The sequence below is a fragment of the Exophiala bonariae genome, assembly GCF_035927105.1.
Source record: "Exophiala bonariae strain CCFEE 5792 chromosome Unknown scaffold_27, whole genome shotgun sequence".
Lineage (NCBI taxonomy): Eukaryota > Fungi > Ascomycota > Eurotiomycetes > Chaetothyriales > Herpotrichiellaceae > Exophiala > Exophiala bonariae.
In genome coordinates, this window is record NW_027042502.1 from 1 (window position 1) to 66,868 (window position 66,868).

At 49.8% G+C, this 66,868-nt stretch overlaps 23 protein-coding genes across 23 annotated transcripts in view; 13 read left to right on the plus strand and 10 right to left on the minus strand.

Moving 5' to 3' along the window:
• Window positions 1–2,043: 2,043 nt before the first annotated feature.
• LTR84_006914 (uncharacterized protein) lies at window positions 2,044–2,814 on the plus strand (the record flags this gene model as incomplete). Its single annotated transcript, XM_064850470.1, has 1 exon — window positions 2,044–2,814. One exon carries the CDS (start codon window positions 2,044–2,046, stop codon window positions 2,812–2,814), a length of 771 nt encoding a protein of 256 aa, XP_064702539.1.
• A 689-nt stretch (window positions 2,815–3,503) lies between these two features.
• LTR84_006915 (uncharacterized protein) lies at window positions 3,504–5,883 on the plus strand (the record flags this gene model as incomplete). Its single annotated transcript, XM_064850471.1, has 3 exons — window positions 3,504–3,601; window positions 3,658–3,779; window positions 3,836–5,883. 3 exons carry the CDS (start codon window positions 3,504–3,506, stop codon window positions 5,881–5,883), a joined length of 2,268 nt encoding a protein of 755 aa, XP_064702540.1.
• A 682-nt stretch (window positions 5,884–6,565) lies between these two features.
• LTR84_006916 (uncharacterized protein) lies at window positions 6,566–8,827 on the minus strand (the record flags this gene model as incomplete). The annotated part of the gene is made up of 1 exon (XM_064850472.1): window positions 6,566–8,827. One exon carries the CDS (start codon window positions 8,825–8,827, stop codon window positions 6,566–6,568), a length of 2,262 nt encoding a protein of 753 aa, XP_064702541.1.
• A 797-nt stretch (window positions 8,828–9,624) lies between these two features.
• On the plus strand, window positions 9,625–10,797 carry LTR84_006917 (uncharacterized protein; the record flags this gene model as incomplete). Its single annotated transcript, XM_064850473.1, has 2 exons — window positions 9,625–9,653; window positions 9,705–10,797. 2 exons carry the CDS (start codon window positions 9,625–9,627, stop codon window positions 10,795–10,797), a joined length of 1,122 nt encoding a protein of 373 aa, XP_064702542.1.
• A 487-nt stretch (window positions 10,798–11,284) lies between these two features.
• Window positions 11,285–12,811, minus strand: LTR84_006918 (uncharacterized protein; the record flags this gene model as incomplete). Its single annotated transcript, XM_064850474.1, has 1 exon — window positions 11,285–12,811. One exon carries the CDS (start codon window positions 12,809–12,811, stop codon window positions 11,285–11,287), a length of 1,527 nt encoding a protein of 508 aa, XP_064702543.1.
• A 596-nt stretch (window positions 12,812–13,407) lies between these two features.
• LTR84_006919 (uncharacterized protein) lies at window positions 13,408–17,979 on the plus strand (the record flags this gene model as incomplete). Its single annotated transcript, XM_064850475.1, has 1 exon — window positions 13,408–17,979. The coding sequence occupies one exon, from the start codon at window positions 13,408–13,410 to the stop codon at window positions 17,977–17,979; it is 4,572 nt and encodes a 1,523-aa protein (XP_064702544.1).
• Window positions 17,980–19,165: 1,186 nt separating this feature from the next.
• LTR84_006920 (uncharacterized protein) lies at window positions 19,166–23,707 on the plus strand (the record flags this gene model as incomplete). The annotated part of the gene is made up of 1 exon (XM_064850476.1): window positions 19,166–23,707. One exon carries the CDS (start codon window positions 19,166–19,168, stop codon window positions 23,705–23,707), a length of 4,542 nt encoding a protein of 1,513 aa, XP_064702545.1.
• A 1,771-nt stretch (window positions 23,708–25,478) lies between these two features.
• On the plus strand, window positions 25,479–27,413 carry LTR84_006921 (uncharacterized protein; the record flags this gene model as incomplete). The annotated part of the gene is made up of 3 exons (XM_064850477.1): window positions 25,479–25,942; window positions 25,991–26,452; window positions 26,507–27,413. The coding sequence occupies 3 exons, from the start codon at window positions 25,479–25,481 to the stop codon at window positions 27,411–27,413; spliced, it is 1,833 nt and encodes a 610-aa protein (XP_064702546.1).
• A 3,208-nt stretch (window positions 27,414–30,621) lies between these two features.
• On the plus strand, window positions 30,622–31,662 carry LTR84_006922 (uncharacterized protein; the record flags this gene model as incomplete). Its single annotated transcript, XM_064850478.1, has 1 exon — window positions 30,622–31,662. The coding sequence occupies one exon, from the start codon at window positions 30,622–30,624 to the stop codon at window positions 31,660–31,662; it is 1,041 nt and encodes a 346-aa protein (XP_064702547.1).
• A 3,440-nt stretch (window positions 31,663–35,102) lies between these two features.
• On the minus strand, window positions 35,103–36,054 carry ALTA7 (Minor allergen Alt a 7; the record flags this gene model as incomplete). Its single annotated transcript, XM_064850479.1, has 4 exons — window positions 35,103–35,204; window positions 35,279–35,675; window positions 35,727–35,812; window positions 35,926–36,054. The coding sequence occupies 4 exons, from the start codon at window positions 36,052–36,054 to the stop codon at window positions 35,103–35,105; spliced, it is 714 nt and encodes a 237-aa protein (XP_064702548.1).
• A 287-nt stretch (window positions 36,055–36,341) lies between these two features.
• On the plus strand, window positions 36,342–36,775 carry LTR84_006924 (uncharacterized protein; the record flags this gene model as incomplete). The annotated part of the gene is made up of 3 exons (XM_064850480.1): window positions 36,342–36,350; window positions 36,432–36,562; window positions 36,625–36,775. 3 exons carry the CDS (start codon window positions 36,342–36,344, stop codon window positions 36,773–36,775), a joined length of 291 nt encoding a protein of 96 aa, XP_064702549.1.
• A 1,875-nt stretch (window positions 36,776–38,650) lies between these two features.
• Window positions 38,651–40,351, minus strand: LTR84_006925 (uncharacterized protein; the record flags this gene model as incomplete). Its single annotated transcript, XM_064850481.1, has 2 exons — window positions 38,651–40,080; window positions 40,165–40,351. The coding sequence occupies 2 exons, from the start codon at window positions 40,349–40,351 to the stop codon at window positions 38,651–38,653; spliced, it is 1,617 nt and encodes a 538-aa protein (XP_064702550.1).
• Window positions 40,352–42,494: 2,143 nt separating this feature from the next.
• Window positions 42,495–43,824, minus strand: LTR84_006926 (uncharacterized protein; the record flags this gene model as incomplete). Its single annotated transcript, XM_064850482.1, has 4 exons — window positions 42,495–42,542; window positions 42,777–42,923; window positions 42,976–43,076; window positions 43,134–43,824. The coding sequence occupies 4 exons, from the start codon at window positions 43,822–43,824 to the stop codon at window positions 42,495–42,497; spliced, it is 987 nt and encodes a 328-aa protein (XP_064702551.1).
• Window positions 43,825–44,864: 1,040 nt separating this feature from the next.
• Window positions 44,865–46,185, plus strand: LTR84_006927 (uncharacterized protein; the record flags this gene model as incomplete). The annotated part of the gene is made up of 2 exons (XM_064850483.1): window positions 44,865–45,492; window positions 45,542–46,185. 2 exons carry the CDS (start codon window positions 44,865–44,867, stop codon window positions 46,183–46,185), a joined length of 1,272 nt encoding a protein of 423 aa, XP_064702552.1.
• Window positions 46,186–46,773: 588 nt separating this feature from the next.
• On the plus strand, window positions 46,774–47,478 carry LTR84_006928 (uncharacterized protein; the record flags this gene model as incomplete). The annotated part of the gene is made up of 2 exons (XM_064850484.1): window positions 46,774–47,149; window positions 47,207–47,478. The coding sequence occupies 2 exons, from the start codon at window positions 46,774–46,776 to the stop codon at window positions 47,476–47,478; spliced, it is 648 nt and encodes a 215-aa protein (XP_064702553.1).
• A 90-nt stretch (window positions 47,479–47,568) lies between these two features.
• Window positions 47,569–49,189, minus strand: LTR84_006929 (uncharacterized protein; the record flags this gene model as incomplete). Its single annotated transcript, XM_064850485.1, has 6 exons — window positions 47,569–47,917; window positions 47,986–48,101; window positions 48,151–48,324; window positions 48,375–48,576; window positions 48,630–48,756; window positions 48,814–49,189. The coding sequence occupies 6 exons, from the start codon at window positions 49,187–49,189 to the stop codon at window positions 47,569–47,571; spliced, it is 1,344 nt and encodes a 447-aa protein (XP_064702554.1).
• Window positions 49,190–49,727: 538 nt separating this feature from the next.
• On the plus strand, window positions 49,728–50,852 carry LTR84_006930 (uncharacterized protein; the record flags this gene model as incomplete). The annotated part of the gene is made up of 1 exon (XM_064850486.1): window positions 49,728–50,852. The coding sequence occupies one exon, from the start codon at window positions 49,728–49,730 to the stop codon at window positions 50,850–50,852; it is 1,125 nt and encodes a 374-aa protein (XP_064702555.1).
• Window positions 50,853–51,096: 244 nt separating this feature from the next.
• On the minus strand, window positions 51,097–52,668 carry LTR84_006931 (uncharacterized protein; the record flags this gene model as incomplete). Its single annotated transcript, XM_064850487.1, has 2 exons — window positions 51,097–51,179; window positions 51,258–52,668. 2 exons carry the CDS (start codon window positions 52,666–52,668, stop codon window positions 51,097–51,099), a joined length of 1,494 nt encoding a protein of 497 aa, XP_064702556.1.
• A 2,384-nt stretch (window positions 52,669–55,052) lies between these two features.
• LTR84_006932 (uncharacterized protein) lies at window positions 55,053–56,702 on the plus strand (the record flags this gene model as incomplete). The annotated part of the gene is made up of 1 exon (XM_064850488.1): window positions 55,053–56,702. The coding sequence occupies one exon, from the start codon at window positions 55,053–55,055 to the stop codon at window positions 56,700–56,702; it is 1,650 nt and encodes a 549-aa protein (XP_064702557.1).
• A 718-nt stretch (window positions 56,703–57,420) lies between these two features.
• On the minus strand, window positions 57,421–58,223 carry LTR84_006933 (uncharacterized protein; the record flags this gene model as incomplete). The annotated part of the gene is made up of 2 exons (XM_064850489.1): window positions 57,421–57,760; window positions 57,847–58,223. The coding sequence occupies 2 exons, from the start codon at window positions 58,221–58,223 to the stop codon at window positions 57,421–57,423; spliced, it is 717 nt and encodes a 238-aa protein (XP_064702558.1).
• Window positions 58,224–60,322: 2,099 nt separating this feature from the next.
• Window positions 60,323–62,143, plus strand: LTR84_006934 (uncharacterized protein; the record flags this gene model as incomplete). Its single annotated transcript, XM_064850490.1, has 1 exon — window positions 60,323–62,143. The coding sequence occupies one exon, from the start codon at window positions 60,323–60,325 to the stop codon at window positions 62,141–62,143; it is 1,821 nt and encodes a 606-aa protein (XP_064702559.1).
• Window positions 62,144–62,327: 184 nt separating this feature from the next.
• On the minus strand, window positions 62,328–63,453 carry LTR84_006935 (uncharacterized protein; the record flags this gene model as incomplete). The annotated part of the gene is made up of 5 exons (XM_064850491.1): window positions 62,328–62,518; window positions 62,606–62,922; window positions 63,012–63,118; window positions 63,198–63,356; window positions 63,412–63,453. 5 exons carry the CDS (start codon window positions 63,451–63,453, stop codon window positions 62,328–62,330), a joined length of 816 nt encoding a protein of 271 aa, XP_064702560.1.
• Window positions 63,454–66,026: 2,573 nt separating this feature from the next.
• Window positions 66,027–66,868, minus strand: part of LTR84_006936 (uncharacterized protein) — a gene marked incomplete at both ends in the record, with an annotated part of 1,191 nt that continues 349 nt past the window's right edge. The window contains one exon of the mRNA XM_064850492.1: window positions 66,027–66,868. This exon is cut by the window's right edge and continues 349 nt beyond it. Within this exon, the coding sequence (XP_064702561.1) occupies window positions 66,027–66,868 (842 nt within the window).

Below are 66,868 nucleotides of genomic sequence, written 5' to 3' on the forward strand. Positions count from 1 at the left end.
GACCACAACCTCAACGACCACAACCTCAACGACCACAACCTCAACGACCACAACCTCAACGACCACAACCTCAACGACCACATCACTATTAACAACTACAGTATCACCCGCCACCACTACCACCACCACAGAATCGACATCGACGCTGCCAAGCACCACCAGCAAGGGCCCACTCTGCAGTCAACCAACAGACCAAACCGAACTGGTAATAGACGGGACCTTCGAATGTCCGAGCCACTCGTGGCGGTCCGATCTCTCGCTAGCTTATCAAAGCGTGGACTGTCTACAAGGGACATGCGCGCGACTCAATACGCGTAACACGCGTCAAGGGAACCTCTACGAAACTGTGATATACCAAAACATCAACTACGGCTTCACACTGTCCTATAATCTGGTCGATCCCAATGGGGAGAACCCTAACTGCGACATGATCATCGAGACTTCCGGGGTGCGCTACACCATCAATACCCTCCTGTCTGGCGGATGGCAAACTGTCAGCAGTACTTTCACCGGGAATGACCAATCTAATGCGCAGTTCGCTCTCCTGTATACGTGCAATATTGTGTTTCATGGATATGTGCTAATCGATAATATATCGGTTTTCGCAGTTTGAGTAGAATCCTTGATCGGCTTACTGCGTATATAGCGATAGGGGCCTGGCATTAACCCTTGACGTCTTAACGGAAATATGGGTTACTTTACTATGGTAAACCATGACTTCTGCAAACAACAGCTTGTTGAAAATCCCTGTTCTCGGGGTTGTGATTTTGAGTAGAATTCGCTGCTAAAGTGAACTCTACGTCGCCAATGTCAAACTCCAACATTGCCAGAGAAGGCGAAGCCAGACAGACTCATTCTGTTACTCCACACTCGAGTCAGGAGCAGAGCAATCGAAGAGACATGAAAGATTTCAGCCCCCAATTTTGTCTTTGGCTGACGTGTCAAGCAAGAATCATCCCAGCCAACGTGGAAGATGGACTTGGAGATATGGTTTTCCATGAGACAGGTGTTCAAAATATTGGTAGCTCGCCACCTCCAGTGGACAATTCGTTGCTGAGGCAGGCGCTACGTAATGGCCGATGACTCTACTAGAATAGGACAGCTCATTGAATCTAAGACTTCATGGTTGGTGACACAGCCACGTCCCCACATATTAATCCACCGCCCAAGTTCATAGCATGTCATGAGACTGTTCCCATAGCTGTTGATTAAATGCCGTCGAGGTAAATCAATGTCTTAAATCTCACTTTTTTCCCAATACGCTAGAGAGCCGGCTACCGAATTCTCAACTCACAGCATATAAGCTCTAGTCTAAACGACGCGAGCGACATGAGCGGGCAATAACACTACACGCGAGGTGACATCTCCCCATCCTATATGTCAGTGCAGTTCGGGCATTGATACCCCGGAGGTAGGGGACCGCACAGGGCCTCGAAACCGATGACCCGTAGTGACTTGATTTCGTACTAGATGCTTCAAACTAATTGATTGTACCTCAATTCTTTATCGATCTCACTGCTCCCGCGCCCGCGCCAGTATGATCAAGGCTTCAGCTGGACTGTAATTACCTCATCAGGAGGTAGTCGGCGACAGTGGTGAATATATCGTGCTCGCCTCCTCGAGTCTCACCCGGTCTTCGGATCCCTCCCTCATCTAGCTCCGCATCATCGTGTTGAGTCACGAGCAGATTTACTAGACCTTGGCATGATTGTCCGTTGGAAAAGTCTTTCATCTCCCTTCGTGGGCTGGGAAAGGGTTCTGTCTCGGTTGTGGTCAGTGGCATAAATTTCGAAAGTCAAGTTGTAGTTAGAGCCTGTCCGCGCACATTTATGGTTGGGTTTGTCGGAGATGTCCATCTCGTCACCAGTTTAAATATTAATTCAAGAACGAAGAGAACGCTATCCACTTTCTCATCAACCAGGAAAATATTAAACATCAACCAGGTAGAGTGTAGCCCCCTGGCATGCCACTCATTGTGCAGAAGAAGAGTCATATATCTCTGAGGAGTATTAGTATACTTCTCATCCCCACCGCCAGCTCAACATGCCACTTCGAGTACACGTCTTGTCGCCTCAAGACCCTTCACATGTCGCCTTAATTCCCAAAATAGCGGAAATTCACCTTGCCGCCTGGTTGTCCAATACTCTCTATACTAAAATTTACTACGGCCCGCCAACCAGTCACCGGGCCGTTGGCGAAGCGATGGGACAACGGCATCTGGACGCCTTTACATCTAATCCTAGTTCAAATTTTGCTGTGGTGGTCGACGACGATATTGAGACTACTTCTACAAACATTGAAAATGGGGATGACTTGATCCTACCAGCCCGGGTGATAGCATTCCTGAAGTACGATGTCTTTGCGACCGTGGAGGCTCTGAACGGGCGAAAAGATGCTGGCAAACGTACTTGGCCGCCCTATACCAACATTGCCCTCGTTTCGAGCTTCTGGGGCGACATCGTGAAGACCAGAGAACGTTTCTCGAAACAACTTGGACCGCATGTTAATGTCGACTTACTTGCAACCTTACCAAGTCATCATCGTCGTGGAGCGGGAAAATTACTGATGGACCATGCCATGGGAAAGATCGATGAATTGCATCTTCCCGGTACGCTTGAAGGGAGTCCACAGGGGTTGAAGCTGTACAGTAGTGTTGGCTTTGAACCTGTGGGTGATATTTGGGTGGATTTGTTGAGGTTCGAAGATGGAGGTGATAAAGGGGATGAATGGGCCAAGGCCGAAGGGAGAGTTCCGGGTCAGGGTGAAGGGTGGTACAAACATGTTGCTATGATCAGGCAGCCTAGGCCACAGTGATGATGCCTGCTCTTCAAGGACATAGACATTAGAGATAGAGATGCCTAGCAGGCAGAGCATGCCATTGTCGTCTAGAAAGAGTTACTCGTACGGATGTCTCAATAGATTTTCCTGGTAAACCTGCCACTAGTCTCTCACTAAAGACAAGAAATCATGGACTAGTGTCACACTAAGAGTTGAACAACTCTAAGCGGCAAGGAATTCCCTCCCCAAACAGGTCTGCATGTTGGAGATGCGAAACTTGAGCCTGAGGTCGCAGGTCACAGACACCAATTCACACTGCCGCTCAGAGTGCAAACCACCACCACCACCAGCGTTCGACGTCACTTGAGTCTTCTCGATACACAACCGTGACCTTCACAGCTATTCACCTGTAACCCACCCTTCCAATTTCTATTCCAAACTGCCTTTGATCCAACCTGCTACCACCATTGTTCAGATTCGAGCGCTCCTCGGTTCTTGTCACCGTCCCCTCCTCCATTCACCACAGCAATTTTGCCTCCACACACCCATTCTGCCTCTACACTCGACACTTCAACCTGCTCTTGTACAACCTAAATTGCGTTGAATCCATCTTTCAGATCTCCTTCAATGTCCTGATAGGTCCAGCTCTACCACCAGTACCACAAACACCCTGAGCGATTGTATACCAATGCGAGAACAACTTGAACACCATCACCACTTTGAAAATGTCCGGGATATATTCTGTTGAAGACCTGTTGAAATTAAGAGCTTCTCCTCTAATATGCAGACCACCCAATCTCCCTCCCATGGAGGAATGGATGGGGTACGATTTAATCACACTCTCTATTCAGGTCGGTCAGGCGGCTAACTGCTAAACAGAGCGCAAGAGCCAACAGCGAGAAGACCTGCAACTCGACCCAAACCAGACGACCAAGGGTTGTCGAGTGAGACATTTCAGAAAAGACCTACTCTTCTTGAAGGGCAACGACGAACAACCACTGGTACACTTGACCAGCTCATAAACATTCCACCATTGTTTGCTAACATTTGTACACAGACCCTGATCGGATAGTGCTCGGTCCTCCGCGTAGGTCCTTCGCTTCCTCAACTGCACGTGCTACAGATAAGAAATCGGATGCGCCAGAAGAAAAGTCAAAATCAGGTGACCCGGCCGACTCTCAAACCCGTGAACGAAGAAGTACACAGACAAATGGGCGGCATAATCGCCATGAGAGTGATGATCAAAGTTTAGACACTCGTCGAGACTACGACCGTAAATTGAGATGGGGTAGAGACAAAAATGAGCAACAAGAACTGGAAGACGATCAATCTTTGGAAGAATCTCGTCCAGGATTCAGACGTGATACAGTTTCCAGAGCAAAAATGTCACAATCTTGGTTCAGAAAGGATGGCGGGGAGCCATTGGAAGAGAGCAGACGTGACACGGACAAGGCACCTGATTGGCGAACACGAGCAAGAGAACGTGATTGGGACCGTTCCCTCAAACCTGAGGCAGATCCTGAATGGATGGACTCAACAGAGCCCGAAGAGCCATTCCAAGCTCATACTCAAGAAGATTTCCAACGTTGGAAGGAAAGAATGAAAGCTGGTGGAGCTCCACAAGAACAGCCAGAACCGGTTTTCAGTGATTCACCTGTGGGCATTACCGAGGAGAAGACTGCACAAAAGATGGCATCTCCCGAACCCGATGATTCGATGGACAAATTCTTTGCTAGGTATGAGCAAAAAACCGTTACTCAGAAACCTGCGTCTGGCAAATCAGGAGGAACCAAAACTCGATTTGCGTCTTTATTCAGCCCATCAACTGAGCAGTCTAAGCCATTCGAAAACATGGCCCCTGCTGCAACTGAGAGACCTACTTCTGCTCAAATGCCAAGTAGTAGTCCAATGGATGCTGATCAAGCCGGATTTGCACGAATCCTCGAAATGTTACAAACACGAAGTAACAACCCTACTCCTCAAACTCAAGAACAAGTCAAACCTAGGACTCCATTATATGCGAGGGATGTACAGCCAAAAGTGGAAGGTGAACCTAGACCTTCATCATCTTCCAATCCCAACCTATTGTCATTCTTAGGCAATCAAAATGTTGGCTATCCCCAAGAGCCACCGCCATCTCACGAGCGATACACCGACTCCAAATCTCCGGCCGATCAACATTCTCATACTCGACAACAATCCAGTATCAACAAGGATGAAGTATTGTTAAATCTTCTCCGACAAGCTAATCTCGCTCCTAAGCCACAACCACCTCCACCCCATCAACATTCGGACATGAGATCTGCTGGGATGATGTATGGTGGACCAGATCCAAATACAAGACAAGAATCGTCACGAAGGCAGATTCCTTCTCAAGCACAAGACCAAGCGATGAATCAAAGACGAGAGACAGGACGATCAATGTTTGATGAGCCTCCTGTACCTATGTACCACAACGACCCGGGATCACGCGAACATCTCTCAAGACGACTTACCAATGGTCCACAGCCCTCCTATAACGAGGACCCATTGATGGCTCTGTTACGTAGTCAAAACCAAGGTCAACAACGAATGATGCAGCAAAGTCAAGCCCAGGGTGTACCGCCTGGTCTTCAAAGACCTCCGGGGCTTGACCAGATGCCCCGTCAAAATCCCAGTTGGCCACCACAACAACCTCAAGCACCACCTCAATCTCAACAACAACCTCCACGTCAGCCACCACTACCTCCTGGTCTGGCCAATATGCCTCGAGGTATCCCAGGAGCACCCTACGGCCAACCACAACAAATTACCAGCCCACCGAACATCCCACCACCGCAGGCACAGCGACCACCCCCGCAGCGCAAATATACAGGCGAGTCCCCATCCGCTGCAGGATTGCCGAACTTCCCACCAGGCATGGTTCCACCACCTGGGTTCATCAATGCAGGCCCACCACCGGGATTTCCTGGAGCACCGGGCGGAGTCTATTCCGGGAGATTCCAAGGTGAACCACCTCAGGCCGGCAGAGGGGCATTCATGGAGATGTATGGTGACATGGGTGGACGTGGAGTAGGGTTGAGAGGCGGAGGAGGAAATGGAGGAATGCCTCAACAATACAGATGATTCGATAAAGTGAATATGGATCAAGGAGAAACATCTGCTGAAGAACGAATCTCAACACCATTATTCGGATGGCACGGGGGTGGAATGTATGGATATGATGGGATATGTATGATGTGCAGTGTTTTCACCAGTCCTCTACGCCAATCAATTTCTTGCAGAGCAGATATCGAAATTGAACCGACCAGACAGAACAAGTGACCATCAAACACAACATTTAGCTGGGGAAGTGAGCGGGTCAAGAACTACCGGATGTGTTTGAACATTCTAGACCACTTTGCGATGGGGGAGGGCGATTTTATAATTTGCCGACTCATCGAACGGTGTCAAGTTCTATCGCACGCGGCGGTGTGTATGGCATGTCAGGGCACCGAGTTTTCAGAAAATGGTTCCAGCCCATTCATTGCAGGCAGAGAGCCGGACAGGCAAGCAGGCAAGGGAAGCGAGCGAAGCAATCAATCAATCAATTACCTCTCAACTTGAACCCGCAACCAAAGCAAGCAAGCAAGCAATTGAAAGAAAAAATCCAAGAGGGTTCTCATGCACATTGAGAATGCTTTCAGAAAACTTTAGTCGGCTCTGTGTGTGACTGCACATGAATCATCCTCGCCCCCCACAAGATTTTAATTGACATTCAAGAAAGGTCTTCTGTGCTTACTTCACTTCACGTTTTGATCTACTTGATTTACCGCGCGCGCATCTTGATCTTCTTGACCAGACTGCTGACCTCGACATCGCCGTCGCCCTCGGCATTTCCATTGTCATTCTTCTTCGTCCCCTTCTTCTCCCTAGTTTTCTCTTTCTTCCCCTCCACCTCACCGCCCCTATCCTTCCTTTCTCTCCTCCTCCGCCCTTCCTCCAACACATCGCGCATGCCCTTGGTGCCCTTGAAGCGCGGATTCGTCGGGTCGATTGCGTATTCGTGACTGTCGAAGAGCCGCGAGAAGCGCGGGTCGCTCGTGTCGAGTTTGAATCGATCGTCGTCGCCATTTGCGTCTGCATCAGCGTCGGCATCCGTGGACACTTTCGCCTTGTCCTTCTTGCCCTTCTTGCCTTTCCCTTTCTTGCGCGCAAGTTTGTCCGCGCGTTCGATCTCCTTCATGTCGAAGTGGCGGATCTTGCGAGTGGCGCCGTCGTCTCCGGCGTCTAGATCGGCGTGGTCGTCGACCATTAGGAGTTCGAGCTCGGCGCGTTGTTTGCGTTCCAGAGCTTCTTCGGCTTCGCGCTCTTGTCTTTTCTTCAGCCGCGCTTCCTTGCGTAGTCGGTTGCTGGCGGTTTTCTCTTCCGCGGCAGAGGGGGCGCTTCCAGATGCGGCGGCTGTGAAGAAGGGGTCGTCGAAGCCTAGATCGTCGGCATCGGCGTCGTCATCACCTGATTTATTGGGGTTCTCGTCTCCGCTGCCATTTCCGGCTTCCTTTTTATTTTTTCGACGTTGTTTTCTTTCGCGCTCTTTCCGGATGTATTTCTCCATGGTTGTTTCGTCTGGTTCGGGAGAGTTTTCGAACACGCCGCGGTTCTTCTTCTTGTTCTTCTTGTTGGACTGGTCGTCTTCGCCTTCTTCGGCGGGCGCGGAGAAGCCGGATGTGAATGTGATTTGCATGTCTCCGACAGGTGCTTTCTCCTTCTTCTCGCCTTTGGAAGACGCCTTTTTGACCGGTTCTGGTGCAAGGCCGAGTGCAGCTCGCATTTTCTGCCGTTCCATTTCTTTCTTGGACAGTGTTGCCTCATTGGCCTCCTCTTCCGCCTCATCGCTGGAACTGTCAGAGGCAAGATATGCTTTGAGATCATTCTCATCAATTTCCTTTCTACCTCCTTTGAATGCTCTTGCGATGGTTTCCTTTCGACTTCCATCTTCAGCATCCCATGTCAACCGTACTTTACTATGTTGTAACGCATCGGTGACAAATTCATTCGGGCGATAATCGTCTGGTATAGTTGTACATTCTTCTTTTGGGATATCTGTGGAGAAGTCTGTTTCATCGGGGACAAAACGGAGATCAAAGAAGTTCGCTGTGGTCAGGTATTCGGTTCCATCAACAGCAGAGTAGACATGCTCGGCAACGGAAGGGGAAGAAAAGGTCAACACGCAGTAGTAGTACCGCAGTCGATCTAGTTGGTATCTGCGCAGAGCGGCCGAGTCAAACTCTGCGCCTGTGTCTGGGGCGAGAAGGGAATCTTTTATTTCAGCTTCTGCATCGGAATCTTCGTCCTCGTCACTATTATCCGTCCCCTCTTCTTTGGTTGCAAAGATTTCTTTGGGTGGACCTTCCATCTCTTCACGTTCTAATCGCTCTTTGCCAAATTCGCTGGGGTATATGGAGACTTGTAGGAGAGAGCCTGAGGCAGGTAGAAAGCTGTTGATGACAGCCATGATATCTGCGGCGCGGATGTTGTCCCAATCGAGATTGACAATAGCTATACGAGAGGTGACTTCACCCGTGGGGATTTCGCCTTGACTGGTCGGACCAATTGTCGGTTCATCTTCAGCAGCGTCGTCCAAATCATCATCGTCTTCATCGCTGGAGGAAGTCTCGTCTGATGTCACGGAAGAGGAATCGGAATCTCTACCTTGTCGCAGCAGGTCACGAGAAGTATCGAGTCTCTTCAGCTCCCTTTGGACTTCGTCATCGTCATCGGGCTGGTCATCGTCGCTGTCCTCGACAATTTCCTGCTCTTCGTCTTCGTTAAAGTCGTACTTCCTCTTCAAACGAGTTCTCTCCGCATCGTTCTTGAGCGGACGACCATATCGATCAACTTTGGCTCGCTTTGTGAAATCTTCATCGTCAAGTACTCGAGTGAATCTTTTGTCTAGTTTGACCTTGTTTTTCCTCCCTGGTAGTCGAAATCTAGGATCGGATTGGATGTTTGCGAATCTGGGATCTGTAATTCGAGGCTCATCTCGGGAGAAATTTACGGTCTTTTGTTTTTTGGCTGGTGATTTGGACATGATTGACGTAGGAGACCTGTATGTGTCACGCCATTAAGGGGGCAATTCTGGAAGATTATCAGACTTGGTAGTACTGATGAATTGCAGGAGTGGGTGGTATTCCGCAAGATTTCGGATATCGGAGTAATGAGATACCAGCGATTGAAAAAAAAAAAGTTGTGGTATGATGATGGTTGTTTGGTGGGGAAAAAGTCAGAGGAGCGGAATTCAATGGTTGGTGCAGATGGAGAATCGAGATGCAGGGACGGGAAAGCAGGGGTGATTGGGGGGCATCATGGAGGCCGAGGGGGCTAATTGGGGCCTATCTAGAGACTAACGGCTAATGCTCACAGCCTAAAGAGCCTATAGGGCAACCCCAAAGCCACCCGGGGGTCCATGCTTCATTCTCCGCCGCTAAGCTTCGAGTCGAGTAACCATCTTAAAGGCCAAAGCGGTAGCAATATGGCGATGATAGGAAAATATCTCATGGCTGAATATTGATTGATTGTTGGATAGAGACTCCCAATAGAACTCGGGCATATATTATATCCCTTCCCTTAGGTATAGACCATATCTACAAATCTAGCAGCCCAGCAGCCCAGCAGCCCAGCAGCCCAGTAGGCTCACCTATCCTTAACCGCACCTCTAGTTACTACCCCGCCAAGCTCCCCTCCAAACCAACCCAACCGCCACCGCCCACACTGCAGCCTCCCCTCCATCCAAACAATAAATCGCAGATCTCAGTCGCAGTCTCGGATTGCTACAGCTATAGCACAGGAGAAACACAGCCAGAGCCACTGATCACTCCTCTGGCAATCATGTCGGCCGGCTCCTGTCTCATCACTGGGTACTACCACTCCTCCATTTCTCCATCCCCTTCCTGACCCAAGCTCTACAGAGGCACAGGCTACATCGGCTCATTCACCACTCTCGCCCTCCTCGAAGCTAACTACAACGTTGTCATAGTAGACAACCTCTACAACTCCTCTCCTGAAGTCCTCAACCGCATCGAACTCATCTGCGGCCGAAAACCCGAATACTACAACCTAGACATCACCGACGAAAAAGCCCTCGACGATGTCTTCCAAAAACACCCGGAAATCGACAGCGTCATTCACTTTGCCGCCCTCAAGGCGGTGGGAGAATCCGGTGAAATACCACTAGACTACTACCACGTCAATGTGACAGGAACCCTATCCCTCCTCCGCTCCGCCGCTCGCCACAACGTCACCAACATCGTCTACTCCTCCTCCGCCACCGTCTACGGCGATGCGACCCGCGTCCCAGGCATGATCCCAATCCCTGAAGAATGCCCACTGGGTCCGACCAACCCCTACGGCAACACAAAATTCACCTCGGAGCTGATGATCACAGACCACATCAACGCCGAGCGCGCCAAAGCCGAGAAAAAGGGCGACAGCGCCGCTGCCGCGAAATGGAACGCCGGCCTGCTACGCTACTTCAACCCAGCAGGCTCGCACCCGAGCGGAATCATGGGCGAAGACCCATCAGGAGTGCCCTACAACCTCCTCCCGCTCCTCGCGCAAGTCGCAACCGGCAAGCGCGAGACCCTCCTCGTCTTCGGTGACGACTACGCCTCTCATGACGGCACCGCCATCCGCGACTACATCCACATCCTGGACCTAGCCCAGGGCCACCTGAAGACCCTCGACTACCTGCGCACGCACAACCCCGGCGTTCGCGCCTGGAATCTCGGGACAGGGCGTGGCTCAACGGTGTTTGAAATGGTAAAAGCCTTCAGCAAAGCCGTCGGCCGCGATCTGCCCTACAAAGTCGTCGGGCGCAGAGCAGGCGATGTGTTGGATCTGACGAGTAACCCGTCGCGTGCGAAGCGCGAGTTTGGCTGGGAGACGAAATTGACGCTCGAGGATGCGTGCAAGGATCTGTGGCGCTGGACCGAGAACAACCCCGAGGGCTATCGCCAGCAGCCGCCGCAGAAGTTTTTGGATGCGTTGAAGAAGAATAATTGAGGGGGAATGCTCCATTCCATTTCCCGGTCACCGGGTAGATGAATCAATATCAGAGGGCGGAGTCGAAGTCATGCGTTGATGTGTAGACCGCTGCGATGGATTTGCCATTGGACTTTGCGGTGGCATTATTTCGGGTTGCATATTTTGGACATGGTGAGTGATGATCGCCCTAAAACTGCATACATGCAGTCGGGCAGAGAAAGCGGGTGGACATCCGAGTAGAACGTAGATATAAGAGAAAAAGACAGAAAAGCATGGCAGGGCAACTTGTGATTAGGTCACTTGAGCCTGACCAAAAATGGAAATGATATGATATGTTCGAAATCATTTGGATCAGTTAGATACTGATACAGAGCCGCCAACGCCGTCGCTAACACAGAGCCATATCTTTCCCATCTCGAGCCTCCCTCGTCCTGTTTGTTCCAGCGCTATGCATTAGTTTGAGGGAGATTAATACGAAAACAGAGACCAACTGTCAAATCCGTCCTCAAGTCGAGTAAGCAATACTTACCCCGACCGTCCCGCTCCATCTTTTGATGGGCCCGGCATCTAAGTCACTCGCCCCGTTTCCACTGGCGAGCACGACACCCAGCCCGTTCTTGACGACAGGCGAAACACTCACGCCTGCCGAGACGAGTAGACTCTTGACCCGGCTGGTCCATAAGGCCCTGACCACCCCGGAATCATCCACGCGGAACTTCAACACATTCTCCTCTTCGCGCTGTAGTCGCTGTTCTTTCAATGCGCGCTCGGCGGGTGTGAAGAAGTCTGCGGTCTTGAGGCGTGCCCATGCTATTGGGTCTTCGGGGTCGGTGGTGGTTTTACGGCGGGGTCGCCATAGCTCGCCGCCCACCACGTATCGTGATTCCCAGCTGTAGAAGTTGAAGTCGAAGCGGGACGAGAGTGCGAGGTTGGGCGTCGGGCGTACCGAGTAGGATGAGGAGATGGAGCCCGTCAGTGGTGTCAGGGTCAAGGTCATGGTATAGGGAAAGGAGGAGTGCGGGATGTTCGAGGGTGTGAGGAGGCTGTGGCTGGCGGTGGAGAGGAGGGCGGATGAGGTTCCGGCGAGGGGTTTGTTCGTGGCGGGGTTGGGTGTTGGCTGAGAGCTGGTTTGGGGTGGCATGGGCGAGGCAGTGATGTTCGGTGCCAGGGTGGTGAAGCGCAGGCCCGTGGAGAGGCCAATTACGTGGGAGAATGGACTATAGTAGAACTCTGCTCCGGCGGAGACGAGTGAGGGCTTGGATGCCAGTCGGTTCTGATATGCGGATTGACTATCGATATTGGAAGGAAGTGGAAGGCCAGATGGGAATTCAATGAAGCCATCACGCGGCTCGATCCTTGGACTGGAGGATGAAGGTGAATGCGAATCTTCAGGCGGCGAGATCCCAAAGTTCCACAACCCTCGGACGCCCAGCAGAGCACTATCAGTGGACGCCAAACCCTCGATTGAGTACTGGCCAGTGTCATGCTGAATGTGTGCTAGACATGACGCCGGGGGCGTTCTCGAATTGAGGGAAGGCCCTGTCACGGATTTGCTGTAGAGGGATAGCGATAGGAGCGTCTCGGGATTTATGCGGCGTGCATATAACGCGGTCAAGACGGAGGGTGGTGGAAGAGCTAATGTGGCATGCAGTAAGGTTGGCTTCCTTGACTTTTCACCAGTGCCTGTAGAAGCCTTGCTCTTGCCCTTGGAATATGTCGGCAGTCTTATATCTCGATACCCTCTAACCAGATGTCTCAAAGGGATGCTCGGTGTTTGGGAGGGAATGTGCCCCAGTGGAACGGTGGTGTAAAGATAGGAGAGAGAGCCATCGATTTGGCCGAGAGTGGACAGGGTATATGAGGAGGCGAAGTTGCGTGAGGACAGGGAGGAGACATGGAGTGCGAGAGTGGAAGGAGTATTGAATGAGAGGAGAGCATCGGAGGTTGCGGTCAAGGATGAATAGCTATTGTCGGGATTCCAATCTGTTGATGCTCCGAAGGCGTGCACGATGTAGTCCATGAATTCAATCATACTGACTCACTCTGGCAGCTCATATACTGGGATCCCGTCAAGAGGCAGGGCCCGATATTTGGCCTGAGCATGAGGCTGAGGTACTGGTCGTGGATGCATGTCCGAGTTGATGTGTCAAATTCATTATTGCCCGGAACAAGTTCGAAGCTAGAGTGCAAAGTGGAGCTCTGCCAGACACTAAGGAGCCTTTAAGCGCAGTTGCGCGGGTTTCTTTGAACGACGTTGGAGGATATTATCTGCACCCTCCACGACCCGCCCCCTGTTTAATAGCTCAAAGAAATAGGTGATGCCTCTCTGTGCAGTGGCTGCTTCGTAAGAGGACAGGGATCTGACATCCAGTCGTCTCTGCCCCAGTTCCCAGCTCAGCCTTTGCGGGCAGACTCACAATTGAAGATCCTGGACCACAACCTGTCAGCCTTACCACTGCTTGAGTTCTTAAATACGAGAACTCTCTACCTCCGCCATGGCTTTGCTCAGTTTCTGTTGCCTGCAAGGTTCTCAACCTGATCATTACTCTCTTTCGAAATCATCTTCGAGCGTCTTGCAGTACCCGACTTTGGCTGCCATAGACCTGCCTGCTGTTGTTCTCATGCAAAATGGCAGAGCTTGGCCTCGCAATTGCGGGTCTCGCATCAATCGCTGAGGTTGTCGGCACTAGATTATACAATTATATCCACATTGCCAGGAATGCAGAAGCCGAAGTTCTCACGCTTACTGAGCAGATCGACTCCCTCAGAGGAACGCTGTGGCGTATCAAGAACTTGGTAGGCAATTCAAGTTTCCCATCGGACTTCGCTGCACCTTACCTTTCACCAGTGCATGCATGCGTCTCTGCCCTGGATAAAGTCCGGGACAAATTATCGAACTTCTCAGACAGGGAAGGCAAGGACCCCTTGGTGGGCAAACGGAAATGGAAATGGCCTTTCTCCCGCTCAGAGACTCTCGACTTGAAGAACAAGATTCAAACATATGAGACCAGCCTCGGATTGATGCTTACAGCGGATAACCTTTCCACAACCTTGCACGCACTGCATGAGTCAAAATCATCCCACCAAATTCTTAAAGACGTCCAACAATATTTTCAGGCCGCGAGTCAGATCAGACTCGACGAAGAGAAACAAAAGCTTTTGGCACTCGTTAGTCCCACGAATCCTCTTGCCACTCTCAAGACCAACGTGAAACTGTGGAAGTCGGGCACTTGTACCTGGTTCACCGAAGGACCCGAATTCAAAAGTTGGCTGACTACGGAAAATTCAAGCCTGTGGATTTACGGAATTCCTGGGGCTGGCAAATCGATACTCTGTGCTCAGGCAATCCAAAAGGCACTGTCTCTGAGTGATGAGGAAAACGCCGTCACCTATTTCTTCTGCGATTACAAAAACCACGGAACTCAAAAGCCTCGCAATATCCTTGGCTCTCTAGTGGAGCAGCTTGCGCGCCAGAGCAAGCGGTCTTACCAGCAGCTGAAAACCTTTGCCGACGATTACAGCCAAGCTACCAATATGCAGAAGTGGGAACCTGATTGCGATGACCTATTCCAGCTTGTCGTCCAGATGAGCGAAAATTTCACAAGTGTTAGTCTTCTTATTGATGGTCTGGATGAATGTGACGAGCACATTGTGGAGGTTACCAGCTATCTTTCTCGCCTTGATGAGGCCTCTAGCCGCTTCAGGATACTTCTCTCAAGTCGCCAGCTTGTGGAGATTCAACACATCGTGCAAAGGTTTCAGTCCCTTTCCATCGCAGCCCGAAGCACAGACATACGACTGTACATTGCTCATGAACTCGAGCAGCGGACAAACCCGTCCAGCCATAGGCCACTGATTATTGGCGACGAAAATCTCAAAGGGGAGATAATGGATGCGCTGGTCTCTCAAGCTCATGGCATGTTCAGGTGGGTTGCAGTGCAGCTCGACTATTTCTCAGAGCTACCATCGGACCAGGCAATCCGGGAAGCATTGACATCTTTACCGCCCGACCTTGCCCAGTCCTATGAAAGACTTTTGCATATGATAAGTCGAAAGCCGGCCGCAACACAGCAGCTTGTTCAGCATACGCTGATGTGGCTTGCTAGTTCCATGCAAGATTACTCCGATAATCCTAAGGAGGCGCTCCTCGAAGCACTTTCCATTACTAATGGGTCATCTCGCTTCAATCCATCGAACATGCCAAGTCCTGAGAAAATTCTTCGTGCTTGTGGCAGCTTGATCCGATTTAATATTGAAAAAGACACGATCGAGCTAGCTCATTTCACCGTGGTGGAGTTCCTAGATGCGATTGATGTCGATATACAGCCCGTATTGTCCAGGTACAAGACTGGCGGCCACACTCAGTGGAATTACTTGACATTGACATCACTGACGTACCTTTGCTACGACGATTCATGGCCTCTTCCACAATCTCAAGAGGAACAAAATAATCTCAAAATAGATCACCCCTTTCTGTACACAGCCCATGAAATGCTGCCTGCCTGCCTTGCCAAATGCGATATTCAACACGAAGAAGTCTTGAGAGTGGTGATGGAATTCTTCAACCAACGGCGTGCTGACCCTCTACTTCTTTGGCTTTATCATGAAGCCTACAAGTGGAAAAACTTCAGGAATTTTGATTTGTCTGGACTGAGGGATGCTCTTCTGTTAATGCCGCTCATGCCAATCTGTTATGCAGCGATGTTCAACCTGCCAGAGGTTTGTAAACGTTTGATTGACGCCGGTCAATCTTGCAACGCTCTCAGTCCATTAGGAACTCCTCTACAGCTTGCAATCATGGGACGACACGCATTAATTGCCGGCAGTCTTACGTTCCGCAGGTCAATCGAAGAGTCGGCCATCGATCGGCTCTTGCTGACGCTCAAGGTGCTTCTGAGTTATGGAGCTGATGTGCAGATAAGCCAGAGGTTATTCGGAGGGCAGAAGAATCCTGAATCGGTTCTAGCTCTTGCAGCAGGATTGATCCGTTCAACTGATGCGCCTTTTCGAGAGCTTGCTGCGGCGGGTGCCTCATGTAAGGCAGACTGTATCTCGGTTATGCAGGAGATATGGGAAGATGGGGAAAGCATAGACCGACTCGTCCATAATCTCCAATATGTCCAAGAAGGGCAAGTTGAGCCATCCAGCATGGCTAAGTTCAGATCATTGAGAGATCGTGCATTGCTACAGCGGACAGGTTCAATCCTAGGCACCCAGACAATGCAACTGGTGCAACTAGATGATTCGCCCGCACGAAAGGTCGAACTGTTCTTCAGCGCAGCGAAATTCGATCAAGCGCGTGCACTAGCCTCCTTAGGACACCAGCCATGTTTTGATGTCAACGTGAAAAATGATGAAGATGAGACTGTTTTACATGTGGCAGCAAGACATGGTTCGTCATCTGCTATGAAAACGCTGCTGGAATTACCTGGCATCGACACCACGATTAGAGACAAAAACGGCAACACTGCTTTGCATATAGCACTAGCCATGAGAGTGAATATGTCAATCATCAAAATGTTGCGTGATGTGCAGTATAGATCCAAGACCATCATAGGAACCTCCAACCACGAACACGGCGCGCGGGTGGGTGGTCCGCAAACAATCGAAGATCTCGAAATTCGAGAGAGAAGAAAGAACGTTCGAATGATATATGATGCCATCGAGATTGGTGACCAGAATGTAATTGATCTGATCTATTCAGAAGACAGCCCAGTGTTTTCGCCATGTCAGATATGTGGCGAATGCGACCTCTTCATACATGCCCTAACACACGACGAACACATTGCCTTCCGTCTTCTGAAGCGCGGCTACAAGGTTATTGGAGTCCAGGATCCGCGACACCATGGGTACGCCCGCACAGCGCTCCATATCTGTGCAGAAAAGGGCCATCTTCGGCTGCTGGAAGCAATACTCGACAGAGCGCCGTTTCTTCTATTTCTCGACACAGAAGTACATCCAATTCACCTTGCAATTCTCCACAATCAGAATGAGTGCCTGAGGGTAATTTTAGACAGGAGGCATGCATGCTGGAACTCAGTCCATGCTGGCCAGGGGACTTTAGGGTCGGGTCCACAAACGCTTGTAGATAAGCCATTTATGCCTACCCTGCAGACAGACCGCAAGTTCCGATTTCTAGAGTCATCAGATCTCAGTATCATAGCCTTGCGACCAAGAGACTTCCCTTTTGGAGAGGCATTCGCAGAAAACCTTAACAAATTTGAGATTTGGACCTATGGCGTTCTGCTACCGCTTCATTGCGCGGCGCTAGTGGGGAATGAGGCAGCGGCTCAACAACTTCTTGAGGCTGGGTCTAAAAAGGACTGTATCCCACCTGGTGGTGTCGGTACTGCTTTGTCCATTGCGATCAGTCAAGGGGCGCTTGAGATCGCAGAGATCTTGCTTGAGCATGGTGCATCCCTGTACCATTATAGTGCATTGGGAGAGAGTGGAGTTAGTCTTCTTGGAAAGAAGAGCCCGGAAATGTTCCTCCGACACTGTGGATCCTTTGATCTTGATGTTCATCCTGATTTGGATGGTGAAGGACTAATTGCACAATTAGTGAGAAGTGTTGGTCAGAGATTTCTGCCATCCTATCTCGAACTCATGGGCCATGCACGTGAGCTACATGGTCATTCTCGTGAGCTGCATGATAGCACAGCTCAAGGATACTCAGTCATCCGTGATGTCTTGGCAACAAGAAGTCCTGCAGTCATTGATTATGCGCTGAATTCCGGATTTGACCTCGGAGCTTGGAATGAGCATTCGGGCGGAGCCCTGAATGGTAACTGGGTGAATGAAGATATCCAAACACTGAAACGACTCACCAGACGGATCGGTTATCAGAGGAGCACAAAGCTATTGAACAAAAAGCCCGCTCAAACTTCCACTCCGCTTTATAAAGCTGCATTGATGGGTCAGCAAGAAGTTGCCCGATTCTTCATGAAGCACGGCGCCGGCATCAATGTCATTGGTGGGCTTTTGGGCACACCACTGATGGCCGCTGCTGGCTATGGACGGCTGTGCATTGTCAAAGACTTTGTGAATGCTGGTGCTGAACTGTCGTGCTTCTCAATCGACGAGAATCGTGTACGGAGCGCCGTCGATCTGGCGAAGTATTTTCCTGATATCCAGCGGTGGCTCTTGGTCGAACGATGGACGGAACGGAAGAGGATTACTTGGGAGGAGGCTTCAGAATGAATTTATCTGCTTACCACCGGGTTAATCAAAAGTATTTTTGATGAGCAATATTGGTGGTGATTAAGATGTCCGTAGGACAATATTTTCTCTTCTTCGTAGCCCATCAACTCTCGAGCCTCATGTGAAACAATCAGTGAAGTAGCAGGTTGTCAACAATGCTCATTTTCTCGACTGTAACCAAAGTCGGAGCTTTGAGGTCTTGTTAGCGTGTAATATTGAAAAGGTCAAATGTTTGGATCCCCAGGATCGCCAGAAGTCAGCCATTGTTTACGTCAATCATCTCGCGCCTTTAATCATTTAAGCGTCGGTTCAACGACATCATTCGAGACCCCGCTGATCCTCCAAATCTGTTATCATTCGACATGATTAATATGCGATCAGCCATCAAGGCACTTTATTGGTTTCACAGCGTCCACGTGAGCGTCTTCAGCCCCTGAGCGTTAAACGACACGCAACGTTATGTTCCACGCTACAGGAAGCGAGGCTTGGAAGGGTTACATAACCAACCAGTACTCGTACCTCCTCGTACTTCCGTATCTCATACGGAATATCCTGGCCCCCAACTCCACAGCGGCTCGTGTTGAATCAACGGCTTTTGCCTCTGGCCTGAATCTGAACTTCTAGGCATTGTTGCCGGCACGCCTGAGAATCTTAGGGTTTTAGGACCCAGACCAACTCATACGGATCAAGACGGCCAGGGATATCTTGCCCCTCGCGGTCTCTCGACCTGGAGCTTGCATGTCTAAAATAACTTAAGGTCGTTTGACGACGGACGAGTCACGGTCGACTCGTACCATCTAAGTAGTATGGATAAACTTTATGCGAGGCACTTTGGTAGCCACCATTGAGCTTTTAATGGGCCCTGAGGTTGGGTTTCACGACAATTGAAACTGCAAGTTCGCAGGGTTGTTTCTTGCCTAGATCTCCAAGAAATCCAGACGATCGTGCAGGATTCAACCTACTTCACCAGGATCATGGACCACAAAGATCTGAAAACGTGAATTTGTGGCAGACACTGATCCTTCACTATTTCTTCCAGCCCAGCGCTGTAGGGACCTTGATCTCATAGGATTTTTGTCGTTGGACAATGTCGCTAAGACGGCGGCCCGTGCCAGACGGAAGCACCACGCAAGCCACAAACACGAATGCGCCGAATGATAATCATGGACAATACGAGCCGCTACCAATGCGCACAACCGATGAGTATCGTTCAAATTCTGACGGTGTGAGCTCTAACTCTCAGAGAACTGACGGGTCACGAAACAACATCGAATCCCGGTCTTCGAGGCCCTTACAGGCGACAACAAGGCAGGAGGAACATTTACAACATCAAGCGCTGCCGTTGATCGAGCAGGATTCATCGCCTTTGCCGAATGCCACCACCGTGTTGCCCATATTGAGGCCATCTTCAACGAGAAGATCGCAACACCGATCAGAATATGAAGCGATACCATTGTCTGAGAATGAAGAACCATTAACTGGCAATGTGAGCCACTCGACTTTGACCGTGCAGAACACGCCGGCTCCACAACATGCAACGCAATCACAATATGCAGCATTGTCGATGGTGGATACAGACGATGAACCAAGTACCACGTCTGATGTCGCACCGGCAGTCGAGCCATCATCACCTCCGAAAGATCCAAGACCCCCAACTTGGAAGCCATTCGCACTCAAGCGGCCAACATTGCTCGCAAGCCTCATCTTTTCGCTTGTCCTAGGCGGCGTGGTGATCTTTCTCCTAGTATATTCAACGCTACACAGCGGTCTAGGCACAGATGGCGGATCCTCTGCGGTTTTCTTCGGCTGGCGATTCACACCCACGCTCGTCGCCGTCCTGTACACGCTCTTGCCTGCGATGATATTCACCGATGCGCGGAGAACTGAGCCGTTTGCACAGATGGCCCATCCGAGTGGTGCGCCTGCCGCAACGAGCATACTGAAGAGACCATCACAGTGGTGGACGGTACTTACCGACAGCTTCAGAAGGCGTCAGAATCATGGGACGGTCAATTGGTTCCTTCTGGCGACTGTGCTGGTCAATATGATCAGTTCCCTGCTCATAAGCCCTTTGTCATCGGCGCTTCTACAAAGCGAGCCTGTTGATCTGGTGTCGCAAGTGCCAATCTCCCAATATGTGGTGTCGGAGAGCCAGCCGATATCGATGGCGGCAACCGACCTGACCTATTTTCGAACCATCAGCAATATCCTCCAGAATCTCGATACTTCTGCTTGGCTGACGGACAAATATTTCATCGTCCCGTGGTGGCCGTCCGACATCCAGTCAAATTTGGGAACCACGTTGATGGGCATCACCCAACAATGGAAAGCCGATGCCCAAGTCTTGTCCATGGACCTCAAGTGCGAAGCCATGGAAGTTCACGCAGCATACTGGGAAAAGGACTTCTACGATCCCAACTATGAAGAGGTGCTCTCGAAATCATTTCATTCCTTGCTGCTCACGGACAGCAAAGGGTGCGAGGCTGGAATTAATGGCTACGACCAAAGAATCGTTTCTCGTGGTGGTGGTTCTTGGTTCTTGCCGCCCGACTTTGTCATTCCAATGTGGGAGATTGGTGATGAAGACGCTGAGTATTATCATTATTACAACAGTACACCGCAGTGCGATGGACGACAGGTCATACTGGCAACTTCGGGCAGTTGGGTCGGTGACACGGACAATACTACTAATTCAGACTTGAAAGTGGGCGCTTGGTCCTGCGAATCCGAGTTCTATGCCGCAAACATGGCAGTGAATGCTTCGACGACCACGACTGGTACGACGATATCAGTGGATGAAGCCATCTTTGACGCCAATCGAAAAATCGTTCCAGCTACCGTTATTGATAGAAAGCGATTTGAATCCGCCTTTCTTCATAAGAACTGGACCAGCATGCTCTATACAGCGGATCCCAACGGCCGAGCACCATATGGGGGCCCGTCGGCACTGCTCGCAGCCCTATATGACTTCGACTCGAGCAGTCTCATCGCTTCGAATGATTCGGTGAAAGATTTCCAAAGAATTAAACAACGCTTCTTTGGGGAAATGGCATTGGCCACCATAGCCGGGAACGCGGTCGACGATTCGCAAACCATCCAACTCACCGACACCCAAAACAGGGTCGTAGTGAATCTTCCCGTGGCGATTACTTTGGCAGTATTGTTCATCATCACGTCTGCCATGATAGGCGTACTGCTTCTGCTCTCAAACCGCAGACCTCTGAATTTGCATGACGATCCTAATGCGGTAGCCGCTGTTGTCAAGCTGATCGACGGGAACCAAGTCATCAATGGCCGCTTTCATGACTGGGATGAGAATAAGCGGAAGGGACGTGATTTGGCCGACTCTCTTCTGGACACGACGCATTTTCTCCAAGATGGAAAACTTGAGTCGGTCAAAAGCATTGCTCCTATCGCAGATTATACTCTTCCGCAGAAGAAACCTCGTGAAGACTGGAGGCCTTTCACAGTGGGACGACTGGGAGGATTTCTGTTGCTCTTACTGTTTTCCTCGATCTTCACCACGATCTTGGTTCTTTTTGTCCTCTCGCATACGACTGGCCTCTACCAGTCTGCTTTCACCTATGAGAAGGAATATAAGTCCTCCCAGTTCCTCACATTTGCTCCCTATTCGATCGTTCCCACTTTACTCGCCGTAATCGTGGTCTTGTGGTGGGACAATATCGATGAAACGTTCCGCAGATTGCAGCCGTATGTCACCATGGCCAAAGAAGCAGTCCCCATCACGTCGGTCATTGGTTTGACGTATCTGTCCACGTTGTCGATCAATTCCATGTTCCAGGCATTGGGCAACAAGCATTGGCTTGTGGCATTGGTTTCCTTCGGTGCAGTTCTCGGTCAAGTTCTGACGGTCTCGATGTCTGCTCTGTGGCAGAGAGCCGAGGGCTCTCGCCTTGGAGACATGGTACTAACGCGCACCCTGGAGCCTAGAACACTGCCATTTGTACAAACATATGCCGTGGGCGGAGGAATGGGAGGAGGCTCGGGAGTAGGTCAGCTCGTGCTTTCGGACTTCTATGCCCATCTCTCCACGAACTGGCTGTACTCCGCTACGTTGCAGCTTGCTTACAACGGGTCTGAAGCCCCATGGAGTAAGGACGGGTGGAGTTTTGCCCCTATCGATCTTTCTTCGATTCCAGAATCGGCAATGTACAAAAGCACACCTTCGACCAAGAATTCCACATCAGGGGTAGCCGCCGATGGACCGGGTGTTAATGTCACTCTAACAACACCGGCCATTCGTGGCACACTCGACTGTACTGTCGCGGAAGCAGCCACCAACTTATCGGCATGGTTGACCGAGTGGGATATGACCGATAGAGATCGGTGGAACGTGTCCACTAACCCCACTGGGCTCGAAAGAGGTTTCGAGGTCAATTCGGAAATTGAGTTGGGACCGCAGGCGGGATTTTCAACTACTCCCATTCTTGCCGTGAAGCACACGATCGTTTGCTGCGCCAATAGATCCGGCGACGTTGAGCGGGATGAGTCTGCCATCGGCTATTGGTCGGCCAACTATGGTGAATATCGGAGCTATGATTTTGAAGACGACTCTGGGCCTTATCCACGAAATCTGACCATCAAATGGATACGCGGAAATGCTGCTCGTGAGCTGTACAACGGGAACGAGACGTACGAAAGTGATTATAATAGCGAAAGTGGGGATTTGCGACATTTGATCTGGTCCAAGGCTCCGACAATGTCGGCAATGAACTGCCGGCCACGTATCGAACAGGTCAATGCGACTGTTACAGTTGATATGAAAACGAAACAAATCTGGACATACCAAACACTGGGCACGCCGGAAGTGGTGGACTGGCCATGGTCAGATGTGTATCTTCCACACAATTATTCGGAACCAGGAGATGGCTATGATGCCGGTGGTTTCCATGAGCAGATAACGATCAGTTTCGGAGTCTTGTTCCAAGATGCGATGATGTTCGCGTCCGACCTCGGGCAAATATGGCCTAGTCCAAACTATGACACCAAGGTCGAGCGGCTTATTGACAAAACCTTTAACCTCCGTCGACCAGACCTGGGACTCAACGCAGACCTCATGTCATACTCGATGTATCAGCTCGCTGGTGGTGACCTGGACAAACTGACGAACTCGACGCAGATGATGGAACTTGGTCAAAAAGTCTTCAGCACGTTTTTCCAGCACTTCGCTTCTATGAACAACTCTGCCAGCGGCGGGTGGGCATTTCAGAAGATCGGCACAACTCTTCCTCCTAATCTTGGCCCAGTACTGAACGCCAGCACCTCCTCAGGGTTGGCGGAATATCAAACTCAAAACACGTCCTTGACATCGGAGACAACAGCGACAGTGCATGTGGACATTTCTGTTGAGATTCTCCAAATGGCGCCTGTGGCAGTATACCTTACTTTGTCCATCTTATTAATCCTGGCAATAATCACGGTGGTGATTACTTTGATGGCTTACCCGCATTTCAAGTTATTGAATCACAACTTCGATGATCTCTGCAGCGTAATCGCTGTGGTTTATGCAAGTGAGAAATTGCAACGATGGGTCCGAGCAAACCCGGAGCCTGGCCAGTGGAGCGAGAAGCAAGTCCATGGCCAAACTCCGTATGTACGACTTGGTCGTTATGTTGGAAGTGGAGGAGTCGAAACCTGGGGCATTGATTTGGTCGAGGATGACCTCGGCCCTCCCACCAGTGTTTCTGTCACTCACAAGATGAAATAGAAATCCAGATCAGTTCCATCGTGAAGCTCGAACAACATATGGTTCAATAATACACGTTGGAGCTTCTTTCTAGTGCCATGATAGACAACGCGACTTGATATGACCTTGTCAGCTGGTTACTGATGACCTCCTGAGATGCCGTAGGGTGAAGAACGACATGCCTCGACTTGGGCTGGCCCGAGATAAAATGAGGCATAGCTTCGGCAAACTTACCCCTTCTGACTCCGTATGCCACCCCCTTCAGGAATCCTGTGCCGCGCAACCCGTACCTAGGTACTTGGTACAGCAGGGGAAATTCGGCAGGTGGTTAGGCGGTTAAAAACACACCCCAGGGATTCCACCTCCAGCCATAACGAAAGCCAGTGGGGCAACGTGGTCTGTCTGCTACTGCTACCTTCCTAATCTGATGTGTCTGATACATTTATTGCTCTCCTAGTCTGGCCGTTCTTCAGGAGACTTGCAGGTGCGTTGAATAGCCTTTAGGGTTTCTTCGACATGCCGGATCTGCAGAAGAAGCACACTGATTTTAGTAACGGTGCCGTTCACTCAAGCTGACGCGTCCACACCATTCATCGAAGTCGAGCATAGGTAGCCGTTGATAACCACAAGATAGCGGATCGACAGATGCATTCCTCGCTTCCCAGAAAGTCAGAAGGATGGGTCTTACAGGTTTGGCTCATTTGCAAGTGTTACATTGACTACTGAGTACCGAGCACAAACCAGCATTGATGTTCAACTATGAGAGACCATTGCAAAATTATCACAAACACTCAATCAAGGATCGACTACCATATCAGCAGTTGAATGGGTGTACACAATTACATCACGAGCATCCTCGGACAAGCAGAGATTTGTTTGTCATGGATTTGAAGCGTCGCCAATCAAATTACCCTCGAAGCTGAACCAATGCGTGCTGCGATGCCCATGCGGTTCGGACAAGCTTTCGAACAAAGCTTAGCATGTCTTCGCACAATCTTAACCCTCCCCGCTGGTGCTCGCTTGTCCAGGTCCGAACGCCACAAGGTCACACTGCTCCGTTGTACCCTCATACCGCGGCATTTTGTTCAGGCTCATGAGCATGGACGATAGCAAGTCCAGGGCAACACGTCATCCACTAATACCCGCCCACTTCGAATGCTATTTTGTCGTCCGGATCATGAGGTCGAACGAGGGCGGGTAGCGGGAGGAGCAGCCCAAGATCAAGTGGTCATTCGCCACCCCGAATCAACAAGTGGGGTATCCCCAGTTACTCACCTGCCTTATTACGTTACTGGATTCTTTCCTCCTGGCATGTCGCAACTATCAGGACTTCCAGGAGTTGATGGCCCCTTCTCGCTTCCACTGTCTGTGGTCTCCTACTGGATGGGGTTCAAGATTGTTATCATTCTCTGTGGAATGATCTATCAGGGATCTCCTCAAATGCATTGATAGCTGCAATCGTCTTGTGAGGTTACAATCTCAGCTCTTTCATGGCCCCGGCTCTCGCACTGGAAGCCGATTCGATCATGATTGACACGAAGACCAACTGCTCGCGTTGGGCAAATTTTGATGCACTTAAGCTTTTGGCACCTCCGCCATCGTGTGGATCATTCATGATAGCGCTAGTCGATCTGCGGTGCCATCAACCGCTGTGAACATTCCATGCCCTGTTCCAAAGTTCTCTCTCGCCAGTACTTTATAAGAAGTCTCCGCCCTGACCCTGGAGCAATGGAGGGTCAACCTTTTTTAAACCTAGGACTCACATATTCATTCCTGCCTCGGGCTTTTCAGTATGTCTGGACTTCCAATGGCTGCCATTGGTGCTGCAGGAGACCCTCGGGTCACGCCCGAAGGTCTTGACCAGGGTAGCTACCCAACCCGTATCTTCGACAAGCTCCATGATCCCAGTATTAGCATTGAGGAGTACATCTATCACGCAAAACTCTCAAGAGCGGAGGAAGACAGGCTGTATGGCCCAGGGAGTGACTTCGTTGCCACTTCTGGCCCGGTCACTTCCTTCATCAAGAAGAACATCCTGCGCAAGCGCGTGGAGGGCCGCGTTGTTGAACAACCTAGGCTCTCAATCAGTGCTCAGGGCGAGGCGCAAATGACCAGCGCCTCTTCTGACCATTCGGGCGAGAAAAACGCAGAGAAGAATGGCCTGGATGCAGGCGACGGCAAGAACAAGTTTCAGCCCATTCCTATCTCTGACGAGGAATGGATACAAGCCTCCAGAGCTGCCCGAACGGCGACATGGTGAGTTTTGTTCTGCGATAGTCATGACATTAACTAACATAATGATAGGGGAGCTGTTTTCTATCTGATCACCACCGATATTCTTGGGCCATTTAACACTGGTTATGCCTTCTCTCAGATGGGTCTTGGACCTGGTGTTGCGCTATTCACCGTTTTTGGCGCGCTTGCTGGATACACTGGCTACGAGCTTTGGCGCTTGTTCCTCCAGCTTGACAGCGACAGATTCCCCTTGAAAGGTTACGGCGATATTGCATTCCGTGTTTACGGGACATGGTTTCGACACACCGTCAACGGACTACAGTCTTTCCAATTCTTTCTCAACGTGGCGCTCATTGTATTGACCAGTGGTCAATCAATCAGTCAGCTGTCCAAGGGAAATCTGTGCTTCATTGTATGCGTGGTTGTATGCGCCATCGCTGGATGTGTTATTGGTCAGATCCGAACTCTGCAGAGACTAGGCTGGCTGGCTTCTTGCGCTGTGTTCCTCAACTTGTTTGTCATTTTTGCGACGTACGTATCTTGAAACCCTTTGCCCGTGCTCTACGTTATGCTAACAATCGACAGTATGGGTGTCATGGCACATAGCCCTCCCAACTACAAAATTGCTCAAGCCCAGGATCCCAACTTCGATATCAACAACCCAGCACCGATTGTTGTTTCTGCTGGTGCCCCACCAGGCCTGAGTCTTGCCGACAATGTCAACGGTCTGATGAATGCAGTCTTCAGTTTCGGTGGTGCCACCTTGTTCGTGGAACTCATGGCAGAAATGCGTCGGCCAATGGATTTCTGGAAGGGTCTCCTTGCTGCTGATCTGTTGATCTACATCGCCTACATGGTCTACGGTGTTTACTGTTACGCCATGCAAGGACAATACGTCTACAACTCATCGTACCAAGGTGTTTCGCCTTACTCATGGCAAACCGTCGGAAACATTCTCGAGCTGATTACCGGTATTATTGCTGCAGTGCTTTACGGAAACATCGGTATCAAGGTCTTGTACAACAATATTGGCCGAGACTTGTTCGGCGCACCTGTCCTTGAAAGCAAGAAAGGAAAATGGCTCTGGGTGTGCATCGTTCCTGTGTACTGGCTATTGGCTTGGGTCGTTACCTCGTCAGTACCTCAAATCACCACATGGATTGTTCTCGTCGGCGCGGGTTGCATTTTGCAGTTCACATACACGTTCCCACCATTCTTGATGATGGGCTTCAAGGCACAGCGTGATGCTATACTACCAGAAGAGACGTTCAACCCAGCGACTGGTGAAGTTCGTCGTCTGGACTCTGGTGCCAAGCGCTGGATTCGTGGGTTCAAGAAGGAGCTCTGGTGGAATTTGTTCGATCTGATCTTCTACCTCGGTTCTTGCGTCACCTGCGTGCTCGGATTGTATGCTGCCTTCAAGACAATGGTCAAGTCGTATGAGACTTCGGACAACCTCTCGGCTTGGAGATGCGCTTCTCCTGTCGGATAATTGCACCAACTCAGCTTGGTGCTCCCATGTCTGTCCTTCTTGATGACAGAATCATTCATGCAGAAGGACCTTTTCATATAGACACAGGAGATCAAGTCAGTGGTGCTACATGAGAGATATATGGGCAGTATATCATCAATTGAAAATATTACGACCCCTAGTTCCTAGGCCATCCCCAGAAATATACTCATCCTTCCACGATAATTACTTTGCTTGCATCTTCAGTTTACTGACCTTCCTAGTCATGCGTAGAATCAATGTGCTGACAATGAGGAGCTGTTCTGATTATTGGTTTTCTTGCAAATATTTACAGCCCACATCGCCTCATATGGCTTTCCATAGGTACTCCGTACTTACCATCGATGATCCCCCTTCCACGAAAACTCTGCCAAGTCCGGGGTAAACGCCACCTGCGCAATGAGGACAATTGGCCTGTGTTTCAGTGAGCGTGACCAAGTTTCCGCCACTTCTCATTTGCTTCGGGTGGTTCCTCGGGCTCCCTCGAGCCCACAACAGGATTCCTGCTTACCTGTAAACCATTGTTTGGCTGCACCTAAACACCACCCGTAGCCTACAAATTTCGCAGTTCCTAACTACTTGTTCATCTGGCCTGCTTATGAACTGAAGTCCTAGCCCATAACACCAGCCCAGGCCTCTTCATCGTCATCATCATTGTTGATTCTTGAGAAGAAATTTCACGTTTGCATTCCGTGTTCTTGACATCCCTCTCCACGGGCGCCGAGTTTTGGCATGGCCAGCATTGAGTAAAATTCAGTCGAAGAAAAGACAAACTCCAGTGTTGGTGGGGTTCCCCGAGCGTTTCCAGCGTTCTGACACGACTTTGCTGGTTATCTTTTGACTGCTATGTAAGGGTTGAGTGCTTACAGTACTCGTGTTCATCACGCAGGAGGAGTCGACGCCGGTAGTAGCGCCCAGAACTCACAGCACTTAGGCCATGCAGCGTCGAGCGGGGAGGATGCAGGTACGGCTCTGGCGTTGCACTATCACTATCAACAAGATTGATAAACCCCCGTCACACATTTATCGACAGGAGTGAAAATCACCTATCTTACCTTACTTATCTCTTTTTCTGCCTAGCCTACTGTCACAAATCGGAACTGTATGATAATAGTTCCCTGGGTGATATAGGAGCCCGACTTATGCTGTGCGCACGCCAAAGGATGACACTCATTGGCCAATCAGGAATCCAGATTTAATAACAAGACTTGTAAGTCGGTGCTTGTCACCTGCGAAGGATTTCAACCTTTCGAATCCTACGATACAAATGGTTTCTTAAGTGCTCCCACTTGCCTTTGAGCCTTTCCCACTGAGATCAGCCAAGCCGCTCGGATGGCTCAAACAGCATGTTCGCCTAATGGCTGATTGTCTTCCCCGTCAGGCTCATGTATTTTATCGCTTGATCAAGGATACTCTTTTGTTAGAGGGTGATCAGGAGTATTGATGGTCGTACTCTTACGAGCTCTCGTACCATTGGTGTATCTGTCCGACGATGCAAGACTTAAACGGTATATCATCTATGTCACAAGTTGGGCCATTGACCGCCAACATGCAGACATCTGGCTTGGACGAAAAGACCGGCTATTACGCCGGTGTTTCTGGGACAGGTACCGTTCAATTCTGGGATTCATGCAGTTGGTAGGAGCGGGGCCTGAACTAAGAGAAGAAAAGATCCTCCCAGCGATGCATTGATCTGTGCATATCATGCATGAAATGCTCTCTATCGACAACCAAGGTTATGTGTGGAGGCCCAGAGATGGTCTCATGGTGCACTTCTCTATGCACTACCCATTGCGGGAGAATATTCACATACGAGGCCCCGTAGATACCCCGGAGACCGAGGCACCAGAAGAAGCAAGAGGCCGGGAAATCCTTCCTCAAACACCGTGGAAGCTGGCGATTGATACACATCTAGACCTTGACCTTCTTCGAGTACCCGAATCGAGAAGACAAGTATCTGTCCAATCCGATTGGGAATGGGGATGTCACCCAAGTCAGCATTTCAACACTGGCTTGCGCAATCGATTGGAAATTGACGGGTAGATATGCGCCCAATCCGACGTTGTTGGGATATCGAAGCTGAACAGGAAGAGCATTCCCGGAAAATAGGACCATATGTGAGGGCGAAACTTCGTAAGACGGAATTGCATACGGTGGATTTGAGGCCTGGTAGCCCGGATCTTCGGCATCTGAGAAAGAATCACACGTGTGATTCTGCATCTGGACATGAACTGGAATTATAGGGTAAATATATAAGGACCTGGTGAAAGACTGCCTTTTCAACCTAGTCGAAGACTACGACATGGGCTGTCAGTAAGGCCATCTCTATTCGAGCATCGTACTCGAAGAAATCATGTAGACTGCGTGAGAGGCAACATGTGTCTCAGTGAACCATTACTGAATGCTTCCTTGCACTCTACCGTGCTACAATATTCACTAGGAAATGTCAATCCAAGGCATCACAATTGAAACATCGTAATGATGGAAGATGTTTGGATGGCTCCTTGCCACTTATGCAGGTGACAGTGCCGAGCACTTCAAGTCACGGGGACAGCACCTCCCGCTTTCCATACAATCCTTTACCACCTGCAGCTTCTTAACCGCAGGCGCCCATCCATCCAAAACCTTGACGCCCACTTCACTTTGGATTCAAACTCACGCGTCGGCGCTTCCACACGTCCTCTGGCTGGCTTCTGCAATAACCGCAGGCCTCACCATGTCGCTTGTTTCAAATCATGCTGGCGAGTTGACGCGTATTGCACTCTGGCTTGGTTGCTCTCCGAGCCAACCTCAGGTGTCCTATTCTTGTGTCTTCCCTCTAAGCGCCCTGTTTCCGCCGAGTCTCAAGCTCGATTCTCAACAGGCCAATAGTCGGCCGTGATGGCTCCAAGCACCAGTGATGAGCACTGGATCCTTCCTCAATTCCAGTTAGGTCGACTGCTCACCGCGTCGTCGAACGAGGCGATGCTCAAGCAGTATGGTTACCCGTTTCCTTCTCGTCACTTGCTCGCTTTTTGTTGCTACCCGTCATTATTCTCTTGTGGTCTATTTCCAAATATCTTCGCCTCAGGATATAGGTTGATCAGGGCTCCGGCTGCTTTGTGACTTGTCAGAGCGAAAGTGCCCTCAAAACCCATCCTCACTCGCACGTTAAGGGCCAGCTGGCTGCCCGTGACAATACATTGCAGACATGAAGGGCTACGAATATCCTCGAGTGCGGCCTCCTACCGCTCTCCTACCACCTCAAAGACCATCGGAGCCACGTTTCTCATGGATGGAAACACCTGCGGATGAGGAGCATCGGTTGATGACCAAGAACGCGAGGAGACCGAGACATCCATCAATCGCAACACAATCACAACACCCAGTCCAGCAGGCTGAACAGGAGATCAGCCTTCGGGAATTGACGAGGATGGAGACTCAACGTCATCATGAGGAGGTACATACATACCGGGCACAGGAAAGCGTTGTTGCACAACAACAGCATTTTGTCCCAGATCCGCCGCACAATGGCGCTTATCATGCTCAACCACAGTTCACGCAAGCCCAAGTACCACAGAACCAGTTCCTGCCTGAACAGAATATTCCACTTCAACCTCAAACTCCGGAGCCCGTGAAGCAAGGTCCTGCACCAAGCTACGAACCACCAAGTTCTGTTGGGCCTGATGAGAACCCTTTATCACCCACCTCCACAAAATTCACACGAACAAACACAAATATGGCCATTGTACCTCCGCCTTCAGATATGTCTCAATATTCAATTGGCACATTCACACCCAGCCCCCAAGCCATTCGAGGTGGCTCCTGGCAACATGGACTTTGCTCATGTGCTGAACCTTCAATCTGCTTGACAAGTCTTTTCTGCCCCTGTATCATCTATGGCAGAACGCAATATCGGTTAGCCTTGCGGGGAGAGAAGAAAGACCCCACTAATATGCTGGGTTATACTTCAATTAATGGCTCTTGCATAGCCTTCGGCTTACTTTGCGGCATCAATGGCTTTCTGGCAGCTATCCAACATACGAGAGTACGGAAGGCATATAACATGAATTCCGAGGCTGGCAATGTCGCTGGCGACTGCTTGACAGGCCTTTGCTGTTGCTGCTGTGTTGTGGCGCAGGACGAGAAAGAAGTCAAATTCCGAGAAGAACAGGCCCGCAAGCCTGCCGGTTCAAAGAAGGAAGGCTATGTTCCTCCTACGGCTATGGCTTTCACTCCTCGCTCTGTGTGAGTCATGTGAGTCGGAAAGTTCATGTATCACCGGACCATTCATGCCTCTTTCCATACATTCGTTTGCCTACTCCGGGCGAAAAGTATCTGAGAACAAAAACACCGACTACAAAGGCCACTCAATTACCGCTCACACAATTCGGGGAAGCGCTCCCCACGCTGCAAACTCATGCGGCCACCTCCAGCCTTGAGGAGGTGATGAAACAACAGACGACTATTGGCGGCGCTCCGACTGGAGCTGGGAAGGTTCTGGGACGCCAGCCTATACTTAGGTGAACATGTCCAGTATATCCTGATATTAAACAGCCATACTCATCAGGCCTTCTCCGCATCATGTCCACGTCGAGTGTCCATCCTGGCCTACAGGAGGTCGTTGTCGTAATCAACTGTCAGTGCCACACAAATTGCCAGCCTTGCATGGCCCGGCTGTTTCGAGCGGATATGCAGGGATATCTCCTCTACTGGCTCTACAGTCACCGACAAGTCGTTACGCTCGACACAAAAATAAGGGGCCGCAGAAGGGTCTTCACAGCCTCTACGGCATTGCAATGAGAAACCTCCATCAGACTGCATCACATGATCTTGTTTGTACTTTTGCCCCTTTCCTATTTCGGATCAGGGCGGGCGGTTTTCTAATTCCAGATCGTCCTTCTTGGACTATTGGATTTTGTATTCGTACCAAGGCAAGCTCACTAGATATGTATTATTATCCATGGTGAGGCATACACCTGCCGCCATATCGGTTAGTCTAGCTACACAATCCATGCTGTCGATCCTACATTCGTCACCCTTCGGGGTTTCCTAAACTATGTGTCATCTCGGCAGCTGCCCTTAATACCACCACCCGGTCATGTCAAGGCTGACCTGAAGGATTTTGCCTCCTGGCGCAAGCCCGTGCTGCCTTGAGCAAGATGCCTCTGGAGAGTACCTGCAGTTATCAGATGTGACTCAGCCTTGATCAAATCCGTCCATTGCCTGTGCCATATATATTGCCCATTATGCTTGCCAGCCTCAGTTTCCTATTCGTTCGTGCCCACCATAGCGACCATCTCTCCACTGTGACTGCCTCAAGTATGTGTTCGTTACTGTGGCACTTAATGCTTGTCGCCTTCTTCCCAATCCTCGTCACCACACCTAAGTCTACAAATGACAATGACTCTCATTGAGGGGAAGTGTTTACCTCTAAACAGGATTGTGGGAAACGTCCTCAGCTTGCTAGTGGCCACAGTCGCCACGGAGACTGTACTATCCACTCCCGCGGGTACGTATACAATCATATTCTGACCAAGATCCGTCCTAGCACATAGCCATCATCGTGCGGTATTTAAGTCTAATATTATTGATGTTCATCATCCAGTATGGTTCCGGCACTCGATCAGCTCTTTGTGGAGGACGTAGACCCAACCCACCTATTACTCTTCGATGAAGAAGCATTGTTTAGGGCGGCCAAATCAGATCCTGCCTCCGCGAGGTGATAAGGCTGGCGATCGCAGGTGGCAGCAATCGAGGCACGAAATCGTGTCCGAGTCAGGAAAGATCCAGCGGCCACGAACCACTGCGTGAGATGAGGGAAGTAGAAGCATGTCGTAGAACGCACAATCCGCATCAGCGTCGAAGCTGGCTGACACTGAGGCAAGGGTGCTTGAGCGCTGCAGCTCGCCAGACTCGAGGAGGCCGATTGTAAGTTACGGGATGGAGCCTGAACACATCCACCTCTTTCTGAGCCTCCTTCAGGGTTGGATGTTGTTGCGTCCGGGGACAGGTTGTGCTGAGCAGACGCATCACGCACGCTGCCCCAGCCAAATCTGTAACCTGTCCCAAGACACAACTAGACGTCTATCCAAACACTTCTGCCTCCAGCCTGCACGGACTCTGAGACAATCTTCTCTGGCTTTTATCTAAGGTTCGCGCTCCGTCATCCCACTGTCTGAAAGATCTGCTTATGGCCTCGGTAAAGCATTTCTGCCACGCAGGGATAAGCAGCAACGTCAAGAAACCGGTCAGCTACTTCGTTTTGACTGTCTCAGCGGCCTTCGAACCTTGTGCTGGTTCTGTCATTTGAGACGTTTGTCCTGTGTTTTGCACCGTAATTTTTGCATCTGGTGGGCTCCCCCTTTAGCAGGCTTGTGGACGTGTTCAGATCCTTGGCCCGGTTTATTTGTGCTTTGCGCCGCCTTAGTGGTCTGTGATGGCTCGGTGCTTTGCACGCGGCTGCTACTAGGTTGTGTTTGAGGCTTACTAACTGTCGGCACAACGCTGCGTTTATTCTGTGCTTGAGCCTGACTGTCGGTCGATACCCTAGTGTTAACAGCCTGCTGCTGAGGTGGACTGTCTATTGGTGAATTGCCGTTATTACCCTGCGCTTGAGAGGAGCCCATTGTTGATGCGCCCCCGATATTAGTCCCATAGTTAGCAGATTGGGGATCATTGCCTCCCACATAGCCTTCCGTGTTCGTCTCTCGGGTATCAGGGTGTGTCGTTCGTGACTGTTGACGCCAGCATTTACAAGCAGTTGATCTTGAAACCCGTCAAGAACTGGCTATTCGTCCCGTTTGAGTTTCCATTCTAATGAACGGTATGAGGAAAATATCTGAGGTTGGCTTGTGCCGTCCCCGTATTGCTCGTCGTATGCCTGTGACAAATAGAACGAGGACCCAGCATCAGGACTGTTGATCAGTTCGGAAGCGATTCGTACGGCTTAGGTCATTCGCTTGACCAAAGCTACCCTCTTTGCCTCCAGAGTTTCACACCCTGAAGTCGGAGTCGACGTTGGCGGGACAACGCGGTCTAAAGTAACGGCTTGAATTTGTCCGTGAAGCTGATTCTAGTAGCGTTGCCAATATCTGCGAGTAGGCTGGGGCTCCACCTGAGCTGAATGTCTCCTTATTTTCACTGCGTTGGATAGCCCTCACGCAAAAAGACACATGCGTTGAGTTGATGATTCACTATGTGGTGATCGTCGCGAGTAGCGTCCGCCAGACGCTCACAAGTATTCGAAGCCGCGAGGTTTCATGTTCGCTTCAAATAAGGCAAGCGCTTTCAGACACCCTTTGGTGGGTCGCTAGCAGATACAACAATTATGTTCAGTGAAAGGCGTCAAACCCAACCACTTAATTCCATTTCGGCAACTTCTAGAAGCGTATTTTTATTTCTAGAAATCAGCTCTTCGAAAACAAACCACCCTTGGAGATGAATGTCTTGATTCTGATAAATATAATTTGGCTATAAATGAGTGTACTTGTGTTATCTTTCAGTAAATGCATACATAAATGTAACCAACTGGCGACCTCTGTCGCTTCGTGCGCTCCTTTACGACCCATTCGACAAGCCTAATAGACGATGGCATCTGCTCATGGCATGAGTAATTTCGCGGCTTCAATAATCCTCCTGGCGGTCGATCAAACCTGACTCTCATTGACCGTGAAAACTACTTAACACATATTACGCAAAGGTCACTTTGGAAATCGTTTTCCCAAAGGATTCACCCTGCGTGACTGCCATATCAAGCTCTAGCTGCGATGGAAGTCGAGAGCCATCAATCCCCTAGGCCAAGTCAGTTTTTCGCCGCGAGTCTGGCATTACGCTGCATGAATGTGCAGTCGCTTGGAAGATCTTACACTATAGGTTCCAGCTCCCCAGGGACTACCGCCTCTGGCCTCAGACAGACCAGACTGTAGATCGAAGGTGGTCTTATATCCGAGAGGGACATACACCATGCCGTGATGGACTAGAGTTGACATGGCTGCAATTGCAGTCGTCTCTTGGCCCCCACCCTGGGTTGCAGTCCCGATGAATAGGCCTGCATACTTGCCCCAATAACCCCCGGACGACCATTGATGACTAGTAGCATCCCAAAATGCCTTCCATTGGGCAGGAAAATTTCCAAAACGCGTAGGTATCCCAAATAAAAATGCGTCATACTGCTCGAGCGCTGTTGCCTCGGCGATTGGATATTCGGATTTGGGCCCTGCCCGCATCTTGACTAGAACATCTGCGGGCAGTGTCTCTGCTATCCTGTACATGAGAGCTCAATATGTATTTGCTATCTTGGGTACCGCTACTGACTGGAAAATATCAGCCTTGATTCCGACTTTTTGTAAACCGATCTGCTCGGCTTCGGCCAGCTTTTGCAGGTGGCCGTAGAGAGAATACTAGTAGACGTGTTAATACAGCCTCGACGCTTGGTTCAGACTTAAATTCTTTGTGGATGGGAGAAAGAGGGGACGGGGAATTTAGAAAAGCACAATTGTGTGTCCATACATACAAAGACGATTGCAACCCGTGGTGCCATAACGATGTCGTATTCTTTGTAATTCAGGGACTTTCTCAGAGTTCCGGTCTCTGGTTGAGGAAGGGTGTAGGACTGATATACTTTCGGAGGCAACCCTGCCATCTAATCCTGAACTATAATACTTACGCCGATCTGTCGTCAATTTTCTGCATCAAGACGAGTAAGCAGCCTGACTCAGTCTTCATCAGCAAGTTAGCAAGCACTCGTAAAAGTCGCATGCTATTCTCAGGGATATCATTAAAGTTATAAGATAGTCGTGGGACACCAGTGGATTCTTCTTCTATCATCAGGAGACCTTCAGGTTAGGAAATCATTATCAATCTAAGGTAGCAACCATGTCACAGTCAGAGATACATATCATAGGTGTTCTGCATCCCAGGGCCGGTAAAATGGATCGGGTGAGTTTAGATGACTTTAACATGCGAGCAGAATTCTCTAAACTAGAAATCTATATTATTGACATGAGTTTGATTTACTAGTTGATTGAACTATTGACCGAGACTGCACAGCGGATCGAGGCCAGCGAGCACGACATTACTCGATTCAGCATAACTCGTGAGGTCGACAAGAAGACGACTGAACCAACCAACACGCTGGTGTTGATAGAGACGTACGATATCTCTGCCAAATACTCTTTTCCCGGGGTTGTATATTCTCGCTAACTTCTGCCAGATATAAGTCTCGAGCGACCTTTGAACGCCATTTCCAGGCACCGCAGTATGCCGAATTCCAAGAAGTCCTGAAGCGCGAAGACATTATCGACTTTAGCGACCCAAATGAAGCAGAGATCAGGACTGTCAGATATGTGTCCGGGCACTGGTAGCGGCCTTTCATTCTGACAGAGTATTCTGGCCATGTAGCTTCTCGCAGGAGGTCCTTGGAGGGTCCTTTGCTCGCATCGAGACTGACTTCACTGATTAAGGGGCCAAACATTGTCGAGAACCGAAGTTTTTGAAGCCGGCGCAGGATAAAGATCATCGGTGCTATGCAGATCTTATGATGAGGCTCTACAAACTGTTCTACCGTGAGAAAATCGAGGCTCCCCAATCGTCATCGAGCTATATAGAATGAAAGACGGTTCTTACGGGTTAGTTGCCATTGACTTCAGGAGTGCGTTCGTCTCCGAATGTATATAGCCGAATCATGATGTCATCGTGCCTTATATCGTATCTGCCAGGGATTACAAGATAAATCTTTCTCAAATAGAACGAACAAAATGCTAGGCCCGCCGCCAGCGGCGCCACTAAGGCAGTGTCGATCGGATATATCCGCCGCAATCCTTTGGAGTAGGCGGGCTACTTGATTTATACCCCTGGGTTTCCCAGATTAGGAAAGCGAGCTAAGCATGTGTTCATGTGAATCCTCCCTAAATCTTCTACCCGTATTACATCGAATTGAAGTGCGCCTAGTAGTACATTTCTATCTCTGCACGCTTCCAAATAGTGGGGCTCGCTTCGAGAAGCGATCAAAAACGAAAAGTTGCCCCAAATGGGCAGAGCGGCTTTCGCTTTATTTACGATGTATTGGTCTCCCTTGCTTGCATCTCTGCGATGCGAACCCGATCGAGCAGTGCGTTGTGCTCGTCCCTTGATCCTCCGCGTTTCCGAACTTCTGTTTCCCAAGCGCCGTTCAGCTGGCAAGTGCTTGAAGCTTAAAACATGTCTTACGACCCAGAAACTCGCATTTTGCCCTGGCATGAGCCTCCGTATCGCAGGTTGGATATTATTCCTTCCGTTCAGAACCCATTTCTCAGTGAAAACTTGTATCGTCCAAGTGGCCCATGACTCGAGTGCTTTACAGGTTGGAAGGGCGAGATTCAGAGCGTGACAAGAGTAACCCATAATGGCAGGCAATATATGTGAACTAAACGCTACAGATGGAGCAGGATCACAAGTCCTCGAACTGAAGCAGTATGAACCACCCGAATGAGGTCGCCGGTTTACCAGAAACTTGTCTGAAGCCCCGAACCTCCTACTTTGGACCTCTCAGAACCGCACGGGTTCAATATCCTCGCCCCGTTTAGTTTACAATCCCGCACAATCAGGTACACAAAGATAAGTGCGTGATGATTAAACATACTCCCCATGTGTGCCTTCCGTAGCCTTTGCCACGTGTTACATACCAGTTGGAGTATGCAATACTAAGTATTTATCGGTCCGGGCAGTAAGTTCGTCCTAAATGAGAAATTTTATTAGGAGGCATCCATTCTTGCAAATTCAGGCGAACTTCCATTCGCCATGGCGATCTACACATCGCGCAGTGCTTTACATAGACTAATCTTGGACAGGGTGAAACCTACCATTCTGAAGGCACTTCTCCCTATGCTATAGCTCCTGTTGCGTAGCTGTATATAGCGGTTCTACGATCCGACCGTAAGGTCTCCAGAACTCCGGAGAAATCTATTCGCTTCATGCCTGTCCAGACGTGCACATCCAAGGAATAGAGAAATTTGGCCTCCGTACTCATCGACCACACAGGACCAGATTTTTGGGTTCCACTGGTGGGATGAACAACGTGTTTAGACTGACAGATTCATCATCACGATGAATAGGTCTCGGAAATAGTGATTTATGACAAGATCTTTCCATGACGAAGTGAGATTAGCTTTGTTATGAACGATTAGAGCTACATCAATCAGCGTTGTACAACCTTGCTTCTGATACTTGCGATACCCCTATCACGTGCTTTCCCTACCACCTCAATTCCGACTTTCATCGGCCTTCAGGTCCTGCATAGCCTGAAGGCGCGCGTCCTGGGACGCGACACAATCATACTTGTCGAACTTCCGAATTGGGACATTGGCATTATACATCTCGTCGATCTCCTCGAGGGTGCGCCTGTTGGTCTCGGGGACGAAGAACCACGTGAACACGGTGATGAGCACATTGCTCGCGACCCAGATGTAGCCGTACTGGGCGCCCCAGTTCAGCGCGGTCGGGTTGATGAAGTACGGGATCGTGAAGGTAATGGACCAGCCGCACAGGTACGTGATAGCGGCCGCGGTGCCGAATGTGTGGCCGCGCAGGCGCTGCGTGGGGATTTCGCCGGCCACTTGCCATGCGAAGGGCCCGGTTGTTGCAGATGCGAAGAATAGGTAGATGCAGCACATGGCGATGATGACGCGGCCACTGAGCTGGTCGATGCCCCGGATGCTGTATGGGAGGGCGAGCCCCAGCATGCACAGTGCTTGCACGATGCCGCCGAACATGAGGATATGGCGTTTGCCGATCTTGCCCGTGAATAGGGGTGTGAGTGCCACGCCGGCGATGCCGCAGCACACGAGGATGATGACGTCGCGGAACGGCTCCGTGTCCCCCGACAGCATGAAGAAGTAGACGCCGTACTGCGTGATGAAGGGTACGCCGGATGCGGCGGCGAAGAGGCCCAGGCCGACGCTGGTGCATGTCCGCTTTAGATTGGGTATGCGGATCAATTCGTGGTAGCTGATGGTTTTGGCGATCTCGCGGTCGACTTCCAGGGACTGTGTGATTTCGGCGATTTCTTCTTTGACCTGAAGATCGGTGTAGCATGAGTCTCTTAGGAAACGTAAAGCTTTTTGGGCCTCGATGTGCTTGCTTTGAGAAGCCAGGTATCGTGGCGTTTCTGGAAGGAAGAACAAGGCTGCTCCGAGAAGAACTGGGATGACGTATAAGACTCCCAGAGGGATCCTGTAGGAGGCCCGGGTCAAGATCTTGGCTGTAGCATTGTTGACGATGACGCCAATCAGAGTGCCGAAGGAGATCCAGAACTGGAAGAACGTATAGCTGAGGGATCGCAGATTTGACGGCATGGTTTCTTGCATGTACAGCTGCGAACAGACTAAGAGGAACCCGTTGGCTACCCCTAGGAGTGTTCGACCACTGTAGAGACCGCCAAGGTTGATTGCTGTCATTTGAATAGTGGTGCTGACCACAATGAGTATGAGCCCGACCAGCAGGCCTCCCTTTCGACCTATCTTATCGCACACCCAGCCTGAAATCAATGTCGAGAAGAACATTCCAAGCGAGACCAGGCTGCCCATAAGCTGCTGTACGACGGTGGAGATTCCCATCCCACCAGGAAGTGTGGGGTCTTTGTATCCAAAGTCGAGAAGAAATCCGGGCATCGCTTGGAAGCCATTGACCATCCCTTTAGCATGGTTAGTGTGGTCAACAAGAATAACTAATGGTTTTCGCCCCCGAATTTGGGTTCAATGGATATTGTTAAACATACCTTGATCTAGTCCATACTCGAATGCAGCCATATTTAAGAGGAGGCAAAGTGCGATGCCCTTTTTGTTCTCCCAGTAAGAGTCGCGGGTGATCTTGAGGTTCGGGGAGTTGGCATCTCTAGCCAGACTTTGATCGTTGACCTCAGCATGGTCAACGTGAGTACCCTCCGGTTTATCAGAGTCATGCATCTCAGCAAATGTATGTAGCAATATGGGAATCGATTTCTCGCGTAATTGACGAAAGATTTGTCTCAGCCCATCGAAGAGAAATGTGGTGTGATGAAATCCTCAGAGTGAGCTCGCAGGGTGTATTTGAGCTTTCCAAAACACCGAGTGAAAGCAAAGTCGAGGTACGTTGTGGGGGAGGACGAACGAGGCTAGATCTCCCCACAAGCCCCTGCTGCATTGTCTTGGAGCAACCATGTCCAGACCACATTCCCCAGATCTTGGCAGTCCCCACCTCGATGACCTCCCTGATGGACTGCATCGGCCATTCTTTTATACCCATGGGAAGTGGTCGACTCCTGAAGGTCATTGGGGATGTTGAAAACAAGCTCGGTGACAAGATCGATCGATTGATGTGGTCGGTAAATTACGGAGAAGTAGAAAAGCTGCGCCAACAGCTTCAATGATCCAATGAGTCTGGTTGGTGCCCAAATAGTACCAACAGGGTGAAGCTGGGCATGTTGAATAGACTCTGGTCAATTCAGCGATCAGACAGCTGCCGGGTTGCACAAGCATGGGAGTGCGACATCCCCCTGGCCAAATTAGCCGCTGATAGCCACACACTTTAGCACCAGCAGCATCTAGTCCAGCGCGTGCAGATACGAAGCATAGCTGGAGAATCTTGCCGCTAAAACCATTTCGAATTGTGAGCCTAAGGTGCAGTCTGCGATATCTTGCCCAATATTAGGATCTTTCTGTGCTAGCCTATGCATGACGCATGACTCTTGCAGCGACTATTCTCCAGTTCGGGGTGGAAATGCAGAAGTTCCGACTTTCGATGGACCCTAAATTATATTCTAGCTTAGCATAACGTGTGAAGGAGGTATGATGCACTATGCGAGATAGTATAGGTTGGAATGGACGATCGCTACATTCTCATATCTCTTAGGTATGACAATCGGCGAAAGTGCTACCGCAGAACCGGAATTGCGGCTCTTGGCTACCATCTAATTAGTCACCAATGCCAGTTCACCTAGTACAATACATTCCACAAAGTCATCATCCATTTTCACAACCTCTCATTACTATACCAAGCACCATCCATATCCTTAATGCAGCCATTCAATGGTAAGGTCCCGGAAAGCTTTGAACACATCAGCGATTAGGATTTCGACGAGTCTCCAGATGAAGGGCAAATCTTTGCAATCGTGACTCGATAAGCGATGAGCATTCCCAGACCCAGTCTCGACAGAGATACGTGTAGAACCCAATAGCGTCTAAACAGAAAGCTCCACGTGGACGTTGAAAGACGTCTTGTTCATCCAACTCGTTCATGATGCCAGTAAATATTCGCGCTACTGCCACTGCAAGAGCATGGTCATCCTTGTTGATATAAGTTGAACTTGAAGGATTGAGGACACCGTTCCCATGAAGATGTAGCCACCACGCCAGCAAAAGCGCTAAAGTCTGTTAATCAAAAATCGGTCGACTTGATGTTTTGATTGTGTACATACCACTTTCATACATAGCAGCTAGTGCTTGAGGTCCAAATTCGAGGCCTCTCGTCTTTCTCAAGTTCCGGGCTCCCATTTTGGCTCGTACTAGCCACGAGTTTGCTGCGTATTTTATGACCTTCAAAGCTTGAGTATAGTTCTTGCACCGTGGTATCTCAAGCCCACAGTTGGGGTTCTCCGCGATTCTCCTCAAAGTCACAAGCTCGTCGCCAACGTATAGATGACAGTAAGCGGAACAGAGCATTGACAAACAATCATTCAACAATGGATCATCAAGTCTTGTCAGGCTTTGTTCAGCTCGTGGGTGCTTCCTCCACAAACCCTCCCATATCGACAGTGCTTGCTCACCCCGGGAAATGTATGAAGAGTCGGACTCATAAATGTCGAGACTCAATCTTTCTCTCGTGCAGATGCCACAGAGTTGCCCACTAATCAATGCCAGGAGGGTGAAGGCGCTGATTCTTCCGCAAGCTTCCGGGATTTGTCCAAGGTGCAGTCCTTTGGCAAGAGACCATAGGTCTACAGAATGATTGCTGAGACTGTTTCGATGTATTGCTTTCCATTCAGTCTCCGAAGTTGTGTGCCAGGTGGTCTCGTCGCTCGGGCAGAGGATTGGCTCAGGTATCGGTGGTAATACAGTCAATGTTACAGGGTCAAGGCTGTAGCATGTCGCAGAAACCACGAACATCCAACAAACTACCCTATGAGAGCATTATCAGTGTTATGAGACTATAATAAGGTTCAACAGGGCCTTGCTAAACAGTGATTGGCATACCGTGTACAGCTTTCAAGGAAAATCCACCTCTCCCAACTTTGGACAGCTTGCACCCGCAGCGCTCGGTTTGCTTCCATTGTCCGCCCCATCATCTTGCCAAGAGTGAGCAGAATGCCAGAAGATGTGGTAATATTATGGGTTTTCTGAGGGAAGAACGTACCATGTGTGTTGCGAAAAGGTGCTTCTGTGCCTGGAAGAAAAGATCATGGCTTCCGCTGGTGACGCCATACTGTGCACAGAGTAGTGTGGCTTGGGCCGCCCAGAGATTGAACGAAGAATCTTGCTGTTCAAGACAGTCCTTTTCGTGCTGAAGGGTCATGATAAATAAACTTTTCATGGCTGCACTCTTGATCACTTACCTGAGCGAGTAACAAACATGAAGCCTCGTAGGCGGATCGAGCAAATTCAGTCTCAGAAAGATGAACGGCACCAATAGCCAGCATAATCAAGACAAGAGCGGCTAAATTGTAGGAATTAGCTTCTTTACCGTAAGAATATCTCTACAAGCGTGACGTACGATGTTCAGTTGATATACTGAAAGAGGCATAGTGGACGAAGGGGGCGTGTGGATCGAAATGTTGGAAATACGCGATCATACATCGCAAGGTGCGAGAAAGACTGGGTTTGTGGAAGTTGGACAGAGTTCCATCCACATCAGAAATTAACAATTTCGCATGAAACACTTCAAGTTCGTTGGAAGTGATTTGAATAGCACAATTTGGGTTGCCATTGCTTTTTTGACCAGCATCATTTGGTGGGTGACTTATTTCCAGTGGTGCGATACTATCCGGAAGCTCGGGAAGGCCTATCGTAGGAGCAATTTCTGGAACCGGTGATGAAGCTACTGTGAGGACCGGTGGATTGTAAGAGAACTGGCAGAGTAAGATGTCTTCGAGGAAGGATTCATCGTCAAACTGGAGATTTTCGAAATCGATCATGCTATCACCCACTGGGTTCGGGATCTGGGAGCCAAGTGAAGTAGCGGCGATATGTGCACAGGCTGCATCTGGGGTTGCCATAGAGATATCTTCCAAATCACTTCTTTGTTGTGCCGGATTGGAAGGAGCATTGTATTTGAGAATAGTAAAACCTTGTTGCTCCAGAGGTGAATACTGGCCATTTGGTGACTCGACAGGGATAGTTCTTGATCGACCTTCTACATAATCTGTAGCAGCTGGAGATGGAAATTGAACCTGTATTAGACCCATTTGTGACTCGTGGCTGTTGTCATTTGACGTGATATCAGCGACGGAAGGAACGCAGGGCAGAGCATTCCTGGCTCTGACCACATCGTGGTCACGGGATTCAAAACTCTACCAACATCATCTTAGTCTAGGCAGTAAATAGGTATTAGAACAATTGGAGTAATACCTCAACCGGTGAGACACCGGTGGTGTTTGTTCTTCGACCTTGATAGGCCGCACATGTCCTCTGATGGCGGAGAAGGACATCATGTCGACCATAACTCGAACCACATGCTGTGCAAGTGTGCGGTTTTCTATTGTCATCTAGTAGACATAAGCTTTTCGAGGCCAAGTGGTAGCGAACTTCAGGGCTCTTACGAGTCATCGAGTGACGATCTAGGTGCTCTGCACGCAAGAAAGCCTTCTGACATCGACGACAGACATGAGGTCGTTTTCTCGTAATACTAGGGGTTGCAGCCTCGCTGAGAGGAGACATGTTCGACATACATCAACGCATGCGCACAACTTAGATACGGTACAACCACTGGATCACTTTGTGCCAGTAGGTATCATAGTATGTGCGCACTTACAAGCCTGACGTTGCAGTAGTGGTCGTGTTGGGCTCCCCCGCAATATCGGGAACCCCGCACATCGCCAGCTTTCAGCCTTGGGAGTTTCGAACGTAACAAAAATTGATTATTAGTGGGGAAGCAGGTACTAGACAGAAACATCTCGCCCCTCCTTGTCTCTTGGTCTGGGTGACTTAGCAAAGCCGAAAAAGGATCGAGGTACCAGGTACCACCCGTACCGACAGTGGATGGGTTGTGGGGTAGTTTTCCAACTAGATATAACCCACTTTTTGCAGATGTGGGGGATGGAAGAATCGACTGCTCCAAGCCAACTCTGGACTGTTTGTTGGCGGTTCGGGATGTGGTACGCCTTAGAGTTTTGGATACAATCTTTATGACTTAGCCTTAGCCTTTGAGTGCCGAGATACCACTTTCACGAAAATTCTAGAGCCTCCCAGACGGAACCCAACAAGTTCTTTCAGCTATTCAGTCAGCATGGGTTCGATCGGTGCTTCAGACGCGATCAACGTGATCATTGTCGGCGGCGGGATTGGAGGTGCATCATGTGCGATCGCTTGTGCGAGGCAAGGAATGAATGTCACTCTCTTGGATCAGGCAGTAGAATTGCTACCAATCGGAGATTCGATTGGCTTTGGCTCCAACTCTTCAAAGTTGTTCAAGCGTTGGGGCCTGTACGAAGACATGTGGGCGGTCTCGAGTCGCGCGGATAACACAATCATGCGCAATTGGGATGGCGAGATCATCACTGAAGATAGACACTTGGCAACAGCTGAGGCCAAGTATGGTTATCGTGGCTTGTTAGGCCACCGAGGCAACTACCACAGGATACTGGTTGACCACGCGGTCAGAAATGGAGTGCAGTTGCGACTTGGTCAAAAGATCGAGCGCTACGATGCAAGCAAGCCAAGCGTATTCCTTCCTAGTGGAGAAGAACTCGTGGCCGATGTAGTCATCGCCGCGGACGGGGTGAAAAGTCCTGGGCGCACGGCAGTGCTGGGATTTGAGGACGCACCAATCCACAGTGGCTACGCGGTATGGCGCGCATATGGCACAACAGATATATTCCAAGGGGACCCTTTGGTCCAAGAGTTTCTGGAAAAAGGTGTGTCCTCAACAATTTTGTGAAACACTGACGCTGATATTGCTCTTAGACTGTGTCAACCTTTGGATCGGTCCAGATCTTCACGGTTTCGTGACCACTGTTCGGGGAGGATCTGAGATAAATGCAGTCCTTACCCACAAGGACGTAGCAAATATCGATGAGGGTTGGCAGTTTCCTGGAGATCGACAGGAGATTCTAGAAACGATTCGAGACTGGGACCCTGCGTTCGTCCGGGTATGGGAGAAGATTCAAAACATTGTTGATTGGAAGCTCGTCTACCGTCCATGCTTAGACAGATGGGTTTCTGATTCCGGTCTCGTTGCGGTTCTCGGCGATGCTGCGCATCCTTTCTTACCTACGTCTACGCAAGGGGCGAGTCAAGCTGTGGAGGACGCTGCAACCATCGCGCTATGTTTAGCAAAGGCAGGGAAACATCAGGTTCCACTCGCCCTACAGGCTTACTTTGAATTTCGATACAACCATGTTAAGGCCGCTCAGCAGATTGGTATCACCCAACGAGATAAATGGCACAACTTACACGATAAGACGAGCAAGAAGATGGTGAAGGATTTGGATACCTCCAAGGGTGTACTAGACAGCTATACATTATGGGGTCATGATGCTGAGAAAGTGGTCGTTGATGGTTGGGATACTGTTTCGGAACAACTTAGAGTGGAACTTGCGGCAAGGTGAAAGATACATAATTTGAAGGCTTTCAAAATGTACACTGTATTTATGCACCAGACTCAAATTCACGAGCATTACAACAACGATTCCTTTCAAGCCCATAAACAGCTCTGTCTACCCTTCAATCGGAAGTCTGCCTGGTAGTGTTGTGACTGAGTGTATCCATTTTAGTTACACGCAGCCCCGGAGAGTCCAGACTAAAGCACCCAAGAACTCAGTATACTTACTAGCATCTTCAAGCGTACTTGAAAACAGTACGGTGGAATTGTCTCCGATCCCTAAACTCGAACAACCGATGCAGAAGCACCGAGGATTCGCAATTACCCCACATTTGGAGATTTTCGGTTGTTCCTGTACCCCTATTGGCCCCCACCCCCGCAACACCCAACGCTATGCCTAGAATGAATACTCAAAGCATACTAGGGTGAGTGGCATCTTCGGTAGTATCAGCCTCGACCGTATGGTGGGTTCATATTATGGACATCGTACGTTTTCTGATTCTAGATACCTAGCAAAGCACCTCAGGTAGCCCATCATATCCACAGATTTTACTCAACCAACAACGTGCGTAAACCGACCCAGAAAAAGACAACCATGGCAGAAATCCCGGAAAGAGTGCTAGTCGAGATTCTCAGCCCGCGAGCAAAGGAAGGAGGTAAAGGCGAGATCGTCTCGACGTTCAGAACCATCTGGGCAACATCCAATGAAGCAGCAAAGTCCAGCGATCTGCCACCCTCGTTAGGATTGAGAGTCTTCAGCAATGTGAAGACACACCCGGAAGAGGCAGGGTTGTTCTTGTTCTGGAGGTCGATGGAACATCATGACAGTCTAGCAGAAACACCAGGGTTTGCGCCGGCCGCCAAGTTGTTTGGTGAGAAGGTCGTGCCGGGCCTTGAGAACCCTCTCGATCCGATTTATCTATGGACGCGGCAGGGAGAGGTTGCGCTACAGGAGGCGACGTGTTGTGAAGGTCAGCAACTTTGAAAGTAGTTCTAGTTTCACTCATGGCGGCTAACTCTGCGTTTAGTGATCGAGATTCAGACTCCTGGTTCTGAGGATGTTGATAGTCTCGACAAGAAGCTTGCCACGTCGCTTGAAAACCTGAGCCTTGGAGGAGACTTTGTTGGTTATTTCTATGGTCCAAGGAACAATGACGCAACCAAGGCTGTCGTTGTAACAAAGTGGACATCAAAATCGGTCATCAACGATAGTTCGTGCGCCCAGAAGATGGAGCAGGCTCTATTGGGTGTCTTTGGTCAGGGCTCATCCATTGAAAAGCGCAAGCAGATTTATGCGTGAATAGAGGTAGCAGGATGCTCATAGAATTTCCGCAAGTAGTCAATCTCGAACTTCTATACACACTAAGAGAGCGAATTTCCAAGTATGAAGCTAGATGGAGGCTAGTTCACATTCTAACATTACCGTAAAGGTCCTGAATCTAAAGAATCGACTGATTCTCAACCCAGCCTGGTTCAGTAGTTTTTCGTACTCTTCATATGACCTCTCCTTGCCTCCAAACAGCGAAAATGTGCTCCAAGTCATTGTATTGGCCATATCCGCGAGAGCAGACTGACTCTCAGGAATGTTTTCCGAGGGCGGAGAGGTCGACGAAGCTGATGCAATTACGGGACTCGCGACAAAGACCTCGTTGATCACCATTTTGGATGCTGGTGTTTGGCCCATAGTCGTTGCCAGGTTCGACAGGATTTTCAAGACATCTTCGTCGGAATATTCGTGGCTGAAGAAGGTGGTAGTCAGGACATCTGATCTATCAGGATGGGGAGTTGCAGATCTTGCTAAACTTACAGGACCCCTCGTAGATACCAGACATCGCCCTTGCTGGCATTAGGCTTGAAATAGTCCTGTTCAACATAAGTTATTCTCCCGTCTTGTTCTCTAGCTTTTAGTTCGCTTGGAAGAGCCTACACTGGGTCAGTAACTTTTGTATTCACAGCCTTAGAACAACAATACCTTTTTGACGCTTTCAACAACAGGTCCAAAGTCCTGAAATACCCAGTTGAGATCGGGATATAGTTTCATCACATCGATTCCGCTGTCTCCAGGTCCACAGCCCACATCGACCACAGTCGATTTACCAAGTTCTGCCCAGGGGTAATCTGTCAGAAGCGCTCTTCGTGTCAATTGCTAAGCACGTGGTCAGTATAGCACATCCCTCAAAGACAGTGCTGGCTTACATTGAGCCATCCCACAATACCATCGTTGGCCAAAGTGACCATTTCTGAATTGTTTGGATCCGAAAAATACTCCAGGAAAGTCTTTCCGTCCTTCGAGACTTCTCTGACAAATGGAGCCGTCTGTTCTGTGAAACTGTGCTTGGTGTCTGGTCGGGAGAGGTCGTTTGGTATACCGATAGCAGACTTCGCACCTAGGTTTGTGCTGATGACTGTCAGAATGGGATGGCCAAATGTCCTCTAAATCTGTCCACATACATGAATGCGAGGAAAGAGCGAGCTCCCAATGACCCCGCAAGCCCTATACTATGCCGAGAGTGTTTGAAGACGTCTTTCGACACTTCTTGGAAGATGAACTCTCCTGTTAACACGCGCATGATCTTTCCTACCCAGCATCTCAGTCAAAAGGCGACTCAAATGGTAACAGCTTGAGTCTGAGTACCTAACTTATGCTCATTTGTGTCCAATCTGGTCGCAAGGTCATGGAGGGACGCTTCTCCACCCAGCTCGGTGAGCGCATCTGCCACATTCAGAGCTACCGCAGTGCTCAAAGCAGCAACTTTGTATGGTGCGAGGCCTAACTCAACCAGCTTGAAGTGTGTAGGTGTGATCAGAGCCTCGACGGCTTTGAGATCAAGCCGAATTTTCTCGATCAGGCGAAAAGCTTCAGGCGATGGCAGCGAACCCGTGTCGTCTAGTCCGCTATATGGTGTGGCGTCCCATAGATAAGGCGGGGCGCCATTTGATTGCGAGAGCTTGGTGTCTAGCTGGCGTAGATACTGTGCAAGGGTATCACCCAGTGTTGTAAGCATTGACATCCTGTGGTTGCTGTACTCGACTGTTTCTGCAGGAGAGACCAATGTAGGAAGGGTCGTGAGTACTCGACCGAGCTCACTGCTGAATGCTCGTTTGACTTAACTTTGTCGACCGAGAGCACTGCAACAGACTTGGTATCAATCTGATAGACACACAAGCCACTGGCTGTTGGTTGACAGAGGAGAGTGGCCAATCAAATCAAGCGGGCTCTTGTAGACATATTCCCCCACATCCTCAAAAGTAGCTTGTGGGGTCGCTGGACCAAAGTGTTTCCCCCAACATCTCTTTAGTTTCGACTCCCCAAACACCATGCACCATCTAGCGAATGACACCGTGGGGCTAGGCAAGGATTTCCGACGTTGACAACCGTGGCTTGGGTGCTCATTGCATCCTTATCGTCGAGTGGAAGGCTTTTGTATGTCAGAAGCAGTTGATGCGGCTAGGCATACCTTAAAAGTCTCCAACCCTCGCGGGAAATATTGTGAGATTTAGCAAAAGCATAGATCTCGAAATTCTGTCTTCGTCGACGTAATCTCTGCAATGGCATCTGAGCAACTGCCTTCCACGATGAAGGCGTTCGTACTGGAACAATTTGGCCAGCCCTATCAACTCCGCGAGGTTCCTCTGCCAGAAATCGAGCACCAGGATGATATTTTGATTCGTGTCGAGGCCGGCTCGTATTGCCATACTGATGCTGTGGTGGCCGCCGGCACCATGCACCCCCCATCATTACCGCACATTGGATGCCACGAGTACGCCGGGACGGTTGTGGCACTCCCACAAGGAAAATCGTCAATCTATGGGCTGATCGTTGGAACCCAGGTGGCAGTCTCAGGGCGTGGCTATCATGTTTGCGAGAAGTGCCAGGAATGTCGAAACCCTTCTGGTCCGGTTCCAGATGAGCCAGGATTTTCAGTATACTGTCCTTGGACCCATGGTGGTCTTGGCGTTCATGGACCAGGAGGATTTCGGGAATACGCAGTAGTCGATTCAAAACAAGTACTGCCGATTCCGGGTTCAATGACTGCTGTGGAGGTCGCACCATTGATGTGTGCTGGGCTTACGATATTTGCCGCCCTCAAGAAGTGCAATCTTAAGCCTGGACAACGTGTTGGATTCATCGGCTGTGGAGGAGGGCTAGGACATCTCGGTCTCCAGTTTGCAACTAAAATGGGTTTGAAGGCCGTCGGTGTCGATAGCTCTCCCGGAGCCTTGCAATTTGCGCGGGACCTGGGGACTGGTGCATATATTGTGAACGCGGCAGAAACAAAGGCCGAGGACGTTCGCCAACAGTTAGGCCAGGAGGACAAAGCTGAACATATCTCGGAAATGGGCCTTGATGCAGTCTTGATTTTGACCGACAGTCAACAATCATTCACTTATGGTGTAGATCTGCTCCGCAACGGCGGACTGGCAATTGTTGTATCATTTCCGCCAGAAGGATTCCAAGTGTCAGCAGCGGATTTGGTATTCCGCAGGATAAGGCTGGAGGGAACGCTAATAGGTTCAAACAAAGCCATGAAGGAAATGCTGGAGTTTTGCGTGGAGCACGGTGTCAAGGCGCGGGTCAAGACTTACTCATTCTTGCGGTTAAATCAGCTTGTTGAGGCATATCACTCTGGAGTTTCTGGGAAGCTGGTAGTAGATTTCCAGAAAAATGATTGAGCAGATACCGTCATCCAAGGTTAGAGTAGCACATTGCGAAGTGGAGAGGGACCCTGAGGGAAAACAGTTTGGAGATTAGTGGTTGTAGTAAGCAGCCTCCTCATGATTATCTCGCCCTTATGAAGCTGAAAAGACTGAGCTTCCTAGCCATCATAAGATATATACCGAAGCCCGGCTACGCCTGTGCATCAATACTAACGTACAAAGCCATTCGCGAAATCCTCATTACCCATCCTGGACTCAGCTAAGCCGAATCCTTTGTCAGGAGGCTTTTTACCCTAGCCTCGATACGCTCGCCAAGTTTAGTATCAACTTTGCTGAATAGTTCTATACCGCAGACATGTCAGTGCATGGGTTTGAGAGAGCAGGAATTGTACACGTCATGTGGCATAGGGAATGACTTACCGAACACCTTCTCTCTCAGCCAGTCTCTCTGAACGCCTGCAATGTTCTCTGCAATATTGCTAACAAATCTATCCTGCTCTTCTTTGCTGAGAACGTCGTTCCACAAAGCACGTGGTTGCTTGAAATCTTCTTCTGTGACTTGGCTGGTGAATACGACTGGGCCTTGAAGAACTTCTTCCGTCGGCTTGTACTCGGATGTGGCATTGTCGTGGAACGTGGTGGGTAGGATGCTGGAATGGACATAATTGGGATCTGAGCCGTAATTGGCGCCAAAGGTCATCAGACCATCTCGTTCGGTGGGAATGTAGATGGGCACTTTAGCGGCATTAGTGGGAAGCTGCTGGTAATTGACTCCCAACCTGTAACGTGCTGCATCTGGGTATGAGAACATTCGAGCCTGTAACATGGGATCGGCAGAAGGTTCGATACCGGGCACCATGGTTGAAGGAGAAAATGCAGCTTGTTCAATCTCTGCGAAGTAATTTTTTGGTGTCTGGTTGAAGACTAGTTTGCCGACTGGTCTTAGAGGATAGAGCGCATGAGGCAAGACTTTGGTCATGTCGAAGATGTTCACAGGGCAGCGAGCCAGGTCTTCAGGGTGAATTGTTTGGATAGAAACCGTGTATGATGGACCGTTTCCAGCTTCAATTGCGTTGTACAAGTCTAGTATCAACGCATCCGGGTTTGTGCCAGCAAGTTTGGTTGCTTCATCGGCTGACAAATTCTTCACGCCACCATCAGCATGATAGTGAATCCGCACGTAGTGAAAACTGCCGTCTTTCTTGGTCCATTTGTAGGTATGTCCAGAATAGCCATTGATATGTCGGAGGGAAGCTGGAGTTCCTCGATCTCCAAACAGAAACATCAAGGCATGCACTGACTCAGGGGCATTGACATGGAAATCCCAAAACATATCTGCATCAACAGAATGTGTGGCTGGATGGCGCTTGTGAGATCGATTCAAAGACGGAAACTTGATGGGATCTCGAACAAAGAATACTGGGATGTTGTTGAACACCCAGTCATTGTTGCCCTCGTTAGTCTTGATCTTAGTCGCCCAACCATGGACATCTCGAATGGTATCAGCAGACCCAGACTCAGGGCCAACGGTTGATATTCTGGTAAGGACTTCAGAGCGCTTCCCGATACCATTTAGAAAATCGGCATCCGTAATATCAGACACATCATGTGTGACTTCGAAGTAGCCTCGTGCTCCAGCAGCTTTGGCATGGACCACTCGTTCTGGAATACGCTCTCGTGCAAAATGTGCAAGAGTCTCGATTAATTGTGTATCTTGCAACAAGACTAGACCACCACCTTGCTTGTTCCTAACCTGGACAGAAGTGTCATTCCGAGGAAGAGGAGCGCCTTCCGCAAGAGTGTACATATGTTCAGGTTGTGAAGCAATCATGATTGCAGACGGGCAGTGGTAGAATTATCAAACTCGGAGGAAATGCTATGGGATTTTGGCTTGCGGTTGTAGGTAGTTCAGACAGAAGAGGAAAACCTTACCTCTTATAACATTACCGCAAAGTCCTTCTGGTTCTGCATTCTGGAGGAACGATATGATCTGAAGTCAAATGGAGTGCCATGTGGTGGATGATTAGTGGCAGAGACTGGCCCTGTTACCCTGTTTTGGACTATCATTCAACCAATAAGGGAGGGCATAATATTTAGCCACAGTGCGCGGAAGAATGTTGAAGGTCAAGTCAGACCATGGAAGTGGCCTTATCTCGGGGCAAATATATCTCAGTGATATTCAAACTGTTTACCAGGAGTGCGTCATCGTCGAGCAGTCTATAGTTTGCCAATCAAATTGCGACGAATGGTGCTTTAGTAAGGCCGTTGTCTCGCTTTGTCAACAGGCGTCGCAAAGTGGCGAATGAGGCTGGGAGAAACTATCGTCGGATAGGGAAATATTTCGGCCGATTGTTTGAGTTGCGACAACGAGGAGAATCGCCATAGAGTACTAACTTCGATCACTAATGAGAAGGGCCACCTGTACAAAATGCACTTCTACTCCCGAAAATGCCGAGGACAATGATCAAGTCGAGCAGAAGTGAGCTTGGGGTTGTGGTTGAATTTGGGTGTGAAATGTGCCAAGAGAAATTCTAGAGGTATGTAAGTACTCCAGCTGCGCACCTCTCGCTCATTTGCATTCACGTGGCACTTGACGCCGCTCGCACAATTACTTAGCATGGATTATCGACGCCTACCCAACCCAATTGACGTCCGGATGCCTCGAGAGTGGCAGGTGTTGTGGTCGGCGTAAGAATAACCACGTGTACGAATAGCAAGGTATTTTATCACGAATTCGTCAACTTTGTCCAGCAGTGATAATAATATGTAATATTCCATTGGGATTATACATCTTTAGTTAGGAAGTGGTAATTATTCTACTCTAGAATTCTCTATATCACAGAAGATGTATTGAGGAAGAGAGAGGAGTTATGTAACTCTTAATTTAGGTGAGGAATTCCGCTACTCGAGGACGGCTATGATTTACAGTAAATTTCATTGTTGGGCCCTTGAATGGGTCGATACGCGGAGGGACGTGGCTCTTCTACGAACATGGGTCGTTCTCAGTTCGACCCTAACAGCGGCTCAGAGAACGTGTTTCTCGACACCTCCCTTCTCACATTCCCATCCCTCCATTTGCTAAACTCTCTTAGACTCAGCACTAGTCTCTAAGTACTTCGCATCGAGCAAGATTAGCTCTCGCTTCTTTACCGGGTTCCCACTCACCCACCCAGCAGCGAAGCGCCGCCCCACTGCGGACATATCATAGGCTTAGCATTTCAACTTGTTCATAATGGTCCCCTCATTGGAATTGCACTGTCCCCACCTAGATAGCCAGCCGAAACACCCTAGCGAGCCCCTTACAGAGGCCACAACTTAAGGGGCTGAGCACTTTAACACTTGAGGCCACAAACGGCTGACATGAATGTGTTTTAGCTCGTTTTCACCTCCAGTTTGAACACTGACAACTTTCGTTGGTGGGATGAATACGAAGTAGGTATGTGCGAAGCACTTCGTATTGTTGCCAGCCCCGTTCGGCAGTTGGAAACACTCGAAGAATTCATGTGGCACTAGCAAAGCGTATCCCCCATAACCTGGCTGAGTTTGCCACGAACACTTGACGACCTCAGGCTGGGGACTAGGAAGCATATACTTCGCATGGCATCGTACCACGCCAAGGTGAATTTACATTATGGAGTACCTCGACCTAATGCTGAGGCGCTTAAGGGTACGTGACATGTCCTTTAGAAATCCTGACAGTCTTTTGGCTTTTATTGTTTCGGTTTAGCGCGTGCTAAGGGCTTAAGTCTGGAAGATTATCTCCTCTATCGGCTTAGTAGTGTTTCTAAAAAGTTTAGTTGCCTTCTACGACTAATTAACTCGTCGTTAGTTGGTCAGAATTTGAAGAAACCGACAAAATGTCAAACCGTAAAAAGAGCCGACACGTCTTTTGTCGTAAACAAAACCAGACATTGGGTCGTGTCCGAAAAGGTCCCTCGATCCCCAGGTACAATCTTACGAGTACAATTTAATGGTAGCATATTTCCGGCGCGTTTTGTCGATCGACAAGCGCTGTTACTCCACAAATGATTGTGGAATACTGAGACAAATTTCAAGCCCCTGACTCTCCTCGGCTTGTACGTCCGGGACTACGGACTACTTCGTGCTGGTAGAATTGTCTCGCCTTCTACTCATGTACATCTCGGCCTCTTACAAAGTATGTCTTCTTCCTTCCATGCACCATGCTATTCATGAGTAACTTCCGCGTTTCTCGCAATGGCTGAAGAGGAGCTGCTGACACGTATGGAAGCCGACCTGGACCGTGACAGTAACAATGGTTCAATTGCCAAGCACGAGGACGATGGATATGCCGCTGCCAATGTCAGTGTCAGTTCCTACGCTATACGAGACGATAACTACGACTCCGAGGACGTGCCTCTCCTTCCTCAATCCGACGACCCCTACTTCGATAATATTCCCCTCCTAACCCTGTCGACAAAAGAGCATTGGATATCCGCATCTCTGGCTCGGCCCACCCAAAAGCTCCGATGGTGCCTCTCTTACCTCAAAACACTGCCATCATATCTATCTGTACATCTGCGATCCCCAGGCCGCCTGCTCAAATCCGCCTTACCAACCTACTGCACACCCAGCCGCATACCACCTCCTCGCCAAGGCCCAACGGCCTACCTGGACTCCCTGCGCGGCTACGCCGCCGTCATCGTTTACATCTTCCACTTATACGATCAGTGGGGCGACCTCTCATGGCGCCGCTTCCCGTTCGTTAGCACCTTCTTCGGCGGTCCTGGTATGGTCAGCGTCTTCTTTGTCATCTCGGGCCATGTGTTGGGCTACGGTTTGTTACTCAGCATGCACAGGAGGGAAGAAGGGCGAATGCTACAAGGTCTCGCCTCCGCCTTGTTTCGGCGGTATTTGCGCCTGTACGGCAGCGTCGTCGTGGCTATGATCCTCACGCTCGTCCTAATGAGGCTGGGTGGTTACAAGGGCGTGTATCTCTACAAACCCTACCACGAAGATATGATTGAACAGCTGAAGGATTGGTTCGTAGACCTCTTCAATTTCTGCAACCCTTTCTCTGGCCAGATCACCGACATCCACAACGACTGGCCTCTCGGCTCCTCCTACTTACCTCAGATGTGGACCATCCCCGTGGAATTCCGGGGTAGTATCTTCTTGTTCGCGTTCTGCGCGGCCATTTGCAAATTGACCGCCAAGGCACGCATGATCGTTATGGGGGTCGTCATTTTCATGGCTTATTGCTGGCAAGCTGCCTACATAGTCGAGTTCACTGGCGGCCTCCTGATAGCGCAGATCTCTCTGGTCCGCGACCCTGAGCGCATTTCGGGACCATCCTCATTGACCGTCCCCATGACCACAAACGCACAACCGGCACCGCGACCGCGACTATCGCTGCTTTCCAAGATGGCCCACACTGCCCTCTTCATCGTCGCCTTCCTTCTCCTCGGAGAAAACGATGCCGGACAAACGCAACTGCGCCTCTGGGGCAGTTTCCCCTGGGTTTATCTGACCAAAATGGTCCCACCCTGGTGGAGAGAGCAGGCAAGATACCTCTTCTGGCTCAGCTGGGGCAGTCTGGGCCTTGTGTATTCGTTGGAGTTCTTCCCGACGCTGCGGCGGCCGCTGGAATGGAGGGTGTCGCACTACATTGGAGATATCTCCTTTGGCGTCTACGCTATGCACGTCCCTGTTGGCATGGGTTTGAGGCTGGAATGCCTGGATTCGTGGCGGAAGGCGTGGGCCGGTGAGGCGAATTGGGGGTATCTGCTGCAGGCATTGGTTATCACCTTCCTTGTGTTGACGGCCGCGGATTACTTCACGCAGTTGGATCGAGCTGTGGTTCGATTAGGGAGGTCATTTCAGCAAAGGGTGTTCACTAAGTGGTAGTATTAGGGTCGAACCGACAACCAACTGCGTATTAGTTCAGCGTCAGTTCGTAAGGGTTCGGACTCAGTCGAGGACTGAACTTTGAAAGTTAATGTATATATAAAAGGGTCTCTTAAACAGCGAAAATCCTCATTTAAATCGAAAGGTATATTCTCTCGACCTCGACCTGGAATACTTTGAATTATAGTAGAGACTTCTCGTAAATAGGCATTTTCACTGCACCAAGAAATTATAGGGATTTAATGGCCTTTCCTAATAGAGTTAGCTTCATCTTGGGTCAACGTTTAAGGTACCAATCGTCTTAGCTAAGGCGTACCCCTAGTTTTTACGCGCAGGTGCAGGGAATCCTCGCCCGAGTAACCCTCGTCCCCGAACGGGGTGAGGTGCGACGAGTGTCCACTTAACTTGGCCTTATGGTGCTCACCTTAGGCGTCGAGGCGTGCCCCAGCCGTGAGTTAGACAGCAAGAACACTTTGCAAGAGTTGTTGGAAATTCATTGTTACAATATTATCTTGAGATGCTCGTCGTATCGCCATGCAGATGTTAATCCTGAGACGGCCGGTTTTCAAGGCCGGTAAAGACATCATCATTGAGCCACCACACTAATAACTTGGTCTCCCGCTTCAGGGTCAAAAGCCTGAACTAATCCGTGCTCTCTCCAAATCGTCACCTTTTGCAGAAAGAAAGCTACGCCAGCAATTTGGAGTGCACCTTGCGATTATACCTCAGTTTCCACTGCATTTGGCTGTTGTATGCCTAGTACAGGTAACAGTACAGCTTGCTCCGTTACAACCTTCTGGTTCTTCAAAGCGTCAAGGTATCTTGCAGCCTCGGCCGAATACTTGCATTTCCTTCTTATTCTCTCGCCATATCTCCAAAAGAGGATCGGGAATGGAAAGCAAGCAATCGCGATGAATGCCGGAACCGCAGACGCCCATTGCACGCCCAGGTTCTTGTACATTCGGGGTGTAAACAGTGGGAAAGCCGCAGCTAGTGTGGCACGTAGGAAGATGTTTGCTGCTGTCACACTAGCAGTATAAATGACATACGAATCGACACTGCAGACGAGAATTCAGTGGGTTAGGACATGAGAACCATGGAAGAGAGTGGAGATAAATGGTAAGACATCCTTTTGCAAACTTACAGATAATTGACACAAGCCTGGAAGAGTAGAATAAAGCCGGCACCAAAAAGGACTCCGGATGAAATCGGTACAAGAGGATGGTATCTTGGATCGGCTGTCGCAGCAAACCACGCCAAGCCGATAATGGCTATGCAACCACCTACAATAGCAGTCGGCAGCCTTGTCTCTGGTGGCGGGAAGCCACCGGTAGCCTCGTATACGCGAACATAACGTTTGTGATCGACAAACATCAAACAAATGCCCACGAGGATGCCCACCAGAATACCATAGAAAGCAAGACCCCCCTGTCCAGCATTCCAGCCGTAGCCTTGCTGATAGACGATGGGATACGCAGCAAAATTGAGGTTAAGAAATGCATAGACAACAGCCATGTACATCTCGAGGATGGAGCATTAGCAAAAAGGCTGCCCTGAGTATAACTGGGAAACGTACCGAAAGAAGCAAAACAATTGGCTCTCGAATCAACAGAGCCCATGGACGGATCATGGAGCGCCTCAGCATGTCATGGAATGATTCCTGATGCTCAATCTCTATGGCGATCGTATAACTCTTGCCCGTCACCTTGGACAGCAGTTGGGCCCTGTTCCTGAGCAGGATTGGGGCATAGGTTTCCGGTACGAAAATAATTCCAAGCATGCAAAGAAAGCCTGCGAAGAGAGCAAGGAAGCCCATCACCCACCGCCAACCTGCTGCTAATCCCAAGTAACCGCCAATACTTGGCCCCCTGCAATTCACCGTTAGCAAATCTCGACAGGTTCAGGCATAGTTTTTCAAAATTTCCCATATGAGTGAATGGCTGTAAACCTCGAAACAGTAGGGCAACTGACAGTGTTGGGCCAAGCCAGGGAGCTACAGCAAAGACCGTCATAACAAGCCCTCTTTCCTTTGGTCCGATCATGTCGACAAGCTGTCCCGCAGGTATCACCAATGCCGGAGCTCCAAATATTCCACAGAACAAGCGAAAGATAAGTAAGGTCTCTATGTTCTGTGCGACGCAACACAATCCTGCCCACAAGGTGTGAACAGCCAAAGTGATCATGACGACGCTCCTCCTACCGATCGCTTCACTTAAAGGTGCAAACAAGAGAGGTCCGAACGCAAATCCAAGCAACATGAAACTTAGCCCAAGCAAGAAAACTTCCCGACTGCAGTTGAACTCCGTCGTCACCTGCTCAGCTACTGCGGTGTAGGCGGAGGATGCTAGGGTGATGCAGAAACACATGAGTCCTCCAATCGTCAAGCTGGTGACCTTGTCCCAGGTACTGTAAGTCTGTGGGTTTTCAGGGTCGTTGTCCAGCCATCTTATGATGAATGGGTCACTCGGTGTACCAGAACCTTGGTAAGAACCCTCCAATATAATGGCAAGATCAGTTATCCGCCGCCGCCAAGGTCTCCAGCGATAGTTTTGTCGCGACCAGTCGGGATTTGGCAGAGCCATCTGGCCGTTGACTTCAGGGTTTCTATCGATGATTGAAGATTGAACGTGCTTGTCCATACTGGAACAATCGGAGAGTACAAGCCTGGCTCATCAAGAGTGTTGCACCTTCCTGTCACACGGGGTGCATTGATCGATACCACATATTCCACAAATCGATTGTGATAAGCAATTTTCAGCACACTGACTTCTTAACCATTTTCAGTAGTAAGACCTCGGTCTTCGAGCCTTCGCACTACCTTTAGTCAGCCTTGGTTGGTTCAGCGTATAGAAGCGTCCGTGGTGTCAAGAATCACTTGCATGAGGAAGCCTGGCTGATAACAGGTACACGAATGAAGGGAGTGCCAGTCAGTGCAACTAAGTGAATCTGGTCCGTCTTATCCGTGCTTGGTTGAATTCAACGAAAGCTTGTATGGATTTCGGACGATGTTCTCGAAGGGCTTCCAGTGGTCGGCATAATGGTTACACTTGCGAATTTTTGGAGGCTGACTAGATGCGCCGACGGAGATGATTGATCCGATGGCGCAACGATCTCCTCTGTGACCAGAGGACACTTCTTTCTGAATCATTATCTGGTTGTTCGGCTCCGAGTGAGCTACGGTTGGTCATAGTCCATCCGCGCTGTCAGGACCTGGAAAGCGGTAGTCAGGATGGCGATGTCAGGATGGATGTGTTTCTGGCCGCCGAGCCGAATGGTTTCAGCTACTGCTCGTACTTCGTATCGGCACGAGGTTCCCGGCTTTGCTCCGGTTCCTGCTTCTCCGCATTCTCCCCATGACCCTTCGCTTACATCCCACTTCCTTATTCTCTACCGCGTGGATGGAGATGTTGCGCAACAACTTCGTTCCTCGGATTGACTGGGAGATCGTCTCCAAGTACGAGCGAGGACAGTCAATTCTATCAAAGGTTACTGATATTCGGGGCGCGGATTAGGGTAGGAGAAGACTGACATCAGTGGCTTACAAACTTAGCTTTCTCAAAGTACAATAGCAAGAAGGACGAGCCGTGTGGCATCGTCCAGTTCGAGTGATATCCCAACACATGGAGGTGTCACGCAGCAAAAAGCCCCGCTTGGGCTCTACAGGTTCGCTATCGGAACACAATGACAAGCCAGACGCTGTTCTAGCGGAACACCAAACGCCTATCGGTGGCAGCGACGAGGCCCTAGACCGCCGCCGTCTTAAAAAACGGGAGTCTGATCGTAAATGCCAGCGTATCTCTCGCCAGCGGAAGAAGTCCCGCGTTGCGTATCTTGAAAACATGGTGGACCAGCTCAAAGAAGCTGACGCGTCAGGCCAAGTAAACAATTTACTCCAGCAAATCTCGCACCTGAAGTCTGAGAGAGATTCCTTCGAGGAGAAACTCATGGCGATCGATCACATCCTACATCCCGCCAACCTAAGTAATTCAGCTCGTGGAGAAGCGGAATTTGAATTACGAAGTATTTGTACAAAAGCCATTCCAGAGACACAGAAGGAAGCACCTACATCACCGTTCAGTCCAATTTTCGGTGACTCGAAAAAGGATTCGCCATCCGATCCTGAAATTTTCACGCCACCGGAACTTCACGCGGGGATCGTATTGCCACGACTAGACCCTTTTCCAGAGGTGGACATACGACTCCAGGAACTGAAAACCCAAGATGAAGTGGCGAGTACGTTACAGGTCAACGATTTCAAGAAATCAGAAACGGCATTCCCCCGGCCATACCTAGGCACGCCTTATCCGACGGTTTCGACTCAAAACACATCATTATTGAGTGGACACAGTTGCGGTTGTGGCCAGGCCAATGCACAGAAGATGCTTCATCGAAGCATCTGGTATTACGGAAATATCACCTTAGGAGGATGGATGAAATGGCCATCAGTCGCGTCCGCGTATCCCAATGCCGATCCATATCTCGAAGACACTTCGGTGCGGGTGGTTGTCGAAGGTTGGGCTGCCATTGAACGCCGGGGTAATGTACATCCAATCTGGCGCCTCATGCGTCGCATGGATGAATCATTGTTCAAATATAGTGAGAACTCTACCATGCGACTGAGCATCCTCTACGGCGTCGCTCGCCTGATGTTGGCGCACATTGATCAGTCCAACGATCTATACAACAAACTCCCTCCATATCTGCGCGACGGCCCAAAGCAGAAGACCTACGCATATGCTACAAATTTCCCGGCGTGGCCAGGCATTAGGAGAGCCCTGAGCGTCAACGAACATCAATACTGCTCTAACCACTTTTGGCACAGATTCATTAACAGTATGCGACTACGGTGGCCTTTTGAATTTCGAGACTGCTATCGTTATAATAAAAGCAATGGATCTTATTCTTTGTCTCCAACCTATCTGGAACTGGAAGACGATCTTCATACCTCCGGTGTCACACGTGACTTTTTTGATCACTACCCAGAATTCCGAGGGATGATTGCTGCAGTGGATGAAATACCCCCGTCACTGGCAATCGATATACCAGATTTTAGTGAGAGGGCCACCGCGTCGGGTTCATTGTCGTTCTTCGCTCAGAACCAGCGGCCCGTATTCCCATATGCTATGCGAGGCCAAATGGGCCCACCGATGGCAGGAGACGGCGTGATGAATAAACATGAACATAGTTGTCAAGAGATCATTGAGCAGCCTCAGAGTTTTGTCCAAGAAGCCGGTGCCAACGGAGAACCATTACCTGGCCAAGATCCTCAACTACCATGTCTACCGACTGGTGCTTTCAGCGTTGTGGAAGCAGATCTGATGGCGCAAGATGGCAGACCAATCGAAGGACCATGGCTCAACGAAGAAGAACAACTTGATCAAATCTTGGAATGCTCGACATCATTCCATTCCACATTCTTCCCCGGGCGAGACTTCTTGTGAATATAGTTCAAGCACTCTAGGCGCCCTCAAAACCTGGAATTTTCAGCGATATCTCAGGATCAAAGGGCACGGAACTTTCAATTGGTTAAGTTCTTCTTTGTTTGGGCACTTTCTCATGGAGAACACCGCTTCTATCTTGAGCCTTCCATTTCTCCATTCCTCTTCTCTCCGGACGTTAGATGAATCAGAGCCATTGTTTGTTTCCAAATTGTGACAGGAACGCGCCGCCGTCACCATTCGCAACGCTGGCCTTATCCCACACTGCCCTCATTAACTTGACCGACTCCTCTGGGGTGATGGGCCCACTGAAATCAGGAGCATAGTCCTTGAACTTTCCCATCATGCCCATTGCTTTCTGCCCTTGTTCGGGAGTCACTAAGTGTTATGATTCATGTCAGCCGTCGGCCTTAGGACCCCGCCCCAAGCGGATCGCGCGTGGTTGTCTGCCTGGGGCGCACTCACGTTTATCCATATTGCCAGTATCGACCATTCCAGGTGCGAGAGCCAGGAACAAGACGCCTTGCTCGGCATACTCGGCGCTGTATTTCGCCACTACCATGTTCACCGCTGCTTTGCTGATTGAATAGGGCCCAGCGATAGATAGATTGTATTTGGCATTCAGCTCCGCGTCGGCGAAGCCTGTCGTGATGGTGATGACTTTCTTTGCTTCGCCTTTCAACACGAGAGGGATGAAGAGGTTGATCAGGTGCACCGTTGCAATCACATTGACGTTGAAGCATTCGGCGAGTTCCTTTTCCAGGCGTTCTGGTTCTTTGCCTCTGACGACAGGCAAGAGATTTCCATGTCAGTGAAGCCCCGGTCTTTTTCGAGGAAGTACCGAATTCAACGTTGGATGACCCTTACTTACAGTTCTCCGAGTGGTTCGAAAGCAGACCAGAATGGTATAAGTGCTGCATTTGAGATCACGTAGTCAAGACCACCACCAGTGATCTTCGCGGTCGCTTCGGCGGCTCTCTTTAGGGACGATCCCAACGTTAGTCTCATTCACAGGCGAAGATAAGACGAATGAACCTCTCGAGGAGGCAGATAGTACCTTCAATCCATTGTAATCAGTCACATCGGTCTCGAGAATGTGGATGTTCTTTCTGCCCTCGAGTTCTTTGGCGACCGTGGCTTCAGCGGCAGCCTTGTCTCGCACAATACCGATGACAGTGTTGCTGGAGTCGCTCGAGAGCTGTCGAACAAATTCGAACTGAAGGATACTCTTGTTAGACGTGTGGTCCTCTCTTGGATGGAAGGTAACTGACTCCGATTCCTCGATTGGCGCCAGTAATAAGATATGATGGCATGTTGCTCTTCGTGGCGTGTGTCGAATATATGAGTGGGGACCGGATAGCCTCGCTAAGACTGAACTTATGTAAGTGCTAAATGAAGTGGTATTAAATCAATGAGGTAGCAACACCTGGAGGAGAGCGTGAAAGACGGTTTTATATGTGGCTTGTTCGAGGCCTCAATACTAAGTAATTTTCGTCCGCTGTTCCGATGGTTTGCAATCATACCGGTATATTGATCGAAGCACTGACATCGGATACGTAGTGAACAAACCCCAATCACAATGTACCTACGATGAATACGTACCATCAAGCAGCATCCTGCCCGTCATCTTAGCCGCTGTTGGCGTATTTCCGGAAAGGGGGTTGTTGCTCCGCCATAGTCTATGTTGAAGAATCCTATCCACACTGCAAGGCTGTGCATCAGAGTGCGAATGCGAGTATCCAATAAGGTGAACTCGTTCGGCCCACTACCATCAATTTAATTCACTCGCTTCCCTTGTGAGAGACGAAACCTTAGCGAACGACGATGCTATCATAGCAAGTGGAGATACTGCTATGATGCCCTCTGAGCGAATCGATAAGTTCCAGGCCTCCCAAGTCCAAAGTCCGCGGCATTCGTCTATCTGAAGTAAGCAACATCCACACCTTACCTACGTGATTAAAAGTCCGCGGCCTTACACTCCGACCCCACCCCAGATTTCAATGTAGCCCAAGGTTGAGCCGCCAAGTGTTTCGTCCGCCGGTAGCCACCGGACGAGGCAATTCGAGTTGCTTTTGCGATTTCACTACTCGTACGGGACAACAGCATCGGATGCACCGAAGTGAACAACACGCTAAAATGAATTGTAACCCTGCTGCCTGCATAAGAATTTGCAATTTCACCTATTCTTGTCGTTCAATAAGATCTGTGTCTGATATAAATGGCAGAATACCATGGGTACTCTGAAGCACCGGCTTTGTACACGTTTTGCTCGCCATACTATCAAGAGAAAATGGCCTGGCTGATGGATCGGGTAGAGCTCTGAGGTGGTAGTCCTGTTGAGAAGATGGCATTGAAGTGGAAGCATAGCAGGCCAATCACAAAAACCAATCTGTCTAGTATATTCGACCAAAGTGCCCTTCTTTCAGCATTGTGATGGCTGATATTCGAACTCGCGATGGAAGAACCGCCTGGACACCCACGAAGAGCTCTTCCTTTACCAGTCTCCTTCCAGAATCTTTATCAGATCGTCGGAGGCATTGGCCTGCTTCGCCTCATTATCAGTATCTGACTCACACGTGTGCTGCAGAATGATATGCGTGTCTTTCTCTTGACCCTCTCCATTGACTTTGTGAACAAAGTCCCAGGTTGGTTTCCTGTTTGTTGAGTTTGATGTTTTATGGGAGTCGATGAGTGGATCTGACGGCTCGGTTGAGACTTACAAAAGTAAGCAAGATTCAAAGTTCTTTCATCCAAGTTTAAGAGAGACAACTTACGAGATATTCGGGCAAAGTCTCTCGACAAGGCATCAGCAAGTGCGCTTTCTCGGCCCACGGCACGCTGATCGATCATCTGGTTACAAGTGGCTAAACATGTTCTCAGCGAATCTAGAGATCTGGTCTGAAGATGCCCTACTGGCCGCCTTGGAAACCAGCTACCTTATGGATGGTTGAATGAGGCGATTTCCGGTGCCATCAGGCTGTAACCCCTGGCTATCTTGGCGCCGAGCCTTGTCCTGTAGAACAATCGATCTACACAATTCCAACGAGCCGAACAAAACTCCAACTATGGTATGCACCCAGATATAGAGCTCGGCTACGTAGATATATACCTGGCGCACTACCCACACCCGACCAAGCCTATATTGCGGGAGGCGCTGGACAATGTGGTTGCGGGTACCTTGACCGCCATTGTTGGGAGGGGGATCCTGGCGGAGAAGGCGAAGGGTTCAAGATGGTTTTGAGATCCTCCAGGTCGTAGATTGAGAACATGCATTACCCAAGGTCGTCTCGAGATAACTAGGCCGTGCTAAGAGACCTCCCAGATGAATTTGTGAAGCTACAAGGCTGTTGCCTTCAATCTACTTGCTGCTGAGAACCTACCTCACGGTCTAGGCAAAACGCGACATAGGTAGGTAGGCATAAACTTCGTCGGGTGGGGCAACCGAGGCTATGAACGAGCTGCACTTTTGAGTCAAGAAAAGGAAAGTAGTGCTGTCAATCATTGTCTGCTATTATGGAGAAGAACTAAGAGCAAGTTTGGATAGGCACAAGGCATGGTTTGGTGTGCTTAGCCCTGATTTCCAGATGAGACTATCATGCATTTGACTGCCACCGCATGAAGCATGTTGGCTCCAAATTCCAAGCAGGCCTGCAATCAACTCACGCTGATTTCTCCCTTGGAGACTGTTGTGCTCGATGATGAGGTCGTAGAAGGTTCAGTTTGACCAAGTCAGACGCGCCTGTGGTTTAGATGTGAAGAGTCGACGATCAATATGGACACAGAGTCTCGAAAAAGCAGGCCATCAGGATGCAATATCTCATGCAAGGCCAGGACCAATGGTTCTGAGCCCGTTCTGATGCCAACTTTGTTTTGAGCCCCTCGAGGATCAGCGGAAGCGTTTGCAATCGATGGTGTGACTTTGAATCCAACCAACACCATTGCCAATCTGATTATTGATGTCGTCGCCAGACCGCTCGAAACTTCCGTGTCCAGTGCTCCAGTCATCTCCAGCCATCGATGCGGCATTCCATCTACTAAGATCTCCTGCATCTTCTTGACGGCTGCCCCAGTCATCATACTCCGCGCCTTCTCCAATACCCCAATCATCGCCATTTGCTTTCGCTCCTCCCTGAACACCCCAGTCATCACCATTTGCATTGCCCCCAGCTTGAGCACCCCAACCAGAACCGTTTGCTTTGCTTCTATCCTGAGCACGCAAACCATTGCCATTTGCATCGCTCTCAGCCTCCCATGTACCAGTCGGAGCAACGTCTCCAGCATCCCAGCCACCACATCCATTGTTGCTTGTAGCATTGTCCACAGCCGCGTTCTTCACCTTTTGCAACTCGTACAGTTCAGCCGTGACTTCGACCAAAACATCGGTCTTAGCCTTGCTGTGCATCAAAACACAACGATGATCATCTTGGAGCTTGTTGTAATTTTCTTGAAGCTGCTTGTTGTCATTCTTCGAATTATCGAATGCTTGTTGAAGAAAGACGTAGTCGTCCGATAGGCACATGTAGTTCTCAGCCTCACCTTTAAGCCGCTTGAGCTGTGGTCGAATTTCAGACAGTTCCTTCTCGAGAGCCTCGTTCTTTTGCAGGATTTCACGAAGACCAGCCGACGAAACCTCAACTCTTGCTGGCCACAAGACTTGCAAATCTTTCAGGGTGGTCTTGGTGGAAGGAAGGTAACTGATGAAGTCGCGATCGTTAAGGTTGACCAGGG